General features: G+C 46.4%; 1 protein-coding gene across 1 annotated transcript; it reads right to left on the reverse strand.

Moving 5' to 3' along the window:
• Positions 1-281: 281 nt before the first annotated feature.
• Positions 282-53987, reverse strand: plxnd1 (plexin D1). Its single transcript, XM_053849120.1, has 36 exons — positions 52580-53987; positions 49825-50001; positions 45376-45507; positions 45160-45260; positions 42177-42306; positions 39625-39802; positions 39354-39462; positions 34281-34380; positions 32675-32773; positions 31137-31226; positions 30874-30979; positions 29397-29554; positions 25540-25685; positions 22409-22514; positions 21334-21473; positions 21091-21270; positions 20942-21026; positions 20606-20878; positions 18509-18658; positions 14601-14715; positions 14186-14293; positions 12949-13061; positions 11214-11318; positions 9514-9644; positions 9003-9201; positions 8789-8935; positions 8560-8716; positions 8145-8248; positions 6888-6951; positions 5495-5529; positions 4186-4290; positions 3963-4126; positions 3636-3783; positions 1500-1640; positions 1352-1426; positions 282-877 (listed from the first exon to the last, which is right to left on the reverse strand). Exons 1-36 carry the CDS (start codon positions 53789-53791, stop codon positions 761-763), a joined length of 5700 nt encoding a protein of 1899 aa, XP_053705095.1. The 5' UTR covers positions 53792-53987; the 3' UTR covers positions 282-760.
• Between the last annotated feature and the right edge of the window lie 1205 nt (positions 53988-55192).

A 55192-nucleotide genomic window follows, 5' to 3' on the forward strand; every position in this document is an offset into this window, starting at 1 on the left:
GTATGTATTTTAGTAATGTATTTTTGTTATTTCCATTTTGTGTCTAACCTTTCTTCATCATTCCAGTTAAAAAAAAATCTTTTTGTCAGGTCAGAGTGTCTCATGTGAGAAATAAATCTTTAAAATATTTATTATTTTATTTTCCAGGCATCTGTTGGCGGCAAGCTGGAACGCGTCTCACCTGCGACCCGTGCGCAGAAGAGATGATATCATAGTTTGAAAATATAAATCAGAAACGTTTATGGCCGTTTAACAGAAAAATAACGGTGACATCATTTGAATTGTTAAAATTCTAAATACTGTCATTTATTTCACAAACTCTGACACGTCATTTGGCATCACAGGTACAGTCATGTCAGACACTAGATTATAGTGAGATCACATTGTAACTCAGCAACTTTCCCTCTTGTTTGGACCGACGGGCTCTTCTTCAAGGAGCCACTTGTGGAGCACGTTGGGACGGAAGGTTCAAAGCACCGATGGTGGTGAGTCACTTTAATGGCAGCAGACACGCCTGCGGGTTCTCAGCAGCCGCCTGTCGCGGCCCCCCCGTTATATCACATCTATAAATATTGCTATGGACATTATATTACAGTTCAGTGCATCGTTGGCTCGGCCCGTTTCTGTAAAGGCTTCAGTGCGAATCGACGGCCACCAGGGCTGCAGGTCCAGGAAATCTCCTTCCCTTTTGGAGTGGAGGGGGCTCCAGAGGAGATGGGGCGGGGTCCTCTGAAGACAGGTGAAAGAAAGCAGACGGCGCTCAGGCCTCGCTGCTGCACTGGTAGATGTCGTCTTCCACCAGAGCGATGACCTGCTCGAACTTGTGGTGCAGCTGAGTGCGCCGTGCGGTGGGGTTGTTCTCCAGAGCATTGACCACCTGACCAGAGAGCAGAGGGAGTCGTGAGAGGAGCAGTCATGCATAGGTGGATTCCAAAGCTCCTGGGCTGCTCAAGCATCTGCGGGGGCTCTCTCACACGTCGCCTGTGTCGCAGGGATTTAAACGCTCTCAGTCGCTGCCACGCCGGGCGAGGAAGACGGAGAAGAAAAGGCAGTCAGAGCGTTGAGAAGCGTGTGTGAATCTAAGCCGCTGGTCCATGCCAGTGCTCCAGTAGCTGAAGGGGTTTATCAGGAGGGGGAGCCATTAAGCCCCTGAGCAGAGGAAGCGTGGGGGTGCAGACGAGGGGTCACATTATCAGAGAATTAGCAGCCTGGTTAAACACGCCGGGTAAATTCTCTGCTGACGTTTAGTCAATAGTTTCTCCTAAATTGGCTTCTCGCCACAGTGACCCCTGCTTTCCAGACTGCAGAGAATAAATCGGACCGCTGAGGTCATTTCACGAGTCGCTCTCACCTGGTTTCTGTATCTCTTGGCATATTTGTAGATTTCAGTCAAGGCCAGGTTGGTGTTGAATTCATTTCTGTACTTCTGTGAAGCAAATTCCAGTCATGAATTTCACGCCATCGCCAGCGCTTCTCACGTTCAAGAAGCTCCTACTGACCCGTGACTCCTCGGCCAGGTGAGCGTTCATCTCCTGCTCGCTCAGGGGCGACATCTCCTGGATCTGCTTGTAGTAGCACTGCACCCTCTTCTTGTACTCGGGGATCTCCTTGGCGTACAGCAGCTTGTTGGTGGGAGAGTCCTGGAGATTGACACACACGTTGATATCCGAACACTAAATAGTTGATTAGAATGTTTTAAACTGCCAACGTAAAGGAAGAAAAGCTGCGTTGTAGTGTTTGGTGTGGTGACCATCGCAACACACTACTGTGAACCACTCGCAAGCGCTCCACTTAAGCATTGAAATATTTCAGTAAAATATATTGAGATTTCATGAATTTAATGATCTAAATGTGAAATATTTAATTTTTTTTTTTTACAATATCGAGCCCAGGCATAAGTTGTTTTGCTGTTTTTGACTCAGAACTTTTAGCGAACTTCCCACACATGTGCGTAAAACTCCTCTTTTGCGTCACTACGGCGACACCTTTGGGACAATTCACATTCACTTGTCAGCTCCTAATCTTTGACACGTTTTTGTAGTGTGGCTACGTCAAAAGATAGAATCAAAAAGATAAAAAAGCTGGCAATTATTTCATATTGAAATGATACACAACATATGTATATACAAGTCATCATTTTTAAATCAAAATGTTTTTTAGGATCCATTAAAATATTTTATGAACTTTATTAAAGTATTGATCTTCATGTATGAAGAAAACAATGAGGAACCAAATGTTCTGATAAAGTTTTTTGAGTCAGACCGATGACTGCTTTGCCATACTCAGTCTGGGTTGTGAAACTGCTTGTATGGACGTGAGAGAACACTGGACTATAAAACGACTTCCTCGACCTCCAGCGAGGCGCCGAAAATGGCTCTAATTCAGCCTTTAACTAACGCTCGGAGGCTGGAGCCCAAAGTGAAATGAATAATTTAGCACGGCGCCTCGGCACTTGATGAGGAAAATTGAGCTTCATTGTGCAGATTAAAGAAAGAAAAGTATCAGTGGTTGAGAGAGAGAGTGGGGGCTGCTCACTTGGACTGGATGTTATTTGCTGAAGACCCAATGTGAAGCGAGACAATAAGGGGAGGGAACGCTTCCCTCTCCGCTCAACAGCGTTCCACTCGGAACAATACTCGCGCTGGTGCTCAGTCAAGCAGAAGTTTAAGTTAAGAGGTTGCGGTGGAGTTAGTGGTTTTGAGCGAGAGAGCGGGAGGGACAGAGGAATGTAGGCCAGCGCGGCGGTGGCAGCCTCGGCATCGTGAAAGTGCTTACAACGCACCTGAATATTTCTGTCATCGCTTATTTGTGTCACTGAACGTTTGTGCTAACGTTCCACCGGTCTGAAGGTGTTGAGGGATTCTGACGGGGAATTCTCTCTTCCTGTTTGCAAGGTCACTTCCTGCGGTTTGCCATCTGCCTGCTGACCCCTCCTGAGCCCTCTGTGCCTGCACCTCGCCAGATAAGAGGGTTTCTGTGGAAACGGCTAGTTTGCAACCCTCTCTCTCTCTCACCTCTGCCGTGCTTATCCGGAACCCGCTGCCCCTCGTCCCATCCTGGGGCTCTTGCTAACGCACACACACAAACAAACACACCAGGAGGCCCGTCATTCCAGTCTCCTTCACCTGCTGGAGGACGGTGGTCAGAACCTCCAGCCCACTGACTCCGACGCCAGATGTAAAAAGTTAATGAGGAGACTGTACTGTTACCTTCCCTATAAGAAGATCCGCAGAGCCTGTGGACTCCCGTACAAAACCCATAAATCAGACGGCTTCACACTGAAAGAACCGAATCATCTGATGAGTCCTGGCGTCTCTCCGGGGAGGAAGCCAGTCGAAGAGAGAGGCAGGAAGCCGAGCGTGCTCAGGGTCACAGAGTCGGAGGGATGAGACGGATTTGTGAGCAGTGAGGACATTGACATGCAGACACACACGGAGACACATGGAAGACTACACACTCGGCTCTAGAAAAGCTTCCTCGCACTCATGACCTTGCAAGCAATGCGAGTGGAGGTGGACGGCGTTGACAGTCTGACGCCTCACATGGGGAGAGTTTTGTGAGGCAGACCGAGATACACAGATACCAAAGATTGACAGGTGGATACAGTGGTCGGAGACTGATGGACAAACGGTCACCTTGCCGAGCTGCAGGTCAGAGATGGAGCAGGCGTCGATGAAAGCCTGAGCGATGACGGACAGGCAGGCGTCCATGTGATCCGTCTTGTCAATGTCGAAGACGAACTGAGGATTCTTCAAGATGTTCACCCAGAATCGCAGAGGTAAACTGCACGGAAGAGCGGGTTCAGAGGAGCGGACAGTCTGAATTAGTTTTGGAAACCACGGCGACCGTGCATTCTATTCAACAAAACGCGGACTGCACAACCCACCTCCTCACAGAACCATAGTTACTAATGCAGCCATCACTCACCACTCAGGTTGTGTTTTCAAGTGATTTTACGCTACCTGTTGGTTTTCCAGATGTGCAGCGTATCCGGGTCCGTGATGCCACGTTTGTCAGCCTGCTCCTCCAGAAAGTCAAAGAAGTATTTGACAGCCAGCGGGGGGCGGTCAGGGGGGATGCTGAGGATGGCCTGGAAGAGGTCATCCAAGAACTTCTGAAGAGTTCCCTGTGGAGGAGAAGAGCAACAGTGGGTGCTCGGTATGAGGCGGTCGCTCCAGCGCTCACCTTGGTCGACAGCAGGCGTGTCAGGTAGATTTCTGGCAGGACTTTCTTGCGGTGGCTCTGTCTGTGCGACTTCTTGGTCTCCATGAGCTCATCATGAGGCAATACCTGAGGTGAGAGCAAAGGTCAGAGGTTGCCATTCTGCTCTCAGGTTAAAGCAATAAAGCCTCCCACCAGCGCTCTCATGAATGCTTCACTGTCTGAGGGGGATTTCTCTGTTTCATGCATTAGTCACCTGATCCACAAACCACATCGGGGTGTTTTGAAAGTCTGAGTAATGGCGAGAATTTGAGGAAGCGATGGGAGATTTCTCCAGCCCGCTGTGTACACGATCAAAAATCTGACTCGCCCATGCGGGTCAAAGACTCAAATCCAGTCAAAAAACGGACGACAAAAACGCCAGTAAAACTAACTATTCAGCCGGCAAATTGCATTCTGAGGAACTCATTATTCTAAAGTCAAAGGGCCCGTATCTTGGCTGACGTTTATAAAAGAGCTTAAGCTGCATTAGAGCTGTCATGTCCTCTCAGCAGCTTTCCTCTTCACCTCCATTCACCCCCATTTCTCCCGGCAGTCCTCGGTGACTGTGGCGCACACGCAACACAAATCTCCAGACTTAAAGGACCCGGAGAATTATTTTCCTCGTGGTTTTACATGCCCATTGAAATGGCTTTGGTCAGTCTACCACTAAGCCCCTCCTTCTTTACATCAAGAGCGAGAAGCTGAAGATATGAAATTTTAATAGAGGAGATTCAACATTGAGTTGGGATTGCAGCCTATTCCAGCAACATTCGTCAATGAACCTCCCTCTTTTTGGACGGTGGGAGGGAACTTAAGTGCCTAGAGAACATAGAAATGCCACACAGAATGGCTCCTCATTCATTCCAGCTCTTTCGGGAGAACCGGAAACATCACTCTGACTGAGGAACGTCTTGAATCAGAGCCTCATCTTGAAAGGTCGCTCCATTTTAGAACGGAATTACCCTCCCCAACAAGTCTGTTTCTCTCAGTGCAGCATTGTTTTCTGAGTTTACTGGAAGCTATTGCGGTTTCTCAAGCATAAACACTGCAGAAGAGCTACTGTAACCCATAAGCAACCCCGACGACAGCTGTCCGTCACTCACAAGTCGCGCTTCACTCAGCAGTGACAGCAGATTTCTCACACATCCACGCGAGGCTGCTCCGTGCAGCATGTTGATCCCTGCTAAATCAGCTCTTAAAAACAAGGGCGTTCCTTAACATTGACTCCCAGCCACCAAGACTTTAGAAAAGAACTTCCAGGAAGACTGGTTCCAGAGCATTACGTACTCACCAAATGCACATACTTTTCTGTATCCAGATCTTTAACTACAGGGAGAGACAAAAAAAAAAGAAAGACACAGCATGAAACAATGTGCAATCAGCAAAAGGTAAAGAGCAAAGAAAATAAGAGACGACAGGAGGGAGGGCGCACAGACGAGTGTGACAGCTCGGCGAGAGGAGAAAAAAACGCATGAGGGACACTGACAGGAGAGCAAGGGAGATAGAGTACACACGAGTGGAGAGAGTGATTAAGGTGGACTGTGGGCCGGAAGAGGAGGGGAGCTGTCTGCGAGAGTGAAAAAGAAAGATTATGGGCGGAAAGACGGAGAAAAGAGTGAGATTAGGAGAGACAGACACGGCGAGCCGCTGATTGGCTGCGGAGCCTGTGTAATGAGATGGTAATGCGGCGCCGACGTTGGGAGAGAGCGTTAAATCTAGCTGTTTATATATAGATCAGAACACACTCATACACATGCATGAGCACATGGGAACACACACACACACACACACCGGGAACGCTGTAGTTTGTTGTGAGGCCCGACAACAGAAGTGCTTGAAATGTGAGATTAAATCTGAATGTCCTGTAACTTCCTAGGATTAAGAGTGGTTAAATGGGACGGTCTGGGGAGGGTCTGGTTCCTGCTCCAAACTTCTCAGATGAGGGGGCTCCTATCAGCTGCTGTAAACAAGATAAAGCTGTTTATTTACCGGTCCCTAGCTCACCTATTTTCTGCTCAAGTGAAGTATTTATTTCTTGTGTTTTCGCCGTGCAGATGCCTGGCGAGTGTGTTGGCGTGCTCCGCCAGAGATGCTCCAGCCTGGTGGGCTCCGCTCCAGACCCTCAACACTGATCACAGGCAGGCAGGACAGTGTTTCATATTAGCCAGGGAGCACTACAGACTCCCCCCCTCCGCCCCCAATGCTTTGAAGTAGGAGCCAGGTTTGGTCCACATAAGCCTATTTTTGGCCAGCTGTGAATGCGAGGAGAGGCTTTGATGGGCAGAGCACGAGCAGAACTGAGCTCTGGTCTGGTGCAGATTATATAAGGTAGACCCCTCAGACAGCGAGCCGGACAAGCTCATTGTGGACTGAATGTAAACCCATCTGTCATAGAGCGGGACGGTTATTATACTCCTGGACGAGGCGGACAATGAGCCAACCTTTCTTCTTACAAGCTGACATTTGCTAATGGATTATTGTGAGCGGCGCGAGCGCTGAATGGCTCCCTGCTAAATCAGCGGCGTGTGAGTGTTGTGATTTATTAGCTGCAAAGTGTCTTCGGAGGACGCCGGCTTCACGTGTGTTTACATGAGGGGATCGTGTTCACGTGGTTCAGCTGCGACTTTGGAGTGAGGGGGTGTGTTTGTCTGAGAGTGATGGGCTGCGTTTGAAGGGTGACGTACCTCTCCCCAGGGTGTTCTCTTTCTTGTCTTGCATGCTCATGGCCAGCGATGCCCCCTCCGGGATCTGGGAAAGACAGAGGAGGTTAGAGGGTCAAAGGTGAGCTGGGGTGCACCGGTGCAGCATCATTAGACGTGCCCTCAAGGGGACCCCGGTGCTGAGTGGTGTGTGTATATACGTGTGTGTGTGAGTGTGTCGGTGAGTCTGCGGGAGGCTGGCTGGGCTCATTAAAGTCAACCTGTGGTGAAATGGATTGAGCAGCTTTGCCGATGAACCCAGACTGCTAGTACAAGCCGCGGCTGGCTGCTTTCACAGCTCCGTCCCCGAGGCCCAGCCAAAACTAAACAGAGCACTTAGCAAGTCCGGGTCAGAGGTGAGGGGTCAACAAGGGACTGTTTATGAAAGTGTGAATGAACTTAAGAGATTAAACAAACACTCCATCAACTCTGGTCACAGCAAACATGTAGCGGCAGGCTTTGAAGCTCCCCGCTCGGAGGCAGGGAAGCTAATCCCGACAACACCCGGCGTCATCTGCTATGATGTCATCGGCAAATGAAAAAGGAAGTGAAGCACAAAGAAAGCACTTCAGTGGGATAAAAGTTGCCACACCAACTTCATTTCTCAACAATTCTGCTGCGGCAGCAGTTCAAATCCGACCTCCTGACAACCGCTCGGATTAGCACGCGCTAATGTACATCGGCCCTAAGAATCACGAGGTGGTTGACTGGCGGTTTCAGTCTGACGCTTCGCAAACATCACCACGTTTCCATTTTGCTGGGGAAAATCCAATTTTGCAGAAGTTTGTTTACCCTGCTATCTCCTCGTTTCAGGTTTTTGTTCTGAGTGAAATTGAATTAGATTACGGGGTGACGGAGATAAAATATGAATGGAGGTTATTCTCATCAATTTCTTAACAATGACCCATTTCTTGCGCTTAAGCAGGTTTTCTGACAGATTAGACGGCTGGACTGAAATCCTGAGTAATGGAGTTCGGAGACAATCGCCATCGACTTTTTCTTGCTATTGACAGTCCCTTTATTCCTCCTATCTCTCGGATGAAAAAGTACTCCTCTGTTTCCACAGCTAATACTTCTATGAAACACATTTTGTGTTTATTATAAGTAATCTAAGGGTTTTTTTTTCCACAATATTAACTGTTGTTTTTGGTGAAATACAAACCCCATGATGCAGTAAATGCTCCGTACATTAGCCATCACCAGGTTGTCACCTCAGTGTCATTCAGAGCGAGAGAAACACACCTGGTAATGAAAGACCGTGTTGAGCTTCTTGCGTCCGTCTTCCATCAAGGAGGAGTTGTCCAGATCCTGCAGGAGCCTGCTGTTGCTGCCCGAGTCGAACCACTCTGCAGAATGGAGAGAATTAGACGGTAAAATCTCCGCGTGGCGGCGGCAGCGGCGGGAGGGGGTCAGCTCGCTTTTGTCACCAACATTCTTGGATCATGAATCAAATCAGCTCTGCAGGCTGTTCAGCTTCTGAAAGCAATAAGTCTTCCTGATTATGACCGTACACTCTTCTCAATGCATCCTGTCGTTTATTATATTGCACCCGCAGGTTAGTTGGGCATCATGAGATGAATTGACCTTTTTGCGAGGGAGATTACTTTATCTCACTGTGGTGGCGGGCGGGAAATAAAGGGTGGAAATGTGTTCTTACCAAGGTCTACATCCTCTGCTCTGGGCCACTGGGAGAAGGGCAAGTTTTTATAAAAGGCCTCGATGATCTTCTCCTTCACCTGGCAGATGGTGTCTGTGTTCATAACCCTGACGGATAGCGAGTCCATGCCGCAGCCCTGGAAGGACACGTTGATGTTCTGCACAAACAAACAGACAGGAGGACGGTTAAGGAGACTGATTTATTGGATCAGGTTTGCTTCCACGCCGACCTGTGGCTTTGCCTCCACGTTCTCTCTGAGGAGCCACTCCTCATTGAGAGTGTAGCGGGCCTTCCCTGTGATGGCGTCGATGGAGCCCTTGTTGATCTGCTGCTTGATCGCACACAGCAGCAGGAAGAAGGGCTCGCCCACTGTTTCCTGAGGTGGCGGAAAAGCAGCACAGTCAACGGCTGAAAACCCTCCGCGCTCCGCCACAGACGCTCACCTTGAGGTAGCTGTACATGCAGATGGACATCCAGTTCGTGAGCATCTTCTCCACCACGGACTCGGTGCGACGCAGCATCAGCTTGGGGTTTTTGGAGGCCGACGCGTCAATCAGGTCCACCAGGAGATCCTTCATGATGCTGGTGTAGTACTCAAGTTTACCATGGAGGGCGATGGTGAGCAGAGACGCCAGGCTGCATCTGAATTTACAGTAAAAATAACAGTCAAGGGTGAGGTCTTCTCAGCAGCACCTGTGACAGCAGAACCGCGAGAGCTGATCTAGACAGCTTGTGGCCAAAAGAGCGGCGGGGATTTCCCGGACCCTGAAGTCCAGCAGAACCCGGGGACACAAAGTGAACGCTAAGCTGGGACAGTGATGTGGTCTTCCCTCTGGAATTTTTCAGTGATTATCCACAATGACAGGCAGGTTTTAGGAGAGCAAAACAACTGCAGGGCAGGATGACGAAAGCACTTGAGGAAGTTGAGATTATCCTGGTGGTGGAACATATTACCTGTCTCGCACGGCGAAGTCTTTCTGCTGCTCCATGGCGTGAACAAACGTGACGAGGAAGTGCTTGTTATTGAGCAGTGTGGAGAACAGGGTGATGCCCTCCTCCACGTTAGGTCTGGTGGTGTTGTTGGCCTGGCGGCAGACAGACAATTATTTCACCACATGATCTCACCTCCGCCGCATCACACACCTGCCGCTCCCTCTGTGATCCATCTCCCCACCCCTTGTCTCCGGGGGCCATCTTTCTAACACGTTCTATCACAGCCCGAGTGGGATCCAATCCTTATCTGGTTGTATCAACGCCATCTTGGCGGCTGACTTTGTTCGATCGTCTCCAAATGTGCCGAGTCGACTTAATGAGTGTGGCCTATCTGCGGGTGCGACTAAGCAGCGGTGTGATGAAGTCTTCCCTCTGGACTGCGGCCATATGGTGTGGTTCGCAGGCTGACAGAAGGAGAACAGGGGTGTCCATTAAGATAAATGCCCGCCTGCGAGATTTATTTGCTGTGACCTGGAAAACACTTCCTGGTTAGACGGTGTGGATCCCAGGCACTTCATCACTGCGAGACAGGCTCCCTCGGCAGGCGACCCAAAACTCCGACTGCAATCGTTACTTCCGCTCGCCCAGACGCGCGCATCCCATTCATGGAGTGAGAGTCTCACACACTATATCTCCCAGTCCCAGCTGGCCCCTTCATTACACACACAAACAAGCAGGGACGGAGTTCTATTAAAAGACCACTGTGGAGTCCATGACACTGAGTCATCGGGCGGCCATCAACTTGGTGGACAGTCTGTTCCTTAAGAGCTTTCAAACACGACACCTATTGTTCAAACGGTGGAGCTCACTGACTCCAGTTCTCATGGCCTTCACCATCACTTATTCTGACCGGCCAGACGCAACTTTTCAGAACTTTAAAAGAGATTATTTATCAAACATTGATAAGATTTTCCCATTTTGTCTAGCTTTAAAAAGTACAATGAATATTGACAGATCCACTTCAGTAAAGTTAGCCAGCAAATTGACACTGTTCACCATCAGCAGCATCAGATGGTGTCTCTCCACGCTTTGTTGTTCTAAATTCATCAGCCCACGTTACATCTGATAGTCTGAGTATAGCATGAGAACTGAAATGGCACCTCTAGCAGAGAGCCCAACTTCCTTGCGCTATGTTGAGGAAGTGTCTGAGACCCGGGGTTGAAGAGGTTCACAAGGGCTGGTGACTTCTGTAAAGGCCAGGAGTTGTGCTTCTTTCACAAGTTTCGTGGCCAAGTTGACAAGACAGAAGAGCCTCCTGCGTTCCCTTAACTATGCAGTTTTAGATTCACTCTGTTTGAGGATGATTCATACGTTCATTCGCTTTGATCCATCTCCGTCACCTCACATTGGATAATCCCAAAGTGAATTCAGGTTCTCCATATCCTCCTCACTCATGTCCAAGAGGTTAAAATGCTATCAGCTAAATGCCGACATAAAACCGGCAACAAAAAAAATCGATTTTCTGGAGCTATTTATGGGAAAAGTATGGAAGGAAACTCAGACACACTGACACACACGGCCTGCCTTTACTCTTCATCAACGGCTTCACTATAAACCTTAATAAGCCTCAGTGTGACCTACTTTCAGGACAAGGGAGGAAGAAAGGGCTCAGATCGAGGCGCTCCGGCAAAATCCGACATCGTAATGGCTTAACCCCTCACCTGCCAGTCCTGCAGCAGAGGATGGGTCTCCGGCAGAGCCCGAGGACCCAGCGCGTCGTTCTCGTAGACCGGCTGGACGAGACTGCGCTCGTAATCGGAGCACATCTGAAACAAGGACGCAGCAGCTCACAAACAGCAAGACAGAGGAAACAAAAACAGCTGCCCTTCAGACTTTGCATGCTAATATGTAAACTGGAACACATTTGCTCGGCGAGTCCTTGACGGAGCATGAAGAAGAGACACGAGTGTGACATGCAGCATCATGAGTCTTGGGAGGGATGATGCAGCCTCTCGTCATCCTGTGTCATTTCAGGCCTGTTGTCCATTCATTAAAAATTAAAGCAATTATCTGGAGAAACTCCACAACGTTAACGCTCTTTAGCAGCTGAGCAAGTCGCGAACTCGCATGTCTGTCCCGCCTCAGGTGTATTCATCCAGCTACGGGTCAAAATATGAAGCTAAACACGGAGAAATGCTACTTTGTTCTGTGTTCTCAAGTCATTTATCAACGCATTTCAACACAGCTGCTATTTTATTAGAGTAACATTCAGAATTTTGTCTTCATTGTTGAGCTTCTTGCAAATAGTTTATACGCCACCTTTCTCAATTTGAATGAGTTTGGTATATGACTGAATCAAATGATGGACCCGTTCATATATTTAAACCACAAAATACTGTTGAATCAGTTTGAATATATCACAATGAATCACCATGTTGATATATTCAATATTCATTTTATATAACCTGATTGAAACTAAAGCTCTTTTTATGTCTTGAAAATATTTGTATAAGAATTTTAATTTTATAATATTAAATTAAATTAAATATTTTTTTGATGTTGTAATTAATTAATCCTAATACTATTGTAAGTCCCACCACTAATTTATTTTATTTTATTTTTTCAACAAAACAGAACAGACTTGAGTGGTGTTCTTTTAAATCTAATGAACTCATGCAAGGATTTTCCCAGCCGTGTCATGATTTGTTGTTTTGACCGCTCACAAATTTGTTTCCCCTGATATTCACATGAAAGATCTTTGGCTCTTATTGTGCTTTTTTTTTTTCCAACTGAGTCCTTAGAAATTAATCTTAATTCAGAATGAGTGTCTCAGTCACAGATGATGACGCGGGTCAGTCGCTTCATCCTAAGAGAGCCAGCTTTGTTTCCCCTCTCCATGATGACGGGATGGTTCTGAACCACCTGAATAATGTTTTGAAGCTCTTTCATCGCTCCCCACTCACTTCCTTGGCAGCTCAAAACAGTGTCCAGAGCTGCAGCGACACAACAGTGGTGTGTACTTGCACACACTGCGGGGGTGAGTAAGTGAAGGCTGTATTTTGGGAAATCAGGGGGAAAGTTTCCTGGTCTGGACGCCTGCTATTGTTCTGTCTCCTTGAACGACCATGCCTGTGGTTGGGAGACAAAGCCTGCTGAGTTGTGTCTTCTGTTCTGGTCGAAAAAACACCCAGACAGAGCCACAGTTTACCTTCAGGGTGGGTACCACAACAGAAAACTGCTTACCTATGGAGAACACATTAACTCTCCTCCAGGGAGGCAAACTGCCCTGCACGTCTCTCTCCTATGTTTAAAAGTTTCAAGGTGATTTTCATCCAGCAATTTACAGGTAGTGGAAAATTGAACACGTTGTGGAGAGGATGAATTCCCGAGCCGGAAAAATGGCACAATACATCTGCCGGCTTGAATCAGATAGCAGAGAAAAGTAATGTTTCTCACCTTGGGGAAGAATGTGCGCGTGACAAACTGTTTATACTCTAAAAAGGGGATGCCCTGGCTGCGATTCAGCTCCTTCGTCAGATCTGTCATGTCTGTCTGCAGCTCAGCAAAGCCTGGGAAGATAAAGAAACAAACCGAGAGGCCGGAAAATAAGGTCACACGTTCTGTTTTTAAAATCACATTAGGACTCCCTCAGACAGAATCTATGTCTCGGCTAATGTTAAAAGCATTAAATGTACTTGTGGCTCGGCCTGTGGAAGAGATTTTCAATCAGACGTTCAGATCTAGTGTCATGTTTTTGCTCGACGGTTGAATAGACCAGCCTCGGGTTTTCTCATATTCCTGCCTCGCTGTCTCCGGCTTCTGCCAGCTTATGCGGTCCAGTGTGGCTCAAATGTTTAGCAAGCTCCAATCAGATCTGCCAAATCCACCCCATCCGAAACATATGTGGCGGCCGAGATTTAGTGTCGCTCAGCGTGTCCAGACAAACTGGAATGCTAATATTGGACTTATTGTCAGCAGCGTGTTATGAGAGCGGATAATGTTGCCGCACTAATGACAGCGCGGGAGCCCTTTATGGAAACCCCTCGTCCTGTTGTGAGATGAGAGGCGTTTTTGGGTTGCAATTTGGTTTGGGGTGCGAGTCACTCTGCAATCCAACCCCTGGTGAGACAAAAATGACGCTCCCGTTTCCATAATCTGGAATATTTAAAGTCCAAATCTTCCCTCGCTCCCCATTCCTCAGCTATTATCACTGCTTCCCCTGAACTTTTCCACAAATCTGTTCTCATCTTTTGACTAAATAACCTCTCTCCTGCGCGCACACCGTCCTCCCTCGGACTCGCAACCCTGACTCCCGCTGCTATCTCTTTCTTCCCGTATCTGCCCCTCCTATCTCTACACCATAAATCTGGGTGCTCAGATGTGGAGTGGCCTTCACACAGCTTTCCTCCGCACACACACAAACACACAGAAAGACCTTGCTCCTGTGGTGCAGACAAAGCAGAAGCGATGTGGCAAACTCCCTGTGTCTGAGTGTGACTGATCATTTGTCAGACACTGGCTTTTATGAGTCACGCTTACAAGACACAAATCCGTCAACAGTCGTATCAACCTTGCGATTCAGACTGATACCACTTGAATAAACGCGAAGTGCTCGATGTTTCCGTCCCCATCTGTTTCAGCTTCACCTCATCAGCACATTTAAAAACAAATGAATGCAAAGATCTTGAAGCACCTTTGCGGATTTCCTCCCGGATCTGCGACTCCATCTCCTCCATTTGGACCAGAGTTTTCTGCCAATAACGTTCCGCCCTTCGACTCTTTGTGCAGTAAACGACAAGTGCTGAGAAGACAAAAGTGTAGAATGAACGTGTGACTAAAGTCAGTCTGCATTGTTGTACGAGCCAGGAACAAAATTTCCTGAAATCCAGCGACAAGATGGAAGGCAGGAAGCCGTTTGAAGATCAACACTTCACAAAGGACAGCGGAGAGTGATGGGAACAGAGGGGTCTTTGTGCTACAGGCGCTCATGAGGGATGAGGCAAGTGAAACTATAAACCCCACATTCGTTTTATCTGCTCCACATCTGGAGCATCCATCCCTGTTGCCGACATCCATCATCGGCTGAAGGAAATGCATACACAACTCACCCACAGTGCACAGCAGCAGGAGGACACAGCACACCACAATGGACACCACAATGGCCAGCTCGCTGCCACCGAGATGCACTTTGGCGATGGTGTGACGGAAATTCCCCACTTGGACCTGGAGGAGAAAATTACAGCCATAAAACACATTACATTTTAGCAGCACAAATCACTTCAGTGATACTTCTGGTTGTATTGTCTGTACAAAAAAACATGTTGCATGAAATTTAATGTGGTAAAGTATGATAAAATTCACAAGGAGAGATGTTAAAACAGTAATCTAACACACCATCTATTGTCTCTAAAATGTGTCTGTTTGTGTGTGTCCCTGTCCAGGGTGTCCCCTATGAGGACCACCTGCTGGAGCAATGGATGACAGAATACACAGGAGGAGGGTTGCAAATAGGTTACAAAATGTGACGCTGTAATGAGAGAAGAATGATTTAAATTCCCAAAAGTTTGACACCAAAAATAAAATGGCAAATGCAACAGCAAGCAAAGTCAGAACACCATTGGAATTAAATAATCATTGTGAATAGCAAACTTTATTTGCTGTTTTATTAAATAGACTTTAAGGGGAAGTCATTTAGGGGGTGTTTTTTGTTTAACAGAGCAGTGAAAGTGTTTGAACACGAAGCTGCTTCTTTGTTCCAGCAGCAGTGTGGCTTCAACATTCGACTTAATAGTGATGATGGGAAATAAACATGGCTCCATGAGAATAAATAAGGCTGCTGTCGCGTTTGAAACAAGAGCCACCATGAAACAGCTCTTTATGGGAAATAAGATATGTTCCTGTAAAAGCCATAAATCATGAGTATGAAATGTTTTCAAAGGTTCGCAAACCTAAAATAGATGTTGCGGTTGAGCAGTTCTGACTTTCTCCAAACCTCGCCAGATGTTTTTTTGGTTATCAAAAACAATATCTTGAAGTGCTTTGTGTCGATGGGCTTCACCATGTGGGCCTTTAAAGGCGCCGCTATTGGGTCAGAGAACTTTCTGGTAAGCAGAAAGTTGTCTCAAGATTTAGGCAGCAGTAAAGAGGATTAGAGAAGTCGGAGGAAAAGGAAATGAAGGGGGATGAAGTTCAGCATCTGTCCTGAAGTGACACAAACACTGGTTTTCTAAATAACAACTTTTTTATTTTTTTATTTTAGGCAGCCAAAAATATTCAGTCAAAGCATGCGTAAGGAAAGGGGACGGCTTTTGTGAGACAATATCTGGATTCCAAATGAGCTGTTTTGATCTGCACATGTGATCATGAAAATGATCTCCAAGCCTGAAGAAGTAGTTCTGGTGTCTTGGGGTCTTGTTAGCAGGTGAGCCGACAATGGGATGCGAGACTGAACTGAGAATCAGCGCGGCAGGAATAGAGCGGAATTCTTAAACAGCCGCTTCATCTGCATAAATGAATTGGACACTGGCTCAGAATAGTCCAGGCATTTGGGCTGAGAGAGAGGACGTTGTAACGCCGCTGTAACAGTGTGTTTAGAGATTTTATGTCGCGAGTGAGGAATGGAAAGAAGTATTTTTGACTGCTAGTTTTATAGATTAGTACTGCGACTTCAACATCAGCGTGAGGAGCCTGAACAAACACCAGCTGGTCGCCCCGCCGCGAGGAGATATCTGCTGACTGACAAAATCGCCTTGAATCAGAAGTGCTGACTGCATTTGTTGTGATGAAATCCAAAAATACACACGACGTACACGGGCAATTATTAATGTGGTACACAGACGTGTGAGGCTGCCGCGCATGGGCATCAATTATCGGGACACATGTGCAAACACGCAGGAGGAAAAATAGACGCTGCAGATTTTGAAAAATGGCTGCTCACGGAGTTCGCTTCAGACTAACCCAGATGTGACAAGAAAAGGACTCCTGGCTTCTGATTAGTCAGCAGGGTCTCCGTGGCCCCTCCTAACAGCCGCTCTTCTCCCCACACATTCTTCACGCGAGGAGATAAAACGCTTCCAATCCTCAGCCCAAATCCGACTAACACTGCTTTAACTCTCAAGTGGCCTCACGAAGCGTCCCTTCAACAGACCAGAGTTCTTCTGGAGACATCCAATGGAGGGGAAACTGCGATTGTTCCGTGTTCCTGTCTCGCCAAGGCTACAAAAACAATCATTCCAAACATCAATTTCAGCTTCTTTCCAGAGCCAAGCATGTAAAAATAGATCCGCCGCCCAAAGTAACTCGAAAAGCTATCAGCCAAATATGTATTTATTCAAATGCAGCGAGACAAAGGCAAATATATGAGCGGGTGTTATTTATGCTCCTGTCGAACATGAACACAAATCATCCTGCTTGCTCAAGAGCGGGCAGGCAGCCCACCCATTAGTGTTATGACATTTCTTTTGACCCCTGGCCTGACTTAACGTCTACGCTTAATAGCCTGTGTTTATTCTCCTGCAAGACGGAGCGGGGGGCAAAGAGAACCCAACGAAAAGTGTATTTTCAAGCCAAAGAGATTTTAAATATAGATGACGCCCCTTTCAAAGAAAGGCTCGATCAGAAAAGACCGAAATGGAAAACAACAGATGGAAACCGTGGGAAGAGGAAACTTGGTGTCTTGTTTTATCGGGACGGCAAAAAGGCTGCGCCACATCTTGATGAAGGAGCTTTAATTGTGATGGGAGGGAGAGACAAAACAAGCAGAGTGGCCAGATAATGAGTGAATAAAGCGGGTGAGATCTGCCTGCCGATACTGTCAGTCATGACAGATGCGGCGGTGAAGGATTAGAGAGATAACGTGGGAAAGGTAAATGTGTCTTGTTTGACATGACGGTACAAAGTGACAGCGCAGCAACGGAATCATTACGAAAGAGCCATTCATGAAGGCCGGAATAATAATAGCAGAAGCCAGGATTTCTCACTTTAACTCATGCGACCTTGTGGGTTATATACTGCTTTATTTGGGTTTGATCATCGCCACTTCTGATGAAGGGATCCAATAGAAATCTTGAGTCAGAGTGGAGTGAAGTGGAGCTCATGGTTGGGCTGCGAGCATCTTCTAAAGGGACGCTAAAAGTTGTTTTTGTTTTACACCTCTGGGCCGTGAGGGCTGCGAGACACTCTACTTTAATGCATTTGCCATATCTGGCGGCAGTAGTGTATCATTGAATAAACTTGACAACTGCAAATTTATGATAGTTACCTGCTATGGTGAAGTTCTTAAAAAGGAAAATGATCAAGAAAGTGATGGTTCCCCCAATAGTAAAAATTGTTCATGGGTGCTTTACTTGTTGAAGCAGTTTAGAATTATTTAGAAAAGTTTATGGCGATACTTTAATTTAGACTTGACTTATATTTTCTTTAGACTTTATTTAGAAAAAAACAAAATTAGTTAATTAATTAAAAAATATATACTGTATATTTATTTTATTTTGAATTTTATTCATGACATACAGTTTTTCCATTTTTCTCAACAGTTTGTATCAAATGTATTTTTTTTATTTGATCAATATGACTTGCACTTCGTTCTGCTGCTGGTCGGTTTTGGTTCGTTTACATGTTAGTAGCTTAAGTATGGTTAATGAACACAAATAAATTCCAGAGTAATGAATCAGTTCTATTACTTGAATGGTTGTTCTCAAAGAGGTGGCCCTGAAATCAAAAATGTTAACAACCCCTGCACTAGATCTTCAGCTAAAACTCATTCTCCTGTCACAACAGTGCAGCAAAGAGAACTAACAATCCTTCCAGGAAGAAGCTCCGGTCGGCACTGAGCTTAAAGATTCTTCCAGATGTTTCAGGACTGTTTTTCATTATCTAAATATAGACCTGCAAACGTAGCTTTAAATAAAAGAAAGGGACGTCGGTTATACCTATTTTAGAGAGCTCTAAATGTCGGAACTTGTGTGGTGGATGGGGCCTTTTATATTTCAGCGGTGGGACAGATCTGCATACTTACGGTGACAGGCATTTCTCCATCACTAGAGCTGAGCAGGCCGCTAATGGTGCAGTGGAATAACTGATCGTTGTGGAAGCTGATGTTGCATGGATGCGAGCCGATCATCACGGTGTATTCATCCGGGGTCAGTTCCAGACCGTTTGGTCCTTTCTGAAACGCAGAAACACAGCTGGTCAGACGCGGCGTGAAAAACGATGCGTCTATAATGACTCTCACACACACGCACAGGCGGGTCGCTCAGCCGTCACACAGAGGAAACCGGCAGAAAACTTATCCACTTTGGGTGAGAGTTCAGCCTAAACCAGCAAACATCTCAGCTGACATGGGCTTCTATAAACAAACCTTCCGTGGGTTCGGTCTGGCCCAAAATAGCCTTCACAGGGCTTCCGCCCGAGCCGGTCGGCCATTTTCATCCTGCCACCTCAGTGTTCATCCAGGACACGTCTGCCTCCGATAAATTCCGCCTTAATTAAAGAGCCACTCCACTGACTCTACTCTCGAAGATTAATTCACTTCGTCTTGGCAAAAACATTGCATAATGTCTCAATAATTTAACCCCGCTGATGTCATACTGTCACCATGATGTCATCACCAGGGACAGACCAATGTGTCACACCTTGAAGGATGTGTCAAGGATTGATTCACTGAAGTCCGATCACACATGCAACTTGCTTGTGAGCGCAACATTACCAAGACTTGGATTTGAGGAGATTTTTCTCTTGAATTTCAAAGCACAATCCTGTGGATGATGTCATGGGATTGGCTCGGGATTACACGGGAACTGAGTGTAGAGCAAACAGATCCAATTCTAACCCCAAATGAGCTTAAAAGAAGGCTATAATTTCCCAGCAAACTTGAACTAGAGACATAAATCTGCTGCTAAAATATCATTCAACAGCGCTGTAAAAGTTTGTGTGGGATTCTAAATAAACATAGCAGAAGCTTAAAGAGTGGACACCAGTTGGTTACTCCTCCAGGAATTTATTCATCCGTTTATTTTTAGCTGACATTTAAAAACTTCCTCTAGTTAGCTCTGAGCGTCAACCGATCATCTGACCGCATTCCTCTCATATCCCATCAGGCCGCTCTGTTTTAAATCCCATGATCTCCGCAATTAACTCCCAACAGTACAATATTGTGATTACGGAGAGGGTTGGGGGTGAAAACAACTCTTACAGTAATGAAGAATGAAATTGCAATTTCCCTTCGACACGACACAGAGAGAGAGAGAGAGAGCGTGTTTATCCCCAGTGCTGCTCTGAACACATCCTCAGGGCCGGTCCACTGTCTCTACTGCAGGATTCCACCTCCCTGCTCTGCGATAGGAAAAGCCTCCCACAAGTGAACACATTAGAAAGAGGATGAACCTTATTTAATATCTAAGAAAGCTTTCGCCACCTGCCTTTGAGATTATACTTAGGTAAATTCATTTTCATCGTAGATTCTAGCTCTCTTTAACCCGACTTCCCCTTAAGGTTGAGCACAATTCAAACCCGGAAACAGGAGGACAGAGGGAAGTGGCGGAGACATGTCGAGGCAGCGATTCCTACTGTGTCCTCAGCCTGACACGCACAACAGGAGGAGGCACCATGTTCCGAGTACGCTGTCTCTGTGCATTGTGTGTGTTGTGCGGCATCACAGTTGGCAGCCCTTTAGGGTGACGAATTCATGAAGACAGGTGCTGAGATCAGCCGGAGCACAGGAACATGGGACGACCCACTGACTTCCCCACTTGATCCTCCGACTCTCGAGGACAGGGTTTGATGCTACTCTGCCAAACCGAGCCATGGCTGCCGCTCCCCGGTGGGAGCACACGGTTTAACAGCACCGTTTCATTTCCAACCAAACAGCCTTCAGAAAACATCATCTGTGATTCTGAATCTGAGAGATTTGGGTTTGTAATGGCTTTGTGTTTGACTCCGCTCCAGCTATATTAAACCCCGATGAGTCAATGTTCTGTAAGAGATGGTGCGGCGTCACAGGGATGAAGTCGTGTGGTGATCGGATATCAGTCTTAAAATTGCATTTTGTCTGGGTGAAAACAAAAGTTTTTTTTTTTTATGTGACCGACTGCAATATAGCAAGCCCTTCACTCACATTGATGATGAGGGTCAGCTGCTCCCCAGGGTGATGTTTGATCATCTTCTCCTTATTGGCAGTGAAGAACTGAGGATCCTCCACGTATTCCAACTGGAAGTGATCCTTCTGAGTCTCCTCTTCCTCATCGTCCAGCTCATCATCAGCTGAGGCCGGGGAGTCTCCGGTGTAGAGGAGCCCGTTCAGGAAGAACTGCACAGTGGTGGGCTGGGACTGGGTCGATGGCAGTGACAGACAGGTGATGGTGGAGGGCGAGAGCACTGAGCAGGGCTGCTGTGAGGGCAAAACAGGAACATAAGCATCGTGATTTACACGTGTAAATTCAGCAGGACTCACCATCTTATCGATTTCCAGCACTTGCATGGTGACACTCTGGACCAGGTCAAAGCCCTGACCCTCCACCGTGATGGTCCTCCCGCCACTGGAACAAACCAAAATCTGTTGAAGTGCTGACACTAGAGACACGACTGTTACGGAAGCAGCACCTGAGGTAACTTTTTTGTGGGTGGATGCGGCTGATGGTGGGATTCTTCTCGTAAACATAAGTGGTGCTGAGGTCGTCACTCTGGCAGGGGAGGCTTTCAAACTCCACGCAAACTGGCACTGACTCGATGTTGGTGTGCATCGCCGGAGGCATCATGCACTCGATGGCTTCATCGCTATGCCTGATCGAAAAAGGGGTCAAACGCCATTCACCTAGAGAGGGAAACTGAAAATCTGGAACTCACTGGGTGATGACGCATTCCAGCGATCGGTTGACCGAAACGCTGACCTGAGAACCGATACTCAGGTGTTCTCCGGTGATAGTGACTCTTGTTCCTCCAGCATGAGAACCCTTGCTGGGCTCCAGGGACAGCAGCTTCGGTACCTGCAAAAAATGACCAGTGTAAAGAGCTTTTCACTCCAGGCACCTTCACAACAGCCAGATATATTGACATGGGTGAGCTCAGGCGCTTTGACAGCTGCTGACTAAAGCAGCGAGGTGAAGGCACTTTCAAAGCATCTACATAAAACTGTGTGAGTCTTCAGGCTGCAGATCAATCAACAAGCACAGAGATATCAGCGTTTCATCACCCACATGCCCACGGCGGAAGCCTCCCATCACCACTGACAGGATTCACTTCCCCAATATGCACAGACCCATTGTACAACTGTGGGTCGCGGCGGGTGTAAGGAGGCAGATGTTTCCGTCTCAAGGTTTGAGGAAGGAGATGCAGCAGAGACGCACATCCTGTCTCCACAACCACTCCCCTCCCCAGCCCCCCACGCGAGTGTCCCACACTCGCGCAAGGAATCAAAAAGTCCAGTTCTGAAACCGGCGCCAGGAAGTATTTGTTGTTCTGGATTCAGTTCATGCTAATGTTTCAAGCCAAGCTTCAGGATTGGGATGATTTCTCGGAGGAATGACTCTTGGATTACAGAAAAGACTTTGTCTATAAACAAAAGTAAACACCGTTCATGGATGTGTATTTTGATTGGCCGAGCCGTTCTAAATGGGAAACCGGGGGTCGAGGTCAATTAACACACTGCTGGCCAACTTTCTTTGACCAGAGCAACAGGACTTTCCACCGGGCGTCGTGTTTGTTTTTGCTGGCAGCCAGCGCCGGACGACAATGGTGTTTACCGGCTGAGATAAAGGTCTGAAGATTCCCACACACATGCATTCCGTACAACCATAAAACGCATCTGCTAGCACTCACTTCCACAAGGCCGTCCCAGTGGGGAGCGAGAACAGAAGAGGAGGAATGTGGAGTGGGAGACAGACGGATCAGCGGGAGGACAACTGATGAGGGGGAGACCCACCAGATATGAGAAGCTTTCCTTCGAGGAGCCGGTCCCACTCTGCTCCACCTCCACTTGGACGATGTCCGTCTGGTCATGTGGGACCTTCGCCGTGACACACACCAGTCTGTGGGGTTCAAAAACAAAAGATGGGGTTCTCCATTTATTTTCCATGAAGCTCGGAACAGGAGGAAGCTCGACGCTGCTAAACAAAGGGGCGTAATTTCATTCGGACAATGGCGAGCTAATTCATCAGCCATATTGCTTTTATACACGAAATCCAATAAGCTGTCAGATATCAGATTCTAAAGGATGTAAAGTTCACCGCAGTTGGGACCACATGGGTCTAACCACAGCGGAGATTAAGGAGCAGCGCGGGCTTGTTCTGCTCCCTCCAGGCTGTGATTAAACCTTGTGTCATCGGCACTCCACTCTGCAGGGACGTCTCATATTAATGACACGCCGGTGTGCAGAGGAACACAACTCCACTGTTCAGGGGATCTCGCCGGGATACATGGACGGGGGCGAAACACAACCTTTATAGCCCGGCGAGCTCCCCTCCCAGCTCGGCTCTGGCGGTTTATTTAGTCAGCTGCCTGGTGATATCGCCGTTCTAACGCTCAGCGAGCGATCTGATGACTGGCAGAGGAATTGTGTTGGGGGGGGCTTGGTGTAGGAGGACCTGGAAAGAGTCGCTGCGAAGTAAGTCTGGGCGGGTGAAAACGTCCAGGCGAAAGAGCAGCTGTGTTTTCAGAAGTCAAAATCCATCCAAACCAAACCGGCTTCCATGTGAATTCGAGCGCAAAGGCAGTGTAACGTTTAAAAGCCCCCAATTAAAATGAAAAGATTATTATGTTCCACAACAAGCCATCTGTTGCTGCGGCCTGCATTTCTGCTCATTAAGCTCAGGAGCGTCAGGTAAAGTATGTCATTACACTTTAATTAGAATCCTGTCAGTCACATGCCAACAAAGGAGAACACGCACCTGCGAGCTGCAGCATCATTTCCAAAGATCTGATTTTGAGAATAAAGGACAAAGGAAATGAAACATGACAAAGGTGACATAAGATAAATTGGGGCTTGAATCAGCCTGAACCTGTCTGGCTGCTTCGGGCTTAATTCGATCCAGACACTATTGAAAGGCGTCTTTCATAGATTGCTTTTCAGCAGCGGGGATTATTCCGGACCCCCCAAAAAAAAGACTAATATTTCATGAGGAGGAAGAAAAGAGCTATCAGCAGGAGGCTGTGATGAAGTCAGCCTGTTGCAGTTAAACAATACACTGGACGTGAGCGGAGGATGTGACGCTAATGCAAAGCGATGGCGGCTGGAGGACCAGAATAGAAGCAGAGCGACCCCCCGCTCCACATTCCAGCGCTGCCCCACCGCTGGGATGGCTGACTTTTGAGGTTTGAAGACCCATCACTTCCTCATGTAGATCAGCAACCAAGAGCGTTGGGCTGCGTGTCGCGTCTAATTTCTGCTAACTGCGCGGGGCGGAGGCCACTCAGAGCTCAGGCGAATATGATCGCGAGGGCAGCCCAGAGAACCTGAGCTGATTATCCAAAGGAGCACTCCGGTAAATGAGGTGTGCCGAGACCGACGCTGCTATGAATTAAAATTGTTGACACGCAGCGAGAGTCATGTCTTTAAAGCTGCTAGTTTCCCCTCATGGCACGCAGATGTGAACTTTGACCCCGGAGCACGGCGGCTGACACCTAGCTCACCGGCCCTTGTCACTGAGGTGGCGTGTGCAGGTGCGCGGGGTGAGGCGGGGTGAGGCAGTGATTTATTGTGCTGATCTGCTCGCTCCTTTATTTTGTCAGTCGTGGTTAGACGTAATAACGGATGAACTGCTCTGGATTAGATTTCTATCATTGTAAAGGGTGACTGCGAAAGCTTTAAGGTAAGAGGACGCGATAGGATCACATCTAATCAAATCAAACAGACACACAGCGGCTCTGATGCGCTGACGCGGACAAACGCTCTGACATGTTATGATTTCTCCCCACCGTGTTCTGAATGGAGGGTGCGCTTTGTTATTATAAACACCGGCGACTGGAGCCAATGAGGAGCGGCCGTGCGAGATTAGATGGCGTCTCCGATGAAATATGACTCCTTGTTTTGCAGACTGTGTGGTGCAGAAGAATGCGTCAGGCGGCGGGAGTGACAGGTAAGACCTGCAGGTCACCCCTGCGCTGGTCTTTAAATAATGATCGGCTTCACTGGAGCACAACCAGATAAATAGTTCCATTCATTGGAACATCACAGATACCGGGATGGAAGTTGGACTTGTAATTGTAAAGTTACTGTTCTGCCGGTGTCAAAGCCGGGTCTTGCTGTCTCCATGGTGACAGTGTGATGGTCCCTGTGCAGCAGAGGAATGGCGATGGAGTCATTTCAAATGAGAAGTGTGCTGCATAATAATTTTAGCGCAAATAGCCCTCATGAATACATGAAAACTCAACCGTAGACATGCTAATTTCAAGACATGAAAGAGGCGACAAACAATGACGATGGTGCAGGAGAGGGTGACAAAGGTCGTGGTAAAATTTAGATAAAATATATGTGGCTTTGATCTTTAAAATAACCGGATGGTTTTGATATGTAAAATGCAAAGTCTATTTTAATATCATCTGCATAGCTAGAAACCTTGGTCTTGCTTGGTTGCTGTTCTGTTTTTATTGAATCATTACAACTATTTTTTATTATTTTTTACCATAAAAACAGCCAATATTCTTTTGACTGAAATCCCTGCATGACAGTCCTTTTTTGAATATTGAAATGAATCATTTTTCTGATTGAAGCAATACTATTATCGCATCAAATTATATTAATTTTTAATCCCAAAATACCCCCCGAGGATTTCTAATCGCCAGTTTATGAACAGAAGAGAGAAATAAACAAATATCCACGCTGCTCTCGCGTCTCTTTGTTGTTGTCTTTGGAGCTCAGGTGTCAAACAGCTTTCAGAACTAAGATGTAGCGAAATTCCTTTTCGGTTAATTAACCACGACAATTCTTCCAGTTACTTCTTCTCCTGTCTGTCATGTAGCCGACCACCCGCCTGCAGAGTCGCCTTCAACAGTCACAACACAATTGTTGCTCCTTTAAAACAGTGAAAACAGGTTCAATATTGGAGGAGCACTTACTCGACGGAGACGGTGTACATTTCAGGCAGGATGGTACACGGTGCGTCTCCAATGGAGACTTTTACAGCTTCTGCTCTGCGGCCCAGGTTCCTGCCCTGCACTGTCAGATGGGTGCCGCCTTCCACCGGACCCCTCAGGGGGAAGATCTGAAGAGAAAAATGACAGTACAAACATGGTGAAACTGCAACTAATAAAGACCCTCCGCCACGTTCAATGAGTGGAAAGATAGAATCTAAGATTAAGAGTTGTGTCACTGATGAAGGCAGATACGGACAAGCAGTTACTCGTCTTCTGCCTGAGATCTAATTGTACGGACACACGCTTCAGGTAGCACGCACAGACATGAACACAAAAGGAGGCTCTTAGCGGTGCAAGTCAGGGAATCGTCAGCCTCTCATCCTCTCCAGCACATGCAAATAAAGAGCAGGCTAAGAGCCCCCTTCACATCCCACAAGAGACTGAGAGAGTGCGAGAGAGGCGAGGTGGAGAGCCGAGCAGATTGGTGTACGAGTGGGGAGGCAATTTTGGGAACTCGGTGTCGAGGGGAGAGGGAATGCTGATGGTGGTGGTGGTGCGAGAGCACAGCTTAGCAGGGGAATTAATGCATGTCACTCTTCCTTTTCATCTATTTAAATGAGTGCGTTGTCAAATTCCTGCCTGCTATTGCTACGTTTTTTTGGGGAGACACATGCATTCCAACACTTCAGTGGTGTTGGGGAACAGTCGGGTAAGAAACAAGCCATGGCCTCTGCCATCAGTTTGGAGGCAGTCTGTCAGATATCCAAGGCAATCTACTCAGTCAGAGCTTCTACCAATAACTCGAGAGCAGTCAGCATGACCACCTGATTGGTTTTTCCTCTGGTGTTATCAGATACAGAGATCGAAAGATGGAGTTCAAGTCTGAATACAATATTCAGCAGAAGCAGTAATGAGATGGTAAAGTCTTTCTGTTGCGTTTCAAAGAAAAATAATTATCAATGGGAGTCATGGATGACTGTGACTCATCCGGCTTGTCAGAGAGCTAGCTCCGTATAAACAGCTATAGCTTGTCTATGTTATGCATCTTTCACGATGTAATTTCACGATATCATTCTAGGACCACATGACACTCCGAAGTTGTTCCTGACTGTAAGGAACAACCAACTACCAATATATATTTTAGTCATGTGACTTCTCTCCACCAGCTCAGGGACCAGCTTATAGTTGAGCCGAATCATCAGTTCACTTTACCGCATCGACAGCTCCCTTTCCTCAGCACATACACGCTCATTGTTCATCAATTTGGATCCCATCAACACAATCGTGTAGATGTTTGTAGCCCTGACAACACAAGGTGGCTGTAATTAATTCTTGATACATGAGTTGCCTTAAGAGCTTTCAATTTAGCAGATAATATATGAGTCTGCAGCTCGCTCGCCGCCGCGGGTCCCTGAACAGCTGCTTTGTCGGCCTCACTGTTGGGCTGGAGAAATGACACGCAACCTGAATGTTTGCAGTTGAAGAGTGTTTATTTTAATATCATCTGATGGAGGCTAAAAGCATCGGCCGATGTCTGCAACCAAACAGATGTTCCTGTGGTTGAATTAGGCTTGTAGATTTAAGGGTGACCACCCAGTGTTTACCCAGAGCACATGCTTGCCGCTGGTTTACAAAACCGCAGCCACATTTTTAGAGCCACATGTAATGTATTTTTACCACCTGAACGCATGTGCGAACACAAAATATGGCAATCAGACACGCCAAAGCCCCCGGACCCCAGCTGAAGTTATTTATTATCGCCGTGCGTCTTAGATCATCAGGAGTGTCTCGGCGGTGTTGACAGCAACATCAGCTGGCATGCTGTTCATTTACACCTCTTACAAGTCTCGCAGTCTTGATATAAGGCACGAAGACTGCAGAGCCTTCAGGGAGATCACAGAGTGTGTCTGAGCGAAAACCACCAGGAGGACTTAGGGATCTATGTAATGCATCTGACGACAAAATGAGCTCACATATTTCTCAAGTATTGTACTCGCAGCTGTAAAACCCGAACTAAAGGACCCATGGCTAATAAAAACCATGTGCTCCCTTCTGCAAGGGCTTCACTTCGCATCGCCAGCTGACAAGTACACTCCAAATATTTTATCTGAAGGGGGCTGTGAAGATGAAGTTTCATTTGGCGCCCCCTTTTCATTGACAAAGGAGTCACAAAAACGCTGTTATTTTCATTGTTTTTTCAAACTCGGATTTCTCAAGTTTGAGTGACCCTTCTTTCATCCTCCATGACTCCAATCAAGAAGGACAAAAACAGGAAAGGGTTTCTCACCATTCTACTCCCTTTTCCACCCGTTCTCAGTCCAGCTACCTCACCACCCCCCTCAACTATTTTCGTCTCTCTGTCTTCCTTCTTCCTTTCATGTCATGGATAAACTATGTTTGGTACATCCTGTTTCGGGTGCCCAAGATGTCGCAATCAATGCGGTTTGTTTCTGCCCACACAGAGCAAAATAAAAAAGCCTGCAGATAACAAACGTCTCTATTGTCTTATGTCAACATATGAAATTAGAAGCATTTTTTATCAAGAAGTTAAGGCGGAACAAAACCTCCACCTACGTCAGTGATGGTGATTTTCAACGACAAAGCATGCAGCGTGTTCCGAACAAAGAGCTGATGTGAAGCGAATACTCATGGACGCTTGATCTTTTCCCAAGCACTTGGGCTTTAACCCCTCGGCACTCTGTGGGAAAAGAGGGCTTCCAAAGTGTTGCATCACACCGCACGTAACCGCAGCCCCGCACGAATTCTGCAGCCGCCGTCCTCCTGAGACGCAAGGTAGTTGTGTGCTGCAACAATGCCCCCCACCCCGCCCCCCCCCCACATCTGAGTCCGGCTAACTTCAGTCACTCTCACAGAGCATCCTGTTAGTCACAGTGTGCTGACAGCTACAAAGAATGAGGGATAATCATGAATGCTTCAATATGGGCTGTTTGTTTGTTAGATGTGAGTCCGTGTGTGTCTCTGCTTGTGTGTGCGCGGGAGAGAGAGAGAGATAGTGGGAGAAAGAGAGGGAGCTGGCTGGGCTTTGTTCTGTTTGCTTATTCTCCTGGGCAGCCCAGGTTTTATCTACAGGAAGTTCAGGCCGACTGGGTCTCATGTGAGCCATGCTTCCCATGACCGCCTGCCGAGCACGGCCCGATAGAAGGTGCAGCGGCGGCAGAAATGACTTGAGGGATGAGAACCAGGAAACACTCCCATTACACTCGGACAATCAAATGAATATCATTATGAAAATGAAGTCCATGAGCTACTTTTTAATTATGATGAACCTCGTGATGAATGGCTGCTGGAGAAAATGAATACAATAGACCGTGCTGAAAACATTCCTGGACCGTCCGGAGGAACCGGGTCTGGCTGATGAGGCGGTTTTCGAACAAGACGTCTGGTTGAAGCTAATTGCGTTCGCGGTATCTTTCCGACCATCACTGAGTAAGTCAGCGGGAAATGAAGGGGACAAACTACTGTCCATCACAGGGAGCGCCCAAGTGTTCGGCGAGTGCTTGGACTGGATCTCCTCCAGGCAGACAAGCCACATTCTGACATGGGAACTCTCATTTAAGTAGTCATTTCCATTATTATTGTTATAAGCCTTCACTTCTTGTATCACAGCTCGACCACAGTCAGAACCCATTTGAACATAAACAGTTTTGTACGTGTGGTTTTCCACATGCTGCGGTCACCAACCCTAATCTCTGGCTTTGATTCGCCTGAAGTGGAGCCAGATGCAGATGACTTGACGACGGACCCGCGACATGACATTCCAGCCTGGAGGCTAAAAGTGATAAAGGCGGAAGCGTGTTTATTCTAAGAACATGTTCTACCTTGTGGATCTCTGGAGCTGGACATTGATCCTTAATGAGCTGGCAGTCGTCCCTCAGCCTACAGCTGTTATCACACCACCCACAAAGGTGTCCTCTGTCTTCCCGTCCCCAGCACTGTGAGCAGTCCGTGCTCCCCACGCCGCAGTTGTACACCTCCACTGCATTGAGACAAGAAGACAAATGGTCAGTGGAACATCTCCCTCAAACCGGTTACATTTTAAAAGTAAACAGAAACAGAATCACATGCGAAAGTGAAACAACAAAACCATGTGGTCTTCAAAAAGAAAGAGAAGAACAAAGTAAATAAATATTCTTTGGTAATCGCAGCGTAAACAGTCATTATCTGAGCTGATCTTCAAATGTGCACCGGAGGCTCTGAAACAAGGGGAAAGTTTCTTCTCTCTGAATTCCGTAGCTACAACAAACAGCACTCCTAAATGTGATTTTCTGTTTCACTTGCAATTTTTATATGAACCATATGGGACGCCTTCACTGAACCAGTGTAAGCAGTCGCAGAATGATGCATTCATGGCTACGAAAATAGCCCCGGAAACAAAAGAGCGCGCAAAAGGAACGGCTGAGAACAAAGACAGCAAGGAAACAGATGATTATGTTCTTGTTCCAAAAGTGCCTCCCAGTTTGAAGTCCCATTTGTACCACTGCATGTGCATCTGTGCCGGGGCACGTCTCCGCTCCGCTGATAAACTGCGTGTCTTTTGAAAATTTGATGACGCTGCATGTTATAAAGCAATCACTGTGTCTGTTAGCAGCGCGAGAGTCTGGCGGTGGCTCGGGGGGGAGTCGTTCACATGGTCAACACATGGTCAGCTAATGCCGCATCTGGACATGAGATAAGCAACTCTGGCTCCAAGTGGAGCTGAACAGCTCATCAGCCAATGGCTGCCATTGCAACGGTTGTCATGGAACTCAAAAAGCACCTGAGACAATAGAATGGACCTCTTCTGCCATTATGAGCAGGAAGTGACAATACACTAGACAAGAGGCTGCTGTGGAATGATGTGCTGTGAGACACCATTACCAAGACAGCTGATCTTTCCGCGGCCTCTTTGGCAGAACGTTTATTTCTCTCTGGGTTTAACGGATTCCTGACGGGCGGAGAGACACAAAGACAATTTCATTTTGAGAGCAAAGGTGGCAGTTGTTTCAAATTCTTATATTTGCAACCAATTATGTGGGAACACACGAGTGCAGAGCAATTTCAGTTAAGTGGGAGGTAATTTGCTTTTTCTGCTCTTGTCTTAAAACACAGTGCTGCAGAGCTGCATCATATTAACCGGCGAATATATTGAATATGAGCACACTTTTCAGTGGCCTTCAGAAACAAGACTATTGCCAACCATTCTAGCAATATTTCAAGTCTCAATCATGAAGCAGGCTGATACCAAACATCAATTGTGGTTATACACCTGTGAGCACCCCACTGGTGTCTCCCTCCCAATCTAACTTCTCAGCTTACCTTCTATTGGCTGCGGGCTGTCGACGAAAACGTTACGGCGATCACCAAAGTCCCCAAGTCTTCTCAAGTTGAGGTGATAAATCTGGCTCATCTGACTGGTGGAAAGCTATAAAAAAAAAACAGAGAAGCCGACCTTTAGATCCAGAGCCCTTCATTTTGTCTTCACATCCACTTTCTCACTCTCCGCTTGCTCCGGCTAATAGCAGGTTCTCAGACAACTGATAAACAGAGATTATTTCTGCTAGGTAATTTTCTGCACTTACTGTCACTCCGCTGCACTTGACTGTGGAGCCGTTCAGCCATGTGGCGGCGTATCGCTGCTCCGTCCCAAAGTCGCACTCCAGTTTAGCTCCCTGCCAAACGGAACGCTAATTTTAAAACAATATTCCGAATCTCTGTCAAAGCACGCCTGGTAACAACCCGCAGTCACGAAAGAGTTACAAGCAGGAAACCCAAATCACTCATCCAAATTGTCCCTGCCAGGAAAAGACGAGATGCATTCAAGATTCATATTCATAAACATCTGGACTCCCAGGCCTCTTGCAAGTCATCTGGGAACGAGGGTTATGAATATAAATACATTCTTGATACAACGGAGTCTCACTGAACCAAACAATGTGAGGGGAAGCGAGGTTTAAAACAAAAGCTGGATGATATAATTTGTCTGTGGAGTTTTAATTTCATCTGTGTACGCAGGGCTTTACTCCTCTTGGCATCCTGCAGGCGCTTCTTACAGGAATCAAACAGAATGAAAGGCTCTCCGGAACCATCGCTGTGACATCATCCGTCTGTTGCTGTGTTGTTTAGAACACCACATTCAAATCCCTGATTCCTGCTTCAGTTGCAGGCACACAGCATTTTGTTCCAGTGAAACCAGGTGTTGAGCATAAACACATGGGAGGCTGGGATATTTCACCGCTGCTCCCTGACTTTAAGAAACTGACCACTGCAGACTGGTGGCGGAATATGTTGCAAACCATCTTACCAGTGCTTGCATATCATCATGGGGCAAATAGTTAAGTAGTTAGTTAGGCTGAGGTTGATCGAGATTATATTTGAGTGACGTAAACTTTGATCAAATTAATTTAAATTCATTTTGGATTTTTTTTTTCTGGCCTTCATAAAGACATTATTCATTGTCTTCGGCGCCTAAGAGCAGCATGACTGACCTATGATGGTCGGAACACCCCGAGGACGTAAGTGCGTGTTTGTATGTATGTGACTCCAAGTCTGTCACCATGGCAACGCACTGGGAGAGGGCTGAAAAGGGCAGCAAGGGTTATACGTGTGACTGACCACGCCTGGCAACTCGCAGGCATTTTTTTTTTGAGGATCCTTGTCAGGTCCTTATCAGCGATGCAGCATCAGCATCCGACACGCTCAGCCTGGATTAAGCATGAGAATAAGGATTTGAAAAAAGCAATATGAAAGTCGATCTGTATTCTAAATGACGGCGGCGGCGGCGGGTTTGCTGCCTCAGATCTCCTCACATTGTCTACTCTGCTGACGAAGAAACACCTCAGCTCGTCGGATTCCACGGCAACGGTGGGAGCCAACAGCTGAGGGGGCCAGCCACATAAGCACAAAGATGCTCCTCCATTTTTCAACCTCTCCAAAACATCTCGTTCCTCACGTTTTTCTTTTTCATTGACTGCAAACGTGGCCGACAAATACCCATCTGTGCTTGACTGTGCTCGAAGCAAGGACGCCATATGCTTCTGGTTTACTACAATCATTTTCACAACATGCATTTTGGACACGCTCCAAGTCTGACTCCCCGGTAGGAGGCTGTCTGACGTACCTCCTGGAAGTTGCTGAGGGACAAGATGAAGTCTTGGGCCATTCCTGACGGCGAAGGAGGAACGTCTGTGGCCACCACGCTGGGGCAGGAAGCTGCGTTCTGGGTCAGGGTGGGAGGAAGTGACATATTTGAGCAATAAAAGAAACATAACAATGGCTCCCCACGTGTGTCGGTCAACCAAAATACCCATCCTGTTTATACGAAGGAGGAGGAAATGAGAGGGTGAAGTCTCGCTCTGAAGGAAGCAACAATAGCTTCAAATAGAAATGGAGGATTAGGAAAACAGACCCGCCGGACACTCGGCAGGGGAGGAAACCCCAACTTCTCAATAGCCTAACTCACACAACCTTAATGGAACGGCGCAGTTCAAAAGTCACATAAAAGTTTGATGTATGCTTATTTTGTCTGAAAACACCTTGTCTCATGCTGAGTAATAGGTTTGCACTGTAAAAGGAGATTCATGGACTGGCTTCTGGTTTTCTAGTGGGGGGTTCGTGTCCATCTTTAAAAAAAAACAGATAAGGAAACAGCTGCGGAGCACTTAAGGAGAATCTTCAGCTGAAGATCAAGTTCCGTCCTTACTGTTCACGCCACTGGAGGACGGGAATCATGCAGGTTTGCAAGTTAATGCTAACTAGCCGCGGCGTTAGAGTAGGCTGACAAAAACACCCAAATGCTTCAGTAAAGTGGGAGGATGGAATATAAGAAAATGAGAGGGTTAAGGAAGAATAACGTCAGCGACCGTTCTTCCTTAAGCTGGTCTTATTTTGATGACTGTTTTCAGGTTTGGTCATGACATATTGTCTCAGTTGTGATTCACGTCGGCCAGTGATGATAAACTCTGCGAGTGTGACTGAGAATGTTCATCTTTTCTGGTGTTCAGTGTTGGTTTGTTCTGATGTTTTAACCTGCATCCAGCAGGGTATTATCTGGAAGCACCGGACATCAGTGTCAGCTGACTAGCACCGTTACATACCCGGAGGCTGCACACAACGATCACGAGACCTGGATGGAAAAAACAACGGCCCTGAGAATTAATTCTTGTGTTTCAGTGGCTCCGAATGAATCATCAAAACGCTATGGAGAAGACTGCCAGGCTTTAATTGCTTTCAATTTCCCGGTTACACAGGCCTTTTAGGAGCGTTGGCCAAGTCTTTACTCACTTTGTTTGTTGTTGGGAGCAGCTTGTGCCCTCAGGGGTGTTTAGGTGGCCAGACATACATCTTCACAGTCCATTAGTGCAGTCGCCAGCTGTGCTTACAGTCGAATAATGTGTAAAGACGTCGATGAAATGTGGGTTTTTCTCGACTACGATTTTGGAATGACCAGAAGAGAGGCGACTGCATGCTTCATATTCTGACCGCCAAAGAGATCCAGGGCTTTAAAATGTCAGAATGGCCTGTAGGACTCTGTTAAATCAGAACCTCCGGAGGTTTTATGGCAGAGTATAACATTTCCGCACGCTGTCGAGGCATGTGTAACCTTCCACTGAATTACCGCATGAGACGTCTGGAAAAAAGATCTTACAAATGTTGAATCACAATGTCTGGACTGAGGCTGTCCGAGTTTGAGTCACACAATTGGGTTTGGGGAAGCTTGTGCTCACCTCCAGAATGTTGGGCTTCGACTCGTCTTTTGTGGAGACGCAGAGATGGTTCTCCTGGTCCCAGTAGCACTTCCACCTGGTGCTCAAGCAGCTCTGACATCTGACGAAAAAAACAACAAAATAAATTCCTCTTTAATGAATGCGACACACTCAGAGACGGAATTATTCATCGTTGTATGGATTTTAATAATAGTTTTAATTCACCCTGGATCAAACCTGCCGAGACACAACACGCTGCAGGAAAATAATTTTAATCTGAACTGACTTTTCAAGCTTCTTATTTGACTAAACAATGCAGCTCATTTACGAGAGTGTTGCACCATTTCATTTAACTCCTGATGTCACGAAGCAGCAGTTTAAAACACTGAACCCGTAGCTGTAAGTTTAAACTAATTCAGAGTGATGCAACACAGGTGGGTTAGATTCCTGTCTGCTCAGTCAACCAGCTAATGTGGGATGATCTCATGTATATGGTTGAGAGACTGAAGAGGGACCAGTCTGAGCAAGTCTGACAGCAACCTGTAGATGCCCCGATCTGTGCATGGTCTTCTGTCATGACCTGGTAAATAAACCTAGTTTTTTTAAGGCTCTTCCCAAAGGTAAGAAAACATCTTTGCATGTCAACGCTAAGGATGCATTTACCACCGCCACTTCCAAGTCATATAATGCACTGCGACACTTCAAGCCATCAGCACTGTCAACTTTTTTCCCCTACATTTTAACATCATCTCCATTTCTCCAGTCACATGTTCAATCACACAACACAATATTGTGACTTAGGTTGACAAAATTTAAACTGTATTCATTGCATATTTTAAGAGTATTGGAAAGAACCTAAAAGACTACGATACGCATCCTGATACTTGGGTCCCGATACAATGGTATCATGATATAGTGATGTATTGTGATATTTATCAACCAATAACATATTAGTAAAAAATAAAAGGGGAAATGTTCATTACTATTTGACTTTAAATATAGATTTTATCTATTTATTTATCCAATATCTTCTGCTTATATATAAAACAATATTTAAGTCAAATGCAGATCTTGAAATATTCTTCATATTCCTGCTATCAATGAAAACATGAGGAGCAGTCTGACAGCACAAAATTATACTTGTATTTTACTCCTAAACTATGAATTTTCACGTAAAAAAGAAGATGAAATTGATAGATTAAATCTGGATATTATATTAGAGGTCAAAGCATTGTGATATATATTGTCCTACTGATACTTTTTCACTCCTCTTGTCACTGATTTCCTGAAAAGTCTGTTTGCTAAGCGCTAACACAACAATTCTCTGGACCCGCCATTCATTTATTCAGCAACAAAGCACGAGACTTATCATTTATTCATACAAACAGATTCTCAGCGTTATCTGGACACAAATGCTTGATCCATTATTCATACCGTGACGACGAAATATTTTACAATGTATCACGTTAATTTATGAGCGAGTACAAGCAGAAATAAAAGAAGATTAGATAAACTATGATCAGCTATGATTCATGTGCAGGGATGAATCGAGGCAGCGACCCACAAGTTTCTATCTTTCACTTTATTATTGAGGTCAAATTAGCGTGTCACTTTTGATGCGTTTGAAGAGGATTCCTCTTCAGGCACATGGTTCAGTAGAAGTGGAAACACAAAGGTTATGGTTGGAGAAGAATTATTTTAATTGGGGAGAAGAAAGATTGCGTCCGTGTGGAAAGATAGTGGAGTGTGTGTGCCCTCCAGTAAGAGACAGATGTCCCACACTGGGATTAACAGTGTTGCTAGTTGATGCTGCGCCCTGAAGACAAAATATTTGTATGTTTGCGTGCTTAGATTACAAGCCCCTCAAGGCTGATCATCAGAAACTTTCCGCCGTCTGCTTGTAAATCACCAGCTAACACACGAGCACAGTGTTCATCATTAACTTCTCCTGCAGTTGACAAACACCCAGCAACTCAGACCACCCGAGTCCTGAGGACGACATACAGGCGCAAACATACACACTAAATACACAGTAGGCCTGACACTCTCAGGGCCCCTCGGTGGACACAGCGGTTAAACACACATGCTCAATCACATCTCTGTCAGCGAGAAATATGTTCAGAAGAAAAGATCACGTTCCTGAAGAGACATGGGAGCAAACAGACGGGCGGAATTTAGAAAAAAACAGAGGTGCCAAAACCTGAGACAGAAACAGCATGTGTGTTCGGAAGAGAGCCTGTGTGTTTGCGAGTGGGTGGTGGAGAGTGAGAGAAAGCCAGTGAGAGGGCAGGGTAAGTGGTGAGAGTGGAATGCCTCGCCATCGTCTGGTTGTCATTAACACTTTGCCTAGTGACCACTTATGGACGGACCACGGGAGAAATGCTTAAACACACAGCCACAGATGGACAAACTCTCACAGATTTCACGCACACCTGACATGCAGGAAAAGTGCACTTAAGCCCAGACTCTGGAAGCTTCGATCTGCTCAGTAAACACTTGAAAAACATTCACCTGGGTACAACAGATTTTCACCCATTCACCGTCAACTTCCAGGTAATATTCAAATGGAAAGGGACAATGTGCAGAAATAGTTTTCCAAATAAAGCACCCTCCCGTATAATGCCACAGTGCACCAGGTGTTCCGAACAACACTATTAGAAGGACACCCTCGCACGCATTGTGTGAAATAAAGCAGTATATGTGACACATCGCAGTCGATTTGTGCAGACCAGATGTGTCTCCTGCCCTGAAAGTGTTTTTGCCACCAAACCTGCTCAACTAGCCAATCTGGGAAGGGAAACAGTGGAGCATTTGCCGGAACATGTCTGCAGCCAAACGCAATACAACTGGGTGGGAAGTAGCCCAGGATTATTCTAGTTTCAATGTTTTATTCAACACAAGCGAGGCGCTAAAGCGAGACTCCAAAAAGTGCAACATTGTGATGTGTTTGAGTGACACAAAAAACAATGATGATACTAATGTTGTGACGCAAGAACAGGGGCAGTTTTGTTTCGAGAAGTGGTGGGTTATACTTTAGATTAAGCACTTGAAACGCACCTGCGATGCAAAGTTAAATACTTCTGCAAGTAGACCACTTCATGCCACCGTAGATCAAGCCACTCTGAATGAGCTGAAATTCAACCGAGGAATATGAGTCATTTACATGTGATAGTATTGGTTTGCATTCGCTGTTTTTCTTTATTTCTTTGCCTCTCTCGGGTAAAGTGCTCATCTGGGATGATGCGTTCATGGGTGTCGGGATTTTCAATGCTACTGGAAATATCGACGAAAAATAAATAAAAATGATCTGGACAATGTGTCATTGCTTAAGAAGCCACAAAAGGTCCATGGTGTGTAAAGAGGAAAACCTCCAACAACTATCCAGGAAAAATGTGCCTGGTTAAAAAAGTGTAATAACCCTGTTCTTCCACTAGGGAAGTCAAGTCAAAGAGGGCTGGATCAATTCTGTCATTGAAGATTGGAAACCACCACCTAGCTGTATGTCATTCTTAATACCAATCCTCTTAGAGAAATGTGCTTTACAATGATTCCAGTGTGACGCCTCCGTTCAAATGTCATTAAAGTGTAATTATACAGCTGCAAATGACATTTAAATCTTTCTCTAAAAAGGATAAGCGAGTGCTCCATTTCATAAGGCAATAAACAAAGACAGCTCTGGTTAAACACATTTCGGCAAATAGGATTTTAAGGATCTCTTCTGGGATTTTTGAATAAAACAGCTTGAAGAGATTAAATTCAGACGCACAAGAATAGCAGCTATGCAGTTCGCCGCCTGATGCTCATCCTGTGTGAATGGCACTTTGCTCATTATCACCTTCCAGAAACCATCATCTAATTTCACACTCCTGGACTCCAGCCAGCCGCGAGGCCACGCTCACATATTGGAATCAGTCTTGCACTTTATGTACCTGTGACTGCTGCGTTCACACCTTCAGAACGTTTTCAGGAAGAGAACAAAACAAAGGACACACCCACATGGTTTCAATCAGCCGCCGCGCACACTCCGATGCCCCTCTAAGCCTCCGTCCTGCCCATCAGATAAACACCATCCTTTGACATGGTCCAACATGCTGAAGGGAGCCAGCTGGATTGCCTCCAGATATGAGAGACCCCTCTTTGTGACCGATCCACAGTCCTCCACATAAACAAACACCAACATGACCAGCCAGACATAAATATCCAATTTCCTCTGGCTTAACTTTTACAGCATATTAATCCCAGATTTGATCCCAGGCGGCGAAACTGTGAGCAAGCCAAATATACAAAATGGCCCGCTTAAGGGACGTGCCAGCACTATTTACCCAGCGAGGACTAAACAGAAAGCAGGAAGAACAATATGAGGTGAGGAGAGAAGCCAGAAGCAGGAGATTTATTTTGTAGTTTTGATCCCCTACATCTGATACCTGGACCCAGGCAGATGGCCCATTTAGAGAGGAGCTAGTAGTTTTAAAACTTTTCTTACTACTTATCGTGACGCAGCAAAACAAAAACGAAAGTGATTCTTCTGGTACTGGCAGCCACGAATTGTCCAAGGAAAGCAGTTAAAAGGATTCTTTTTTCGAGCATTGTTTTTCATTTTCAAGGTCAGCAGTCTTTTCGGACACCATGCATCTTCATCCCAATGCCATGCACCGGATACATAGAGATTGATTTATAGAAGTCAAATACAAATTTGACTCTACTGACTAGTTCAAGGCTAAATAGAAGTCTATGTTTGTTTTTGTCAGAATTTCTGAAAATATAGTTTTAAATTATTTTTTATATTTGGTCTATAGTTCTTCATAAATTATACTGAGAAATTTAAAAATAAAATGAATCAAATTGTTGGTTTTTCCATTTCGTCCTTGTCACTTCAGTGGTTTTTTTGGTCTTTGTCCCTTATTAGTTACTTCTTTGTGGCCCCTCAGGAAAGTTAGTTTCTGACCCTGATTTATGAAGAGCACACAAGCAAATTGACATTGAAATAAAAGTGCCTGACGGTGAAAAACCTTCAATGCATGAAAACAAAGTTTGTGTTCGCAGAATTTAGGACCGATCCAATAACCAGACTGAAACAAATAAATAGGGACTCACGAAGTCTTGGGGTGTATGGTTCCCGTCCTCTCGCAGTCGTAGATGATGAAGCTCCCAGATACCACAGTTGTGCCGTTGACTTTTATAGCCACAGAAACAGTCAGATGGTCTGTAGAAGCATGTTACACATCATATTGTTTGCTTGTCAACCGCACCTCGAGCAGTTTTAATACAGAAGGGGACATTGTTTTGCTCGTAAACACACTAAATAAGTCACAGCGTGCATGTTGTGCTGCATTAGGAGAGGGAGCAAGCAGCTGGTCTGACTCACCTGTGCCTGGGGGGATCGGTCGGTAGCTCTCTCGAGGGAGCAGCGGGCAGGTCTGGATCTGAGCGGGCCCGGAGTCCAGGTGCACTGTAGCAGTTGTGGAAACCCCAGGACCGTATTCACACTGGACAACTGAGCCCTCCAAATCGGGGACGCTGCCGTTGATGAGGATCCCGACAACCTGAAACAGTCAAATCGTAAGTCAGACAATGAAGACGACTGGAGCAGATGTCGCCGTGCGATCCACACATCTATATTTGGGGAAGTGGTGAAGCATGACAGGATGATAATGAGAAGCATCACACTTTTTTATTCCAGTGAATAATTTCAATGTGAGAAACAAGCTGGGAGGATAAGAGCTGGCGCTTCACAGCCACAGCAGACCACCAGCTTGCAAGTTAAAAACTCTCCTCCATTGTCTGCCAGGCGGGATTATCTCCTGACCAAGCATCAGGACTTCCTGCCTGGTGCTTCCTGTTTGCGAAAACAACAATGAGCTGAGCACTTCCTGTTGCTCGCCCGACGACAGGAAGATCAATCACGGCCCGCCGCTGCCAGACTGACCCCAATCCTTGGACATAATTACAACAGATGCACCATTTAATGAAGTGTTTTCTTTGGGCTGAACTTCATTATAAGGTGTAATTAAAGTTCAAATATATTTAGAGTGTCAAATTTCACTGAGCTCATTATCACGTTAGGTGTCTGCGACAAGAGCCTGGGGCGCTTTTCCAAAGTCACACTCCACAAGTTTCCTCCTCTCCTGATTATTAAGAAGTGTTGCGTATGATGTCATCAATTACGGTCAACTTTGGCTCACACCGGAGCTCATGCGGTGCCATGTCGACAAGATGAGTACAGTCGTGTGGGAGGACCAGGGAGAGGGAACTATCATTGGTCAACCAGTGGTGGTGTGTAGGGATGGGCGATACGGACCAAAAAGTTATCGGGATAAATGTTGCAATTTCTGCGATAAATACACTTTCATTCTCTTCCATGTGTTGGACACTACAGTCTCTCTTGAAACAGTTTTATGATGAAACTTATTAGTGGGTTTGTCTCCAACATCATTATTTGCTATGTTTAAATATAACAGTTAACCAAGTGTAGAGATGAGAAATTCAGTGTTTCACGTCTCTGGTAGAAGCCGCTGGTGTCTGACAGACTGTTCTGCCAGTTTTATTTAGGGGTTAAATTGAGCTGTCTGCTGTATCTCATGTCTCTTAACAGTTGACTTTAACTATGGAGCAGTCTGGACACATTTCCGAGATGAAATTAGAAATAAATGAATAAATGATCATTTAGTCAGATTGTATTCTCCAAATCATTATACAAACTGTCAGTCCTTTGTTTTGTGTGATGAAAACCCTTTTCACAATTCTCTCTCCTAAAATGGTTGTTTTCCATTGCCTTATTGAAGATTTTACGAATACTTTTACCGCGTTAGAATTAGTTGATGGTCCCTAACTGATGCTGGGTCGTAGCATTAGCGCTGCCTGTGAGAGTGTGTCCGCAATCAGTGAACCCTAATGGGGAAGCGGAAGAGGCCGCCACTAATTCATAATAATGAGGTCCGGCCAATATCGAACTATTTTCAGCACTGTGTTTCGGCGAGGCGCCAGCGCAGCGGGAGACCTGCATGTGTTGATGTGAACCAAGGCAGGCGACCACGTCAGAGACCTAATGAGGACCACTCCATCTAATAAAATAAACACAGATCCAGAGACTCAGAGTCGACCAGTGTCATTATCAAAGCTTCCCTGTATTAGAAATAAGTTTAAAACTACGATCGTGAACCAAAGTCCAACACACTCTCCACAGCTGTCACACACCGGTGTCGGCTGTCAAACGCTGCGGAGCTGGTGAGTGCGGCATGCTGTTACGGTCCCGTCATGTTCATGTATGCACCGAGTGAGCCGCGTGTTTATCCAATTTATCGTGGAGAATGTGTTTGGCCGTATATCATGTACGATAGGTTATCGCCCATCCCTATTGGTGTGTATTGGGCATCTTGAAGAAGAGAGTGCAGCTAGGGCGGCAACTCAGACTAGCATCAAGAGTGGGAGGGAAACATGAAAGGAGAGCAGAGCAGAAGTTGGGAGCCCAAATGGGTTGATAAAGGAGGAGAGGAAGACAACAAAGGATGGATGACATGCATGTCAAGGGTAGGTGAAGATACAGTGTCCCCACTAGAACAGACCCAGACAGAAAACAGATATATGAAGTCATGCGCTTTTCAATTTGAGCCATGAGGAATGTTTGCACATTCATTTGCGGATAACAAGTCGAGTCACTGAGAGTGGCAGGAGCTGTGCAGTACAAATCTTTACTCTGGTAGCAGTGTTAGCTTAAAGATAATTACAACAAGACAGCAATTCCCTGATTCAACACTGGTGGCCCCGCGGATTTATCGGGAAGAGAGCGGTGCTGCGCTAAGAGCAGGGATTTCAACTAAACACCTATAGAAGAGGGCGCTGTAGGCGGCTTATGTGAGCGTAAAAATATTCACATCAGCGGGAGGAAAAGCTTTCAAAACCCTTATTAGCTGGAAGTACCTTGATATCCGCTGAAATGCTGATCTCTGGAGGGGCCACCATCATGGACGGACACTGCTGGGGGCCGTCCCCCATGCTTATCCAGGAGCGTGCCGAAGATGCCTGAGGACACTCCTTCTGGATGGTGCATCTGGACAGAGGAAGTTTGGATGATTATTCATCGACTACACTGGAAAAAAAAACAACTTTATTTTCAGCATGTCCCCGCTCTGAATTTGATTGACATCTTAAAGCGCCAGGGAAGAGTCAGCCGTCCGACTGGCACAGCCATGCGTGGATGCGCAACTTGTAAAGAAAGCGACACTTTGGTGTTCCATTTCATTCAACCGCCCAAATATAGATACAGATATATAACCGGGTTCTTTCATGCTCTGTCAACCAGAAATGCAGGACCACCTCTGATGTTGCATTAGAAAAAAAAATAAACACCCATCAGTCAGACTCCAGGTCACGCGCATTACCATGGAAACTCACTTGAGAAAGAGGAACTTCGCCGAATGAAGGGTCTTAAATTTCCAGGCTCCACGGAGACTTCATAGTGCTTTGAATTCTGAGTATTGTGTTTGCTGTCCAAGGTTGTGATTGATTAACTTCTATTAGCTTCTTCAGTCTGTGGCTCTTTGCTTCCTCCCTGACTATCAAAATCTTTTACAAGATTGACCTCCGGCGTCGCAGTTTGGATCGATGAACAATGCAAGATCCACGTCTATAGTCCCCGCAGCGACACCTGTCAGTGTATGGTCCTCATGCTCTCCAGTAAACTTTCAAGATGAATTCCGCTCCATCTGAGAACTGGCTGAGAACAGACGCCATAACTCTCGGTTCTGAGGGAAGGATCTGAGCAACGGGTCAGAACTGTTGCGCAACAATGAAATTGATAAATAAATTGTTCTTAGGCTTCTTCATATGCAGAGAGAAAAGTCTGATAGGTTTTTGTTTTTTTTCAAGTTTATGTAACGTTGAATATTTCCACATGTGCTGTAGAAACCTGAGAAGATCCAGGCTCACATTGGCTGGGCTTTATTTGTGTCGCAGTTGTGTTTATGTGTCACAACTGAGAAGAGTCTGTCCATGCACTATTGCTTCGGAGTGTCGTGGGGGCAGCAACTGAAGCAAAGACAGCCAAACAACGCGTTTGACAGAAACCCCCCTGCTGGGATTTTTTGAGGGAATATATAGACTCGAGAGTCTTGGCTTGGTGTGGTTCTACTTCAAGTCCCTGTCGGATGACTTGGGCTCCTCAGCTGCTCGAACGTAGAGTCCAGATCATAACCATCATTCTCCTGCTTTGAAATGGTTTTTTATTTCACTGATAAACACTCAGTTAAACAGCCATCTGTCCGACAAGAGTGAGTGTTCGAAAGTGAACAGATTTGGGCTTTGTTCTACACGTACTCCAGTCACGCTCATGTGCTTCACAGGGTGGTGTGTGCTTCCTTCTGAGCCACTCTTTGCTGCTCACTTCCAATTCAACGCCACTATCAACCGCAGCGATGAGACTTTGTAACTACTGAAACTCGCTCATCACTCTGGCGTCATCTGGTTCCGACAGCTATTTAAATAAACAACCGAGCATGGAGCTAAAATATGACCTGTGAAGCCTCATCACCTCGAGGCGTCAGATGAGGCGGGGAGCCAACAAGGCTGTGAAGCAGGGAACATATGAGCACACACAAACAGAAACAGGCACTGACTCTGAGACACGCATGATACTTGACTGGAATAAAGTCTATTTAAGAGCCGTCATGTGGCAGATTAAACCCACGCCAGCACGCAAAGAGCGATCAAGGACTGAGCTTCAGCTTCTTTCTAAACAACAATGCCAGCTTCAGCCGGCGAGCAGACGTCGGATGCTGAAGAAACTGAACAGAGATGCTGGTAACTTCTCAGATTTTACTGTAGATTTCCTTCCGTGGTGGAGTAGCCGCCCCCACCCCTCTCAACCTCTTGATCCCATGGGCTCCAGAGCCACAGCGCCAGCCCAGCGGCAGACATGACTGGCCAAGCAATGGCGCATCAAACACACACACACACACTCATGACATCAGCTCCCAGGCTTCCCAAAGCTAGACAGCAGCACACACTCACACTGACACTTCCACACAGGCTTACACACTTTGACATTTCCCTGTCAAAAGGGCCAGTGTGCACTCTCCCTCCCACCGCCATCATCACAATCAACGCTCCTTTGTAGCGAGATAGAGAGGACGACAAGGGCAGTGGGGGCGGAGAAGACGAGGACTCGCGGACGCTGGAAGATGAGAGAGGGACAACTAAATTCTCAAAAGGATGGAGAATCACGAGGTTAAAAAAAAAAAAAAGGAGGCGGCGATGCGAGGGGGATAAAGAGACGACGGCTAGATAAATAAGCAGAGGAGACAGGGAGATGACAGCGGGAGCGTCTGACCACACAAACTCGCTCCTCTTCATCAGTTCCACTCTTCAAGCTCTCAATAGCCGCTGGCAATGCCACAGTCTCCAGGGCTGCGGCTCATCTCACAATTCACTATCTCCTTTGATATGCTCTGATCACATCTCGCCGCACACCCTGAAACAAACATATTCTTTATAAAACCAAGCTAATAACTGTTGAGCCGAGCTCAGAGTCCCTCATAGTGTCTCACTCTCAGACACCCAGGGGACCTCTCAAAGATGTGTCTCACTCAGATGTTTCCAATAAACACCACCAAGTCTCACCCCAAATTCAGATTTAAAATGAAACCAGAACACAACCAAACCAATGTATCATCACGTGACAGCTAGATTCTCAGGTTTTATTTCTAAAAAAAATGATAAACTGGTTGAGAGCCATTCCACAGTTACAATGGGAAGAAAAATCAAAATTACATTTCTGATTACATCAAAATGGCAAAGCACTAAACCAGATGAAGACTAGATTGAATTATGTGCATCTGGTAGCAGAGAAAGAGGCTTCAGGGACATCAGCTGGAGTCGGAGAACATTAAACACGTCGGCTTCTCACCGATTCTCCAAAGTGCACCATCCACAGTGGGCGTCACCGGCTCCCAAACAGTCGCCGCAGCTCCGCCACTGGCCACATTCAGCGACCTTCACCCTCAGCATCTGCACACAGGAGGAAGTGAGGTGGACCAAGAGACTCCAGGAGTATATTGGCGGTATATTGGTCTCAAAACCGCCTTCACTTCATATCTTCTCCGGAACACAAGGCGCTTCTTACATGGTGGGATGTCATGAGGTAAAGAAAATTCCGGTCACTGGGGTCAAAGGTCATGATGTGATGAACCGGTTCGCTGCCTGGTAGCCTCATTGTCCACTGATTGGCCAGGGTCATGTTGGCCAGGAGGGTCAGCTGTTGAAGAAAGGAGAGATATGAAAGGAGAATTGTTGAGCTTATATGCAAGTGGCTCTAAGAGATGGGTCACTGCAAATAAATAGAGGGGTGATTTCCATGACGTAATGACTCATCCCAGTCTGTTATTGACTTCAGGTCCTGACACTTGAAGGGTCCATCCATTCCTCTGTTATTGAGCACTTATCCGTGACCAGGTCAAAGTTGCAGCAGAGCGAGCGAGCTAATCTAAGGCAGGCAACTCCAGACTCACCCGGAGGTCTTGTGTGAGTGGAGGAGGTCTCCCTCGTGACCCTCTGGATTTGCATGTGAGCACTTCCAACCTGCGCCAAAACCATCAATAGCGTCTCATCGTAGCAGTCACACAATACGGAAGATAGCATCTAAAGCGGCGCAGCTTTGATTCTATTCACCCAGTTTGATGTTGACCGCTTCGTTTCCCTCCAAACCAACACAAAAGCATTCCAAACTTGGCATTTTATAGCCTTGATTTCTTAAAGTCTATGTGTGTACAGTCGATTCATTTCTGACTCTGACTCACAATCTGAAATTGATACAGTCCCTTTGTGGCAATTGTGTGCCTAATCTTGTTTTGCTGAGCTGTTTTATCTACTTCCCAATTCAAGCGAAAACAGCGAGTGCCATGTTCTCACGTACGCACCAACATACACAAACAAAGCTGGCAGGGCAAACAGATTGTACTGAGTGAGACATCCTGTCATGGCAGACAGTCAAGCCTGTGATTTTTTTTTGAGCGCAGGATTTTCTGCCAGCCTAAGGAACTGGCAAACTGACTCACATCTGGTGACAAGCTCTGTCTGTGTCACTTCTGTCGGCGCTCACCGCACCATCATTTACCACCTGCAGAGCTGGTTAATGTTAAGCCGGAGCCGACAGGTGAGTAAATCGATGACAAAGATCTGTCCGATCACTGACTGTCAACTCAAGGTTTACAGCCCCACATAGGACTCGGTGGGCCGTCGATGTGAAGAAAAGATCTCCATTTGTGTGCTGTGGGGCAAACCCCACCTGTGCTGGGTAAAGGAGACCTGTGAGGGTCTGACACCGGGTCATCCAACAAACACCTGCTGTAGTGGCAGGTCGCCTGCCTCTCTTCTGTCTCTCCCTCCACAGATGAAAGACCCCTTTCAACTAAGGAGTGCTCAGCTGGTGTACACTCTCCCTCAATGTGTGTTTGTGCCTTCGGATGGGTAAAAGGGTGTAAACAGAAAAATAGAGCCAGATGGAGGTGGGGCTGCGGCGGGAGAGCAGGAGTGAGAGATAAAGTCTGTTTGTTTGCTGAGTGAATCAAAGGTTCTTTTTATTTGAGGGATGGAGAGGAAGAGGGACAGCAGACAATGAAGTGATGAACTGCGGCTGACAGTGGGGGCCAAAGTGAAGACAAGATGAAGGCAAAGAGCCTGGAAATGGAAGTGGGCCACGATGGGGAGAGAGAGACTTCATTAAAAAAAACGCATGTAATTACAAATTACTTCACTGAGGGCCCTTTCAAAGACAGTAAAAGAGCCATAACTTAATCTGAACCACTGTTCCCTTGTGTTTCGGCCGAGCCAAACTCACAGTCAGAATCACATTACGCACACTAACAGCACCATTAACCTCGGTAACTACGCTATCCTGGGGGCAAACACACACACACACACACACATACACACACACACACACGTATATACAAACAATGAAAGACACATAAAGCTAAAAAGCACAGCGCTCATCGCCCGGGGTCAAAGAAACACTACACTTCATGTATAACAAGGTTGACACACATGTGCTGCAGGAGCTCACGCTTAAAGCTCTTAATCACAGGGCTGGAGTAAACACACCGAACCGTGACACTGCCGGACCTGAACGTCACACACCTAAAAACACAATGGAACCTGCAATCACGCCGGCAGACATCCACAGAGCGCTGCTTAAACGTCCCCGAGGATTCTAACCAACCAGAAGCTAATTGTGTCAGACTCGGCTGCGGCTAAAACGGGCGCTTCTTTTGGGGAAAACGTCAAGCTCCTTTAAGAGTCACCGGTTGAGGAGTCGCTCGCGAAGCTGTCCCAACCAGGAACACAATGAAACCCAATAAAACACACGTGCTGCGCTGCTTTTTTCACTGCCCAGTCAGGGGTGACTAGGAATGTGCCTGAGACGGAATTAAGGAATGCTGTTTAATTGGACAGGAAAAGGTTTGTTTTATGAGCTCGGACGTGGCTGCAGATGTTCTCCACAGCAGGATGGCATCTAGTTAAACTGCATCTGATGATATCTCACATAATAATCCGGTCTGAGGAACCTTCTAGTCTGTGATTAGCGCCAGTTAATGCACCAGGAAGGATGGAACCAAAGGGCCGATTCTGGGAACATATGAGGTGAAAAAAAAAAAAGACATTCCAGCATGTTCTGCTGCACTTGGGTGTCTTATTACACACCTTCGTTTGATTTACAGAAAACTTACAGCCACATCAGACGGGCTGCCATGTAGCTCTGCGCTATTATGGGTTTTCCAGGCTCTAGGCCTCAATCATTTAAATAATGAACTCCATTCATGGTGATCAGCCAGAGCCGGGGTTATATTAGAGACTATAATTGTGCCTGTCAGGATTTAGAGCAGCGGTATGGTTTCACAACGAAGCCAGGGAACAAAGATATTGGTGTAAACGTTTGAGCCTCTGAAGTTTGCGTGTGGAGGGTAAACAAGAAGTCCGAATGAGGGGCGAGAGGACAATGTTGGTCTACAACAGGAGTGGCCAACCAGTCAGAGGCTAAGAGCCACATGGTTTTACTGTGTTGCTGAAAAGAGCCACATGCTACAAACATGTCGGGCTGTGAGGCTTCTCCTAAACAGCTGGCCACATGACTTAGCGCCAGTATAGCAGTTAAAGCACATCCCTGTGTGTCACAAGGTTGCTGGTTCACGTCCGGCGTACGTCTCTTGTGCATGTATTTTTCTAATTCATACATTTTACCGGCTTGGAGCACGTGTGGCGAGGTTTATTGTTTGTATTTCACAGTTAAACTCAAGTCAAATTCTTGACATTTTGCCAGAATAGCTCTTACTTTTTCATCTTATTTCCTGTATAAACCATCATCTCAGCAGCAATTTGATCAAAATCAGCCAGTTCGGCAGTGCATTTGGTGAAGAGCCGCATAAATCTGGGGAAGGAGCCGCATGTGGCTCGGGAGCCGCATGTTGGCCACGCCTGGTCTACAAGAAGACTAGTATTGAACCATGAATCATTTGATGTTTGTGGATGACATGGTGGTTGGAAATAAATAAGGATGAGCAAGTCTATAACTTGTCTTTGATACAAAGGCTGGACCATGAATGCGAGATGGCATAGAGTAGAGAGAGTAAAGAGTGGACTATTGGAGCGGCATAATTGTGAAGTGGGCAAGAGCAGCTGTGCTTGGACTCACGACAGCAACCGACAGAGGATGTGGGTGTGGAATTACAAGACTCCAACCTATCTGATTCATAAGAGACGAAGCGATCATCAGATAGTTTAGACATATAAGAGAAGGGTACGGCAGTTAGTTCGGTTATAGATAGAGCACAGACATGCAATATATATGGACTGTTAATGATAGATGAGAGGGGAACTGCAGGCTGGAGGAGACGAGACGAGGTTGATGTGCACAGAGAGTGAGGGAATGCAGGTGGCCAGAGTGAGAGGAGAGGACAGAGAGAGATGAGAAATCTGATGTGACATCCCCTGGAGGCAGTGGAGGGAAGAAGAATTCCTTCTATCTATGGTAAATTTGAAATCTCAGCCATCCTTCAATTTGAATTCTTATTAGTACCGAATAGAATGTTGAGCTGAGAATTGGAACAAATAAAAAACGAGTCATGTTTCAAGGTGATACTAGAATACGAGATAAAAGGCGGGGAATGTGGTAGGAATGCTATGCTATAGTCAGGTGTTAGCTGTGTGGGTATAATGGCTTTAAATGAGTTTCAATTGCCTCTTTCGCCTGGTGAGACCAGTGGGTTGCTCCCTCTTTCCTGGGCTTTATGGATGGATTTTACTTTCAAGAAAACATCTTTGCCTCTGACTTAGGGTGAAAGGGCGGGTGAAGGTCAACATCAAGGCATTCCATTGGGAAGATCCATCTATCACAAGGCATCGTTGTAGCGAAAGTTTGGAGTCTAAGATAAGTGGTTTCACATGAATAAAAGATTCATTTCCAATCTCTTCACTCAATGTTTCAGATTTCTGCTCAAGTCTACCATGGAGAAGAGACTTGTTTTATCAACCCTCCACCTTCTGAACCTCTCCGTGTGTAGGTGTTTGTGTCTCTTACCTTTCGTAGCTTTCCATTGCTGGTTCCAAGAATAACCACCGTGTGGTTCAGTACATTGTCCACTGACACTGAACTCAGGCCGGTGGCCTCAAACAAGGGAAGGGCCCTCAGGGGCCTCCGTAGGGCGAGCGGGTGCTGCAGGTGGGCCGCGCCACAGTCCAGCTGCTCCGGCTGCAGCTACAAGACAAACGAAGGAGTTTTTCTAAACACATCAGAGGCTCGATGATGAAAGTAAAAACAAGAGCTGATTGCTGCTATCAGAACATTACAGCTCATTCTTCTAAATCACTCTTTAGACATCTCATTGAATACTTGAAAGGGGCTTACACGGCTTTTCAACACTCATAAGGCTGTGCTTTTGTCAAATCCTCAGCGGGCAATGATAAAACATTAGTGCCATGCTTGGATGAACACCAGGAGCATTTGGGAATTCTCTGAATATTTTAATACACGCTGAAGCAAAAAAAGAAGCAGTGTAGATATTTGCAGAGCGGTTTCCCATGGGCAGCGCCGTGCTCGGCTTTATCTCTGTTATCGTAAACGCTGTCTGGCTCAGAGCTGGACAACAAAGAAATAAAAACAAACATGGCGAACTCTATCCTGATAACAATATTGAATGCTAAAATGAAGTTGTAAAAGAAGGGGAGGCAAGAGGCCTGGGGGCCACAAGGCAGTGCCAGGCACCGGGTCACGGCTCTGACCTGGCAGTGGTCGTGGGACAGCCTGCTTTTACTTCTGACCTGTCAGTCAAGGCGAGCACAAAGAGAGAGCAGGAATCCCCTCCACGCCTGTGGCGTCAAGGCAGAGGGAAGACAAAAGTCGCCCACATGGCGAGCGCTGATTTTCCTCCAGGGCAAATATTTAGTTTGGTATGCGAGCGAGAGACGCAAGATAAAATATGACCTCGTGTTTATGACAAGGGAGTCACTATAGTTGACCGAGGAAAAAAAATACATCTCAAACGATGACAGCTTACCGAAGAAATATTTCATAATAAGAGAGCAGCTGGATGTGAGAAGAGCCTCACCCTTCCCATAACCCTCCAGACTGGCTGTCCAACCAGTATGACCTCCACTTGAGACATAGGAGATCCTCTCTACAAGTCATGAGCCCCGGGCTTAATAAGATAAGCATAAATAGAAACTGACAGAGTGATGCAAAAATCACGAGTGGCCCTTTTTTTTCCTCCTCTTCCTCTTCCTCTGCTTGCAATCTGAAGCTGATATTATCTGTGTAGAAAGTCATGCAATAAATGTTGCTTCACTTGATATTGGTAAAGAGGATAATATCTGTCTCATGACTGGGACTGTTATTGGCAGCTTTAAATCACTGCTCCAGTTTCCTCTTCCCACCTAAAACCAGCGTTTCAGTAGCCCATCTGAATGGGACGGAGGCTGGATGAATGAGAATACCGGATCCTGCTGCTGTGATGGCTCAGACGCTGTCAGCTGATGCAAATGTTAATGGTTTCATCTGCTTCCTTATGTGTTGCTAAAGTGCCAAAGAGCAATTGCATCTCTTTTATTACTGCGCATTAAACACACATTCTTTAAATAACAATCATTTACGCTTCTCAGGATCAGCTGCAAAGTCATGGAGGCCGTAGCTTCATCTGTGACTCTGCTTTCCACTCCCAAACTGGCTCTGCTCTTACTGATATAAACAACTTCCTCCTTCATTTCCATTTGTTGTGCTAAGAATGTTGCTGTAGAGGAGCAGATCCCAAATCATCTCAATCCAAGTCCAATAATTCCTTAATTTTACATCCATCATCTTTGTTATGATACTAAAAATATGCGCCAATGTAGCAGTTCTCCTCCCTAACTGGGGTCACCGGGGTCAGATGCTATAATAAGTCAGGGTTGACCACAAATAAAATCACTATAAACAAGGTCCTGGCATGTTTGAGTAGTGAGAGATTCAATGTGCATTTGAAAGTTGGTGAGAAACAGCCACTGACTTTGAGAAGCCAAACCTCCTATATCATGTTTCCACTCAGCGATTGCAGTTATTATGCAGTCTGACAGCGCAGAATATGGTCTTGTCTGCTGGTTTAAAAGTTAATAGCGCCATCTGTTTCCTCCGCGACACGACTTGAAGAAGAGTTTGACCTTCAAAGTGTCAGTTAAGCCTCATGTACTTTTGATAACAGCGTTGACAGCAGTTCGATTATCATTGTGAGTGACAGCCGGAGCGTTCCACCAACTCTTATGCACAGTCCAAAGACTATAGGAACTACATTTTCAGTTAAGATAATATGTGACTTATCTTTAGCTCATGGCAACACATGAAAAAGCTCTGACTTTTTCCAGACATAAGATTTGGGTTCTGGTCAAATACTATCCCCGCACCACAGCCATGTTCATTCACGGATTCATTTTCGACTGCTAACTCTAGGCACAGGGTCATGAAGGGCAGGAGGCGCGGGACACCCTGGAGAGCCTGGCGACAGTCAGATTTTGCATTATCTTCGGGGGCCTGATTCTAGTTGGCATGATTTTAATATTAATGTTGTCGGGGTATAAGTGACAGCCTCAAACCTCATCACAGGAAAACCTCAAAGTCATATCTTCGGGGCAAAATCGGAGTTAATTGAAGCCCCAGTTTAATTGAGCATCTCCAGCAGATGTAAATAGGAGATGAAATAACAACATTGATTTTTCTGGGTCGAATTCCAAGCTAGCCTGTGGTTTTCAGTGGTGAAATCAAATGAAGTGAAATGGATTGGTCTGGGAAGTGAAGAGGAAAGGCTCACCACCAGGTTTCCCTTCTGAATACACGCAGCCCCGGAGCCCTGGATGACGCTGTCCAGCACTTGCACGTCGCTGCTGGGCGAGTTGGAGCAGTTTCTCCGGCCTTGTCGGATCTCCTCCTCGATGTCTCGGAACTTGAAAGCGCACAGGGCAGACTTCCTGTCCGCCTTGGAGAAGACTCCAAACAGATAGGGCTCCGCTCCCATCCTGTCCTGCGTGTGGATCTCAGCCGGGTATAAAGACAGAAGCCGGTTGTAAATGTCCCCGTTAAATCCACACTGCAAGGGCATCTGGATGTAGGACTCCGTCAGCTTCTTGCTCTCCGGTCCTGTGGACTTCCGAGGGTTCTCAGTGTCCAGGCATATTCTGGCCAGAATGCTGTTGGGCTGACTCTCCTTGTGGCCCATTTTGGCATCATTATTAAAGGCGATGTAGGAGTAGGTCTTCTGAATAAAAGCGTGGACAAAGTTGAGTTTGTTTTTACTTTTAACTTCTTGCTTGATCTTAAACACATTGTCCTCTGAAGGGTTGATGTCATAGGTGAAAAGTCTGGAAAGATCCTTGATGTTTAAGGAGCGGATCGCGATCTCTGGCGTGTTCTCAAAGCGCAGGTCCTCCTTGCTGTGGTTCTTGGGGAAAAACTGGGTCCCAGCCCCTGTGTAAGTGGCCCCGACCAGGAGCCTGGTGCTCCCCCCGTGGCTCTTAAAGATGAGTCCCACAGTGGAGGCGTTCGGGTGGTTGGCAGCGATGTTCAGCATGCTCGGGAAGACGGTCTTCTCGCCCTGGGGTGGGAACTCCACGGCGATTTCTGAGATGTTGCCCATCTTTCTGAGCTCACAGAAGCCCTGGTACACCGAGCCGCACACCACCAACACCCCTTGATCCCGGTCCAGCTTAAGCAGCTTGTTATGGTTGTCCGTGAGGGATTTGGGGTGCTCACACGGAGCCTGAGGCAGCTGAGGCGCATGGCACAACAGGTTGTCCTCCACCGGTCCCGTCCGCTTCTCCGCCTCCAGGCTCAAGGTGCCGTTCAGCTGGTAGATGGAATTGACGGTGGCCAGGTAGATTGTTCCGCTCAGCGGGTCCACCACGAAGTTATTGGTGAGGTTCGGAGTGGGGAACGCCTGTTGGATGCGCAGCGCGCTGGCGCTCCGGCGCGTCTCCAAAGCGAAGACGCCGAGGAGCAGCACCGCTATCTGCATCGAAGGAGGCATTTTTCCTTCTGACCGGCTTCCGCGTCTTCTGTGCCGAGGGTCGCATTGAGCAAAGACAAAAATGTGGGTTTGTTCCGACGGCGACAATCCAAGAGGAAAGGCTGTTTCCTGCCTCACGCCTGAGCCCAGAGTGACGCGATAAGAGAGTCGTGCTTCCTCTCCAGCCTGCTCCTGTGTGTGTCCCTGTCAGCCCACTGAGCTGCTCCCACTGAGGCACAGCAACCCACTGACAGCTTCATCACGCACCAGCGAAGGCTGCTGGCTGCTTTTAATCGGCTGAGATTTCACTTAATTTTCAGTTCGACAATAAGCGGGCTACAACTCCACTGTGAGAGATTAAATTCTTGCAAAACGCAAGTATAATGTGATGCAAATTTCAATTATTTTTCAGACACAACAGGGTTACTAAGTGAATATATTACTTTTTTTTACCTTTAATAATCGATTTAAAAGAGATAATTACAGGTATTTTGGATTAAACTCAAATAAATACACCTTTATTTAATTGATAGCCAAGTCAATTGATGAAATCAATCGGTTATTAACTCTTATTTAAGTGGTCTTGGTGTAAAAGAACTCCCCAAAAGTTAGTTGAAGACTACAGAAAGTGAGTTATCTGTCTGATGACTACATTTTGCCATCAAGAGTTTTACACTATCGATAAGCTAATCAGAAAAATGGCAACAATGTTATCGCATGCGTGTATATTTACGCTTTAAACTGTGACTAATGTGCGTTAAATTATGCGCAATAATAAATGGTATTTGCTCTCAGGTACATTCAAAACTAGGCGCTTGATAGTGAGCAGCAGCCAGCGCGAGACGGGAGTGGATATTTAAATATTTCAGTGGCAGTAAATGTACCAGAAGACTGAAAATAACCGCTTTTTACCCGCGTTTTCTGAACCAGCTTGGAGTTCAAGTTCTCGGCATCATATTTTGAGGTTTGTGGACATTGAAGAATAAATTAAATAAATCCTCATTTGTAAGAGGAGCCCACGGATGGTCATCTGCTGCTCTCTTTGAAGAAGGGGCACTTTCAGTTACGCTCATCCGCAGGTTAATGAGGGGTCACCACCCCACCTCCTGCGCCCCGAAATCCCAAGTGCTCGGATTAGTTCTGCAGATCCGGATCAGTTTTTGGGGGGGCGCATACGGCATGGTAAGCGGCGTGAAAGTGCAACCAGATGGGCGCATCAGCGCACCTTTCCGGTTCGCTTTGGCTTTTCTTGTCGCTCATAAATATTCAGGGGGCAACATGTGCTGGAGAGTAGGGTGTGAATGAAGAGACGTCCTTCCTTAGAAAATAAATGAATCATCTCCGACAGAGTTTCGGTTTAAACCCCACCCTGGGTGACAATTTGGGAATCGCTGTGGGGCTGCGTAAAGGCGCACCGATAAA

The sequence above is a fragment of the Synchiropus splendidus genome, chromosome 18, assembly GCF_027744825.2.
Source record: "Synchiropus splendidus isolate RoL2022-P1 chromosome 18, RoL_Sspl_1.0, whole genome shotgun sequence".
Taxonomy (NCBI): Eukaryota; Metazoa; Chordata; class Actinopteri; order Syngnathiformes; family Callionymidae; genus Synchiropus; species Synchiropus splendidus.

Bases quoted from the DNA above. Each gene is read 5' to 3' on its own strand.
- plxnd1 (XM_053849120.1), bottom strand. From the start codon at position 53,791: ATGCCTCCTTCGATGCAGATAGCGGTGCTGCTCCTCGGCGTCTTCGCT. The intron at 9,645-11,213 runs GTGAGGGGTTAA...GTCTGCCGCCAG, and splicing joins CTCTGCTGCAGGACTGGCAG to GCCAACAACACCACCAGACC. The intron at 4,127-4,185 runs GTGAGCGCTGGA...TCTCCTCCACAG, and splicing joins CACGCCTGCTGTCGACCAAG to GGAACTCTTCAGAAGTTCTT.